Source organism: Argopecten irradians, chromosome 12 (genome assembly GCF_041381155.1).
Source record: "Argopecten irradians isolate NY chromosome 12, Ai_NY, whole genome shotgun sequence".
Classification (NCBI taxonomy): domain Eukaryota; kingdom Metazoa; phylum Mollusca; class Bivalvia; order Pectinida; family Pectinidae; genus Argopecten; species Argopecten irradians.
The window spans coordinates 41,462,173-41,523,120 of NC_091145.1; the positions used below are offsets into that span (position 1 = coordinate 41,462,173).

Genomic DNA, 60,948 nt, shown 5'->3' on the forward strand with positions numbered 1-60,948 from the left:
AGGTTACGTGTTAAATATATCTATCTACTCCTTTTGCAGAAGGATGATAAATTCTTCCAAATTTTGATATGAAAAAAATGTCCATCTATTTCGTTCTATCTTATTTTTTTTAAAATATGACACATTGTGCGGTAATTTGAATATGCCAATAACAGCCTTTTCTTTTAAACCCTGTTATAGTCCATGTTCCTAGCCTTCAAACATCCTGTACTTATTGAGATCAGTTTCAAATTTCTTTAAATAAAGTAATACTTGTATTCTAATTGGGCCCCAATCTAAATTGAATTTAGGGTGTTCGATTTCGTTATACGAGTTAATGTAATCAATAACAATCGGAAACAGAGCCCAATTTTACTCAAAAAATATCCACCTTTTTTAATGACTTCATTAAATTAAAATTTCTCCATTACGCAAAGTATTGCAGATTTTAAGGGGGAAGGGCCCCCTTTAACCTTAATATTTTTAACTAGCTTTTGTAGTGATTTTCTATGGGGGATTTTAAATTAAGGAATTACCTTAAAGTTTTAGAGTTTGTTCGTGAAACTTGGACACTGTTATTCCAGTTTTCACATTTTGAAATAGAAATACTTCATTGATGAAAATGCAACATTTTCTTTGTTTAAAGCTTGCAGTAGTTATAAAAAGTGGGGATTTTGGCTCATTTCCGACTAATTTTTTTCCCCGTTTAAATAGCATTACGAACAAAGTTTGCCTCCCAGTTTAGCCTCCCGGTTGCTTCTCGCGTAAATTATCTGCGTTAGCCTCACTATATGCTAATGGACATGTTTATTGATACAGCATAACAAATTTAAACACATTAATTAGAAATTTTATTATCCCCGTCAGAGTTGAATGAATGTGGGTCGGAGATCCACCCCACACACATTCTTAAAGTTATTTTCTAATTATAATGAACCAAATCTTATTACAACTATTTTACAGATCTTTGGCCAATGAAGCCATTTGACGTAATATTGTTTGTTTTGTCCTCTTCCTTTAGCCTTTTTTTCTTCGACATTCCACATGTCGTCATCCCTCACGTCCACCTTCTGAAGTTCAGACTGGTAAAAGGTACCTAGGATATCATCCCCGTCATAATCTTTGACTCTGTAGACTGGTAAGCCTCCGCGTAATATTTTCTGAGAAATCGTGAAATATCTCTCCGGTCCATCTCTCGTCGTATTCCGGGTGAATAAATTCCTGAGATGTGATAGTCTTACTTTGTCTCCAACCCTATAACTTGAACGGTTTACGAATCTTTTTTACGAATCTCGGGCAGTTTTTTCGCCCAATGCATTCTCCTCCAGATATAAGTTTCCTTGGATTTAGTTACATTTTACCTGGAAGCTCTGCCGATGCGTTTCTATGATATGTTTGATTGTAAAACTCACTGATAAAGGATTCTAGTTTCCTTATACGTTCTCATAGTTACTATTGTGTGTGAAGTTCATATACAATCTCGATTTGATGGTTTTGATGACACGCTCGGCTACTGCAGCTGTTGGTTTCGTTTTTGAGCATATAAAAGCTGTATCCCATATCGATCCAGTATGAGTTCTTGCCCCTCATTTGCTTTAAATTCTTGGCCCTTATCGGGTTCGAATACGAATGAGAATGTCCTTCAATCCTTTGGCACTCCGATGATTCCTTTCTTGGTCTTTTAACGGTTATCATCCACAAATATTTAGAAACAAACACGTCTATGACCTCGAGTACGTTGGAAATAGCCGTTCGTTCTCGCTCATTGAACTTAAACCATGTCCATGTGATCAGCAGAACCAATGATCGTCGATCGATACATGACATACTATTCTGTTTCTTTTCGTTAGGGCCTTCGGAATTGATAAGAGTGAATTGATGACTGTAAGGTTCTTGGCTCTGTAACCACTTTCTTATCTTGTTTTTTTTACTTACTGATGTACGTACTTTCCTTTCTTTTCTGATATAATTTCTACAATTTTTCTGGCCCAGAGGAAACTTACCAGCATTTATTAGGGACGTAGTCAGTAATGTCTCATCCCTAAATTAATTTCTGCTGCAGACTCCCTTCACCTCTCAAGGATCAACATGAAATTGAGACTTGCATATGGATACATTAATATTTATTCAATCTTTCCTCGTCAGATTCGTACCTCACTATTTTCATTCACCTCCCCCTCGTCATCATCATCGTCCACATAAAATAATAAACATCTCTTCTAAAGACATGGCGGTTCTTTTTGAGGGCCTTTCGGATTGCTTTTCCATCCGATAAACCATCATCTATTTAATTCTGTCCACGATCATCAATGACTTTCTCGTGTATTGAAACCCTTTTGTAACATGCAGACATGTATTTTATCATGGGACCCATATCTTTGCGTTAAACATCTTCATATCTACCGGCCTTCACGTTTTCTTCTGTTTTTTGCCCGTGCTTCATCCTCCCGTCAATCCTTCACTCATATATTTCCTCACACTTCCGCATACATTTCCTCACTTGTTAGCTAACTCGACCTCCTTCATTATACGTATTAAATGCTTCGTATTCATTACTTTCGTTAATCTTCACTCGATTCTTCAAGTGCATATCCACTCTATAGTTAACGGGTTCGTCATTTTCCGAGGGTTCATATTTTTTTGGCTTCAGGCTCAGTCTTCTTCTTTCTATACGTCACTCGTTTTCTTTTTTCGAGGACTACGTTTATCTGGATCACCATGTTTTCACATGTCTCATGTAAAATTTCATTGCACGCTCCCTGGAACTTGATACAAAACATTCGTTCACAGGTTGACATTTCCTTCTTGATCTGTTAGATCTGCTGCTGTTGTGCTGCTGTTGCTGATGTTGGTGCTGCTGTTGCTGCTGCTGTTGCTGCTGCTGCTGGTTGGTAGTGGTGGGGGTTTGGTGGTAACACGTCTGCGCGGTTTAGTGTGTCTGCCCTCGAAAGGACCCGTCGTTGTTGTTTTGTTGGTCCTTTTCATAGAACCGCTCGGAAATTATGCCATTGCGCATGCGTGATGGTTAGGTGTTTGTTGATGGTTTTTAGATCGATGAGTAGGTAACCAATAAAGTTTATTCAGTAGCCACTTTAAAATGTTTCATCAAAGTATTCATGTTTCACCAGGGTACATCTGTCAGGGTCAATGACCTTGCTGCTTATCTGATGGGATTATTGTAACAAGACTTAATACATAAGTGACAGTTGCGTCTCTGCGTGGATTCCTTGTTATAATAAAGGTTTTGTTTGAATAGCCACTCATAACGGACAAAATTTTCTGTTGATGACTCCCCACCGTACAATTAATTCGTTTAATTCGATGATCTTTGTTTCGCTTGTCGACATTGTGATCATCCAAGATCACCAAGTTTCTAATACTTGGATACAAGTATAAAGAATCCTGGTCTAATATCCATTGGTATCCCTTGGATTGAATTCAATTATACCCCTGGCACAACCGTTGCCTCTTGATGGATCGTCATAACTGTGGTTTCGTACCGCGTTTATAAATGCCATATTTTTCGCTGAGGGCGGTGGCGTTTTCTTTGTCTCCATTCAGATTTTGATTGTAATGTTTTGTACGAAGGAGTAAAGTCTTTCCTACAAAAGACGTTGTAGTCCCGATCACGTTTGCCCGTTGATTGTATGGGTTGTTTGAGATACCAATATCCTTGCTGTCTGCTTGCTGCAGCGGCTGCTGCGGAATACGCTCATGACTGCCTTATTGAGGCGGCGGCGGATACGCATGACTGACCTCTATTGCGGCCGGTCGGCCGGATTTGTTTTAATAAATCGCTTCGAGTGCACTTTTTTGCGGTCGGCGGCGGGCGGAGATTCGCTATGACTGTCTTATTTGCGGGCGGCGGCGGCGGATACGCTTGACTGCCTTCCTGCGGCGGCTGGACGGACGGTCGGCGGCGGTAGATGCTCTTGGTTTTTGTTCTGATAGAGTTGATGACTAAAATGACCATGTTACGTTTTCTTCTGATGTCCTTGCATGGTACGTCACTTTCTTGAAATAACCATAATTCCGACAGTCACCCGCACTTGGACTTTATACATGTTTACAACTCTCGGCGTACTTCTTCTTAAAACATGTCATATTATTTTTTAAAAGTTTAGGGTCTTATTTATACTATCGCCCGAACAATGTATGTGGGTAATAATGTATTATAATCTAATACAAATGTTAAAAACATACAATATTTGTTGTTAGTCCCTGTCAATAAGATTAAAACACTAAGTCTGGGACCCATCTTGTTGCATATCGTGTACAAAAACAAATTCCCTACTCAAATATGAGCAATTTTTATGCTTATTACCACTATTGAGAGTCATCTTTCATCAGATTTGTTAGGGTACTCGAGTCGATCGGTGTATTTGTTACTCCTTTTTCCCATCTAAAGAGGTCCTTGATATTGGACCTTGGGTAGTTCACTCTCCGTTGATTTTCCTCCAGTGTCCCGTACGCAAAGATCGTGACTCCATCGTCTAACATATTTGGTTTTATCATCGATGGGTGTTTAACCCCAGTTTCTTCATAGATTTGTTATATCAGTTTTCTGTTGAGAAGCATGGCTTTTTGGAGTCTTCATGTATGGTTGTGCTGTTTTTTTTATTCATTTTCTTTATCCCTTTCGCCGTCTTCTTTTCTATCGTTGTTTATATTAATATTAAGGGAATACATCCTTGTCCTAAAAATATTGCAATGGGTCATAGGACGTTCTGAAATTCTTACGAATTTACTGGCAGCAATCAGACCCTCTGTAAACGACCGGTTCTTTGGATTATTGCTTCGTGTGTTTTTGTGTGTCCTTGTAAAACAGCCACTTATCTTCTTCCTTCCTTGGGAAGGTGAACCTTCTGCACTCCGTGTGACTGGCAATATGATATATGATTTAGACGTTTTTGTGTGTCCTTGTAAAACAGCCACTTATCTTCTTCCTTGGGAAGGTGAACCTTCTGCACTCCGTGTGACTGGCAATATGATATATGATTTAGACGTTTTTGTGTGTCCTTGTAAAACAGCCACTTATCTTCTTCCTTGGGAAGGTAGAACCTTCTGTACTCCGTGTGACTGGCAATATGATATATGATTTAGACGTTTTTTGTGTGTCCTTGTAAAACAGCCTCTTATCTTCTTCCTTGGGAAGGTGAACCTTCTGTACTCCGTGTGACTGGCAATTTAATATATGATTGGCCAGTATCCTCTCTTTCGTGAATCCCTGTAAACAGTATGGACAATACTGATATTGGCCACAATGGGTACGCTGGTCGAAAAGTAGTTTATTAAGATTTCTGATCCAGCAGTAGTGTGACTTGTTGTTGTCAGAGATTAACAATAGATAGGCGTGTCTGTCGTGCCGTTGTTTTGTGACATGGATTGGAAATACGTCCCCTTTCTCGAAGCCAAAGACGTTGATAAATACTTTGTTTTGACTCTACTTTGTCGAGGGTCCAATTGCTTCCTTGTCTCTGGTATTCGATGAAAGAGTTATAAATCTTCTTGAATGATTCCCGCATACTTTCTCCTAAATCTTCTGATTTCAAAGTCACGTGATATTTCCCGCGGAAATGAGGCTCTGCTTTGTCGACGGTGTCTCCCCTACATCTAGAAAATCGGACTTGATTCCTCCTCTCAATAAGTTTTCGTCCAAGCGTTTCTTGACGTCATTATAATGATTTTTTAGAAAAGTCATGGGGTCAAACATGGCCGATGTTTTGGCGGGAATATCGAATGTTTTCATAGTGTCATTGAGTGCTTCTTCCGTTAAACAGGAGGTTTCTTCTTCCACTAAAGGGCTTGGTATAGAATTCTAATCTCCTACCTGATTATGCCTCTTCTCGTGACGTAGGTAAATGTCCCGCCGAGTAAATGTTGCGTTGCAAAATAGGAAGATAATTTAGTTTTCGTATATAACGAGTTATTCCCAATCATTGTCCACCTACAGAATGTAATTGGTCTATGTTTTATCTAACTAGCCTATATTTCCATTTCAGACATAGAACATGAGGGGAGTCCAATGTTTTTGTGTAGTCACCATAATCTGGCTACACCTACGTAGTGTAGCTTCCACACCGACCAGACAACTACCATCCACAACAACCACGTGGGATACAAAACTTGGGCAGGTTTTAGGTCTCAACATCACCTCTGAAAACGGAAACATTTTCCAGTTCAGAAAAATACCCTTTGCTAAGTCACCGGAAGGCGATTTAAGATTCAGAAAACCGGAACTGCCAAACCCATGGAATGGAACCCTGGACTGTACAGCATACGGACACTCGTGTATGCAGCGAGGAACGAATGTGTCAGAGGATTGTCTGTATCTTAACGTCTATGTCCCAAATAGTCTGGATGTTTCTGCTAAACGCGCAGTGATGGTGTGGATTCATGGTGGTAGCTTCATTTCCGGTACAGGAGCTGACTATGACGGTTCAACGCTGGCTTTGCATGGCGACGTCGTAGTCGTAACCATCAATTACAGACTGAACATATTTGGTTTTTACGACGCAGGGGATGACGCTGCTCATGGCAATAATGGTCTCTGGGATCAAATGTTGGCACTAAGATGGGTCAAGAACAACATTGCAGACTATGGTGGTGATCCTTCAAGAATTACCATATTCGGTGAGTCAGCGGGAGGGGTCAGTGTCGGCCTACAGGCCATTATAAGTAAGAATAAAGGCGTGTTCCAGAGAGTTATTGCTGAGAGTGGCGCGAGCGTTGGGCCACGTGACTCTGGGGTAGAGGCAAAAAAAGTATTTGCCAAAGTAGCCGATGATTTAGGGTGCTCCGCGGACTCGACTGCTGCCACAGTAACATGCTTACGCCGAAAAGGCACGAAACAACTTCTAGGAACATTTTATAAATCAATCGATGTCGTTCAGTCATCCAGCTTTACAATACTGTCAGCATTGGGCCCTACTATAGACGGAGAACTGTTCACCAAAGAATTTGACGCAATTTTAGCTGATCCCGACAGCGATGCCATGGCATTTTTCCGCGGTGTGGATTTCTTGTCAGGGTTTAACACAGCAGATGCTGGATTGTTTTATTTTGATCTCCTCCGCCACCAGAAAGAATTCCCGTCTGATAATTTCACATTAGGAATAACGGCCAATATTTCGGCGAACCATGTAATACCGACTATTGCTCTACAGCTCTATGGCAGCTGTGGCGACATTTCCAAGTCAATATTCGACAAGTACATCAAAGACATACCCAAAGATGACATCCAAGGCCAAACCGCCAGTGCAGCCAACCTGTATGCTGACGTGAACTATTACAGCCCGGCCGTTCGGTCTCTGGACGGCCACACTGGAGGCAGCGGTAGGACCTACCAGTACCTGTTCTCACACCTGCCTCGCTGGGGACCGGTAAACCCCAGACCACTATGGATACAAGGAGCAAACCATGCGGACGAAGTGGCATTTGTATTTGGCTTGAACGAACTGTATCCTAGCAACGTTCCTCAAGAAGACGACGAACTGGCAATATCAAGCAGAGTGATGACCTACTGGACAAATTTCGCTAAATTCGGGTAGGGACAAAATTCGTCAAATTTTGTTTTCTTGGAGTCAAAATATTTATTGTTTAATTTCTTATTTAAAGTTTTGCCCCTTTGCCCGCGATAACAAATAAAAGGTTGCAAAACTTTCGTTTTTGTGAATGCATAACTTATATCAGTCGTTTATGTAGAAAGAAATCGCAATGCTTCTATTTCTCTGTCACCTTATTATCTCTTGCAGCACATACGGAAGTATCAACACTGATTTCTTTCTTTCATGTACAATAATGGTGTTGTTGTTTCAGAAACCCGAATGGCAATGATGTAGACCCTCCAGCATGGCCCCAATACACACTGCGCAGCAAAGCCTTCCTTAACATATCGACAACAGACACAGTGGGCCACGCCCTTTACGCCGACAGGATGGAGTTCTGGAACAATGTCGTCACTAATCACGTGACGAAATGGTGTGATAAACATATGAATGGAGTGGACTCTAACGTCTCCCTCGGTAAGGTCATCTCGGCCGTGGTCACCATCCCATTGGTACTTTGTAAATATAGATGAAATATACGATATACCGATACATCTAATCGGGTGGAAACTGAACACATTTACGCCCAGAATGAAAAGACAATGCACTGATGGATACCGACTTAGAGAAACAGATGTAATACTCCGCATCGTCAGAGACCCACGGTTGATTGCAATTCTGAAACATCTTCTATTCAAAAGTTGAAGTGAGTGAAAGTGGCTTAAGCAGATTGGGTATTGAGTACTGAAGCAGATTATCAAGGTGTGTTTGTATGGAGTGACATAAGCTGTTGTGTATCGGGATTAGAAACTAATATAACCCAACTTGTCCCGTTATTCGTTGATTACAAGTTCCGACTAAACTGTGCGTCACAAACTATACTCAGATAACTTCATATACTCAGATAATTCATATGTATAATGTAACCAGAGTGTTACCATAGTGTTATCTTAGTGTTACCATAGTGTTACCATAGTGATATCCTAGTGTTACCATAGTGTTACCATAGTGTTACCATAGTGATATCCTATTGTTACCATAGTGTTATCCTAGTGTTACCATAGTGTTACCATAGTGTTACCATAGTGATATCCTCGTGTTACCATAGTGTTACCATAGTGTTACCATAGTGTTACCATAGTGTTACCATAGTGTTACCATAGCGTTACCATAGTGTTATCCTAGTGTTACCATAGTATTACCATAGTGATATCCTAGTGTTACCATAGTGTTATCTTAGTGTTACCATAGTGTTACCATAGTGATATCCTAGTGTTATCCTAGTGATATTCTAGTGTAACCATTGTGTTACCATAGTGTTACCATAGTGTTATCCTATTGATATTCTAGTGTAACCATTGTGTTATCCTAGTATTACCATAGTGTTATCCTAGTATTACCATAGTAATGTCCGAGCGTTACCCTAGTGTTATCCTAGTGTTACCTTAGTATTACCATAGTGTTGCCATAGTGATATCCTAGTGTTACCATAGTGTTATCCTAGGGTTACCATACTGTTATCCTAGTGTTACCATAGTGTTATCCTAGCGTTACCCTAGTGTTATCGTAGTGTTACCATAGCATTACCATAGTGTTATCATAGTGATATCCTAGTGTTATCATAGTGTTATTCTAGTGTTACCATAGCATTACCATAGTGTTATTTTAGTGTTATCTTAGCGTTATCCTTGTGTTACTATAGTGTTACCGTGGTGCTATCATAGTGTTATACTAGTGTTACCATAGTGTTATCCTAGTGTTACTATAGTGTTATCTTAGTGTTACCATAGTGTTACCATTGTGTTATTCTAGTGTTACCATAGTGTTACCATAGTGTAACCATAGTGGTACCATAGTGATATCCTAGTTTTACCATATTGTTATTTAAATGTTACCAAAGTGTTATTCTAGTGTTACCATAGTGTTATTCTCGAGTTACCATAGTGTTATTCTAGTGTTACCATAGTGGTATCCTAGTGATATCCTAGTGTTATCATAGTGTTATCCTAGTGTTACCATGGTGTTATATTAGTGTTACCATAGTGTTATTCTAGTGTTACCATAGTGTTACCATAGTGTTACCATAGTGTTATCCTAGTGTTACCATAGTGTTATTTTAGTGTTACCATAGTGTTACCATAGTGTTATCCTAGTGATATTCTAGTGTTACCATAGTGTTATCATAGTATTACCATAGTGTTATTCTACTAGTGTTACCAATGTGTAATTCTAGTGTAACCATAGTGTTATCCTAGTGATATTCTAGTGTTACCATAGTGTTACCCTAGTGTTATCCTAGTGTTACATTAGCGTTATCCCAGTGTTACCATAGTGATATCCTGTGTTACCATAGTGTAAACAAAGTGTTATTCTAGTGTTACCATAGTGTTACCATAAGGATATCCTAGTGTTACCATAGTGTTATTCTAGTGTTACCATAGTGATATCCTAGTGTTATCCTAGTGTTACCATAGTATTACCATAATGATACCGTAGTGTTACCGTAGTGTTATCATAGTGTTATTCTAGTGTTACCATAGTGATATCCTAGTGTTACCCTAGTGTTATCCTAGTGTTTCCATAGTGTTACCTTAGTGTTACCTTAGTGTTACCATAGTGTTACCAAAGTGTTATTCTAGTGTTACCATAAGGATATCCTAGTGTTACCATAGTGTTATTCTAGTGTTACCATAGTGTTACCCTTGTGTTACCATAGTGTTACCCTTGTGTTACCATAGTGTAACCCTAGTGTTACCATAATGTTACTATAGTGTTATCTTAGTGTTATCATAGTGTTAGCATAGTGATATCCTAGCGTTACCATAGTGTTATCCTAGTATTACCATAGTGTTATCCTAGTGTTACCATATTGTTACCATACTGTTATCCTAGTGTTACTATAGTGTTATCCTAGTATTACCATAGTGTTATCCTAGTGTTACCATAGTGTTACCATAAAATTATCATAGTGTTATTCTAGTGTTACTCTAGTGTTATCCTAGTGTTACCCTAGTGTTACCATAGTGTTATCATAGTGTTATACTAGTGTTACCATAGTGATACCCTAGTGTTATCCTAGTGTTACCATAGTATTACCCTAGTGTTACCATAGTGTTACCGTAGTGTTACCATAGTGATATCCTAGTGTCACCATAGTGATATCCTAGTGTTACCAAATTGTTATTTTAGTGCTACCATAGTTTTACCATAGTGTTGTCCTAGTGTTACCATAGTGTTAACCTAGTGCTACCACAGTGATATCCTAGTGCTACCACAGTGTTACCATAGTGTTACCCTAGTATTACCATAGTGTTACCATACTGTTACCATAGTATTATCACAGTATTACCATACTGTTACCATAGTCATATCCTATTGTTACCATTGTGTTATCCTAGTGTTATCCTAGTGTTATCCTAGTGTTACCATGGTGTTATCAGAATCTTTCCATGGTACCACTGACCCGAGTCCATGTGGTTCGATAACTTCATATACTCAGATAATTCATATGTATAATGTAACCAGTGTTACCATAGTGTTATCTTAGTGTTACCATAGTGTTACCATAGTGATATCCTAGTGTTACCATAGTAATATCCTAGTGTTACCATATTATTACCATAGTTATATCCTAGTGTTATCATAGTGTTATCTTAGTGTTACCATAGTGTTACCATAGTGATATCCTAGTGTTACCATAGTGTTACCATAGTGTTATCCTAGTGATATTCTAGTGTAACCATTGTGTTACTATAGTGTTACCATAGTGTTATCCTAGTGATATTCTAGTGTAACCATAGTGTTATCCTAGTATTACCATAGTGTTATTCTAGTGTTACCATAGTGTTATTCTAGTATTACCATAGTGTTATTTTAGTGATATTCTAGTGTTACCATAGTGTTATCCTAGTGTTACCATACTGTTATCCTAGTGTTACCATAGTAATGTCCGAGCGTTACCCTAGTGTTATCCTAGTGTTACCATAGCATTACCATAGTGTTACCATAGTGATACCAAAGCGTTATTCTAGTGTTACCATAGTATTATCCTAGTGTTACCATAGTGATATCCTAGTGTTACCATAGTGTTACCAAAGTGTTATTCTAGTGTTACCATAGTGTTACCATAAGGATATCCTAGTGTTACCATAGTGTTATTCTAGTGTTACCATAATGATATCCTTGTGTTACCCTAGTGTTACCATAGCATTACCATAGTGTTACCATAGTGATACTAAAGCGTTATTCTAGTGTTACCATAGTATTATCCTAGTGTTACCATAGTGTTATCCTAGTGTTACCATAGTGTTACCTTAGTGTTACCATACTGTTACCAAAGTGTTATTCTAGTGTTACTATAGTGTTACCATAAGGATATCCCAGTGTTACCATAATGTTATTCTAGTGTTACCATAGTTCTATCCTAGTGTTACCATAGTGTTACCATAATGATACCATAATGATACTCTAGTGTTATCATAGTGTTACCATAGTGATACCTTAGTGTTACCATAGTGTTATCCTAGTGTTACCATAGTGTAACCCTAGTGTTACCATAATGTTACTATATGTTACTATAGTGTTAGTCTGGTGTTACCATAGTGTTACCATAGTGATACCCTAGTGTTATCTTAGTGTTATCATATCCTAGTATTACCATAGTGTTATCATTGTGTTACCCTAGTATTACCATAGTGTTACCATAGTGTTATCCTAGTGTTACCCTAGTGTTACCATAGTGTTATTCTAGTGTTACCATAGTGTTACCATAGTGTTACCATAGTGTTATAATAGTGTTATTCTAGTGTTACATACACGGCAGATATTATACCAGTTGCTGATTGCTGATATATATCCAGTACCAGTATAATGGTAGCAGAGGTAATTACTTGGAGAATAAGTTATGAATAGAAACCCGACCTGATAAATATATGTTTGTGCTTATCTAAGCACATTCTGTTTGCTGTGCCGACATACCGCCACCTTCAGAAGATGTGTACGATTGCGTTTATATATGATGACTGAATAGTAAAAAAAAGATACTTTTATATCTATTTATTAAGCCATTGTGGTAATATTATATTGATTTAAGGCCGATAATGCACCTTAGTCGACATTGTGGCACCTTTCTGTGCTTGGTAGCACCTTCACTGTAGCACCTTCAGTAAAGGTAGCACCTTCACGGTCTGGTAGCACCTTCACAGTGCACCTTCTAAGGACTTGCCTTGCACCTTCACTATGACTGTGCCTTACTACTATATGTAGATTTCAAGGGGAAAGCCTATTAAGTGAGGCAGTAGGGGTAATTTCCTCATTGTCCATTTGTTGCTCTTGTTTGTGAATAAATGTTGTAAATTTATATTTCTCTTATTTGTGTGTTCTGAGTTGTTTAACAGCTGGGGTCAAGAGATCCACAAAAAGTTTGTTTGTCTCGACCAAGAGGCCGAGCGAGCAACACTAGTGTTACCATAGTGTTATCCTAGTGTTACCCTAGTGTTACCATAGTGTTATCCTAGTGTTACCCTAGTGTTACCCTAGTGTTACCATAGTGATATCCTAGTATTACCCTAGTGTTACCATAGTGTTATTCTAGTGTTACCATAGTGTTACCATAATGTTATCATAGTGTTATTCTAGTGTTACCATAGTGGTATCCTAGTGTTATCCTAGTGTTACCATAGTGTTACCCTAGTGTTACCATATTGTTATCCTAGTGTTACCATAGTGTTATCCTAGTGTTACCATAGTGTTACCGTAGTGTTACCATAGTGTTATCCTAGTGTTACCATAGTGTTACCGTAGTGTTACCATAGTGATATCCTAGGGTTACCATAGTGATATCCTAGTGTTACCAAATTGTTATTTTAGTGCTACCATAGTTTTACCATAGTGTTGTCCTAGTGTTACCATAGTGTTAACCTAGTGTTACCATAGTGATATCCTAGTGCTACCACAGTGATATCCTAGTGCTACCACAGTGTTACCATAGTGTTACCCTAGTATTACCATAGTGTTACCATACTGTTACCATAGTTTTATCATAGTATTACCATACTGTTACCATAGTGATATCCTATTGTTACCATTGTGTTATCCTAGTGGTATCCTAGTGTTACCCTAGTGTTACCATAGTATTACCATACTGTTACCATAGTGATATCCTAGTGTTACCATGGTGTTATCACAATCTTTTCATGGTACCACTGACCCGAGTCCATGTGGTTCGAGTTTATTTGCTATTGAGCAGTTCAATGTTAGTACCGTTGACTGTGCATCTATCCACCAAACTGTATCAAGTAGTTTAAGGCCCACTACCTTTCCGAAATGGCTTTTTTTAATTTGAATGTAAAACGAGATTGATAATTTTGTAGAGTCGCAAAAGTTATTGGCCTACCGTTGATACTATACCTGTTATCACCTTCTAAACAATTAGATTTAAATAAGTCAAATGTTAATTTTCATAACGCGGGTCGTATTATGTTTCCCGCCGTCGTCCTAAGTAGTTGACTATCACTGTGTCAGACGGCCAAACAGAGAAAGGAATCTTCACTCTTACATAGAGTTTGGAGAAAATCTGGAGTTTGTTTGGTATTGTAACCTCATCTTAGGCCATCGATTTATATTTTCTTACGTTATTAACGTTTTTAAGAAATTTGTTGGGTTTTTTTGTTTCGAAAAGGTAGTGGGCCTTTAAATAATTTATAATAAACCGTATTCCGTTTCATTTCGACTTTGTGGTGCTATTTAGGTTTAATATGGTGTTTTTTTAATGTCTTGGTAATATTTTAACAACACATCAACACCTTCTATGAAGCTTTTATTGTATTTCATTTAAGGATTGATTATCACTGTTGTTAAATGCATTGACTGTGGAAGGCCAGTGAATCTCGTGCGATTCCAGTTTGAAATTTCTGAACACAATTGTACCATGTCGTACTAGCTCCAGTCTTCTTTTCAAACAAGCAAGGCTGTTGTGTGGCGTGACTTGACCCGACAGATCTGTCTTACAAACCATGGTACTTACGAGACGCCAGTATGATTGCCAACTGACCGAGATTATAACAGCTGGCAACAAGTCCACACACCAAGTGAAGTAAGGGGCTGGTGGTTGTTCACTACTTTATCATGTACCCATAGCATCTCTCCACACACACATTTCTACATCACTATAATCGTATCAAACATTTCTATATGTACCTCCCCGTGTCAGACACGATAAGGTGTTTTATATGGAGATATACTATGCAGAGATAATCCGGGGCACACTATCAGCAGGGATTTACCATAACCTGCATTTTGTGACTTCCTCGATACGAAGTTGTACGAGGTTATGTGACGAAGGTAAGTAAGTTGTTTGTGTGTAATAGACTCAGACTGTCGTTATTCAATACATGTAGTTACCTTGCACTACCAAACAAAGTCATCAAAACATCAGAGTTACCGCTAATGTCAAATGTAATGGGACCGCTGCAGATAAATATGTAATTCAGTTATCAAAATGTTGTCTCGTTTAAAAATAGTTATATTTGTATTTGATAGTTCACGGTTGAGTCTCAAGGATGGACAGTCTACTGAGTATATGGGTATTCTGTGTTACCATGACTACAGTATTGGCCGCATCAACAAACGACGGCCTTGTCAATACTACATACGGCGCTGTCCAAGGGAAACCAGTGACTGTAAACAATGACACATTTTATCAATTTCTAAAATTGCCATTTGCAAAACCACCAGTGCGAAGCTTGCGATTCCAGAAACCGCAACGGCCCGAATCTTGGAATGGAACTCTCAACGCCTTCCACCACGGACCGCCCTGTATGCAACCACTCTCAAAACGGTACAAGGGTATTTTGGAAAACAGCCATGTTTCGGAAGACTGCCTGTATCTGAACGTTTACGTGCCCCGGAAAGTAGATAGCAACGCTAACCTATCGGTAATGGTTTATATACACGGCGGAGGATACAAAACAAAAACTGCGTCATTGTACGACGGATCGTTCCTGGCACAACACGGCAATGTAATTGTTGTTTTAACTAACTATCGCCTTGGCTTCCTCGGCTTCCTCAGCACGGAAGATCAGACGGCCATAGGTAATTACGGACTGTGGGATCAGATCTATGCATTGCGATGGGTTCAAGAGAACATCCGGGCATTTGGAGGAAATCCCGAAAAGGTGACCGTGTTCGGTCACTCCGCTGGTGGGTATAGTATCGGCTTACTTCTATTGTCAGCAGAAACCAAGGATCTGTTTCGAAGAGCTATTCCAATGAGTGGATTCGGACTGAGTCCGAGGGCTATAACACACAATGCTAAAGACGAGGCGGCAAGATTAGCGAATAAACTGGGCTGTTTCTCATCGAGAGACGAGTCCATTGATAAAGATGTTCTTGATTGTATGAGAAATAAAACAGCGGATGAGGTGCTAAACAAACAGAATGAGATTGTGTTGGAAGACTCTTCCAGACCTCAGTTTATAATGCGGCCAGCGCCTGTAATAGATGGGGAAATATTGATGGATACTCCTCAAGCCATTTTATACGATGGGGAATCGGTCGGATGTCAACGATTCTTGGCGTCAGATTACATGGCGGGGACAAACAGTGCAGACGGCGGTTTGATTAGGTCATATTTGAAGGTCATTCAAACAAAATACAATTTTACACTCTCAGAAGGCGCTCCAACAAGCGCGCTCTGTGGTTCAATTGCGCCTGCACTTGCACGTGATTATTTTGGATCTAATGTAAACGTATCTGAAGCCATTTGCTTGAGTTACACTTCAAATGGAACATTGGCCGACCAAGCTCGCCGTCTGGTGCACGTGTTTGGCGATATGATGTATGACAGCCGGGCAGTACAAACTTTAAAAGTTCATACTTCGGGAAGTTCAAGTTCTTTCCAGTTCATTTTATCGCACAAGTCTTCGTTTGTAACAACTCCAAACCTGCCCTCATGGTTGAAAGGGGCATATCACGGCGACGAACTTGTGTATATATTTGGAATGCCAGCTTATAACTTTTCAAGGTCAGAGAGGACGATGAGTGAATCCGTCATGACTTATTTAACAAACTTTGCCAAATATGGGTAAGTACTTATTAATTTCATTTTTACAAACTAACAGTTGATAAGTAGGAAAAGAGCAGATGCTATACTTTTATTCATATTGGCAAGCAGAACCGGAGCTGAAAGATCTTTGTCAGTCAAAGAGATCTGATTGTTTTGGTCAAAACAGAGATGGCGTTCACTTCAATATTCCTTCATGATACTGGTACATTACAGGGTCTCACAGAATTCAGTAGTAAGTTTGGGTACTAGTACCTTCACATACTGTTGTTTAGAGGATTATATCACAATAGAGTATTACAGAAGAATATATGACAATGTTTTGGTTTCTCCTTTGTACCTAAATTCTATATTTTACAGTGATCCCAATGGCCGCAATCCTACAATATCTGAGCTACCACTTTGGCCACAATTCGACCAACAACAACAGTACATGGATTTTGACCTCAACCTAACAGTAAAAGAGCATCTCCGCAGCACCATGGCGAACTTTTGGCTGGAAACTGTTCCAGCACTTAACAGAACCATTGAGGACGAAGTCTCCATGGCTCCGTCAGCATTCCCTCTCTCGTCTCTCTCGCTAACATGTTTAATGGCGACAATGTGGGCAATGTATAATTAGAACACTGACGTTGATGTTTGTCATTCTATAATATGGTGTGAATGTAGAAACTTCTTGGCTTTACAGGTTTTTTCCCGTTCAATTCTTTTATTCTCCATATTTGTCACAAACAATAAACAAGTGTCTCTGGTATTGCAAAAAAAGGCATACATATTAAAAGAATTAGTATGCATTAAAAAAATCTACAAGTGTAAATTTCTGAATAAAAACAGAGATTATTGAGAGAAAAAGAAATGTATACGTAACATTCATTCACCCTTTCTCACAGATGCTGTATTTATCAAAAAGTGCCACACGATTTACAAAATTAAGTATCTTAAAGTGTTTCCATCTTTTATTAGTTAAAAAAGAGATATAAACCTCTGGAGTCATGATTCCCATTACTTAAATAAACAGACATAGCCCCATTGTGTTCTGATTACATTGATATCTTCGTTAACAAATTGAGTTTGGTTTTATTGGTGTTTGTGTTTAACTTAAATACGAAACTGGAATTGTTCATTGTTTATGTGAAGTCCAGATTACATCAAAAGTCTTGCAACTAGTGCATGCTGTTCCTGATAAACTGGCTGATAAAAAACAATTCCCCGTGTATGAACAATTTCCCCAGAAATCAAAGAACGGAGAGAAGTTCTTTATCCAATCTTCAAGGAAGCCAAAAGGCGAGGTCAGTCTGCACGTCTGAAGGAGGACCGATTATATATAAATAATCAGCTACAACCATTACCACAGCTCCTTCCACTACCTGGATTTCGACAGCCTCAAGATCTTCGTGCACCCCCTCCCCCACCATCTCGAGGATTCCAGCAGCATCTTGGCGCCCGATCTCAACACAGTCAACCCAACAAATAACATGGTTTCCCTGGTAATGTTCATCCTCTTGGTGATATGTACCCTTCCAGGTCAGGCAACCAACAGAACCACACTTAGGGATGCGATACAAGAGGTATCCCTAATCGTAACGAACTAATAAAACCTACACTAAAGGTAACATTTCTGAATGTTTGCGGACTAAAGTCAAAGTTAAAATTAACGGAATTCAATCAATTAATTAAATCGTGTGATATTCTTGTTTTTTTTAGAAAGTAAAACTGATGAATTTGATGTTTTAAACTTGCCGAAAGGTTACACATACTATGCAAAACACCAATCTAAATGTAAAAGACGATCGGATGGTATCGTTATTGTATACAAGAAAAATATTGAACATTTACTACACTTTAAATCCAGTAATTCCGAATATGTACAATGGTTAATAATATCGAAATCCCTGTTAAATCTTGACTATGAAATATTACTCGGTAATGTCTATATCCCACCTGAAACTTCTAGATACTCAACTATTGACGCCTTTTCAGAAATAGAGCAAGAAATGATTAGATTTTGTAATAGCAATACGCAAGTATCACTTATTGGAGATTTCAATGCTAAGACTCAGTCAAGACAAGATTATATTGAGCCTGACGATAGCCTTTTTGATGTGTTAAATATTGGTGAAAAAGAGCATTTATTCAATGTATTACATGATTTTCAAAAATAAATGGAATGAACATACCTCTTACGAGATACAGTAAATGTACTTCTAGAATTAACAATTATGGAAACAAATTAGTTGAGTTTTGTAAGCAAAATAACATGTACATTGCTAATGGTAGAATTGGAAATTACCAATTCATAGGGAAAACCACATGTAATAATTCAACATTAATAGATTATCTTATTGTGTCATCTGAATTATTCAATTGTATTAATGAGTTTGAAGTTTATGACTTTGATCCTTTGTTTTCGGACGTACATTGCAGTATTGAGTTCAGTATTTTTGGAACTCCCACACATTGCCAAGTTCAAGAATGTCCTAATATGAACACGGACAATAATGGGTATATAAAGTGGAAAAGTGATTTAAAAGATGATTTTATTGAGTATATTGTAAACGAGCAAAACGATAATATGGATCTACTAAATAACGCATTAGATCTTATAGGTAATAAACCTACAGACCACATTTCGCGAAATGAAATAGATAATGTCATACACAACATAAGCAATATTTTCACAACGTCAGCTTCAAAATTATTTGGTAAAAAACATTACCGTGCTAAAGGTAATAAACAGACCAGTAAACCATGGTACAATACACAGTGTGATAAATTAAGGAAAGAATTCCATGCAGCAAAAAAGGAATATTGTCGGATAAAAAATGAAATCAACTTAAAAAAAAACTGAAGAAAAAAAGTAGACAATATAAAAAAGAAATACATAAAAGTTACAAAAAGTACTTAAACTGTATGGAACAGAAAATACGAAACTCTACAAAACATGACCCAAAATATCTTTGGAATATTTTACATAAGTTATCAGGTAATGAAAAGGTTAACAAAGCTATATAACTATACAGGAACTCTTTGAATACTTTAAAACACTTAACAATAACGAGTTTGAAGAAAATAAAGAGTTCCTAATTGACGAAGTAACCGATAATACATATCCAATTCTGAACGAAGACATAAGCGACGATGAGATTAAAGAAGCTGTAAATAAATTAAAAAATAATAAAGCCGGTGGTATTGATGGTATTGTCAATGAATATATGAAACATACTTTACACACATTTCTTGCAGTATATTCGAAAAAATTTTAACATTATACTTAACACAGGTCTAGTTCCAACAGATTGGACTATTGGCATAATTAAGCCTATATATAAAAACAAAGGTGACAAACACAATCCTGATAATTACAGAGCTATTACTCTATCTAGTCTCGTGCCTAGGCAAGTTATTCACTTCCATCATAAACAATAGACTCACTAAATTAGCAGATGAAATCAATCTTATATCACAAGCACAAGCACTTTTAGTTAAAACACTTAACAATAACGAGTTTGAAGAAAATAAAGAGTTCCTAATTGACGAAGTAACCGATAATACATATCCAATTCTGAACGAAGACATAAGCGACGATGAGATTAAAGAAGCTGTAAATAAATTAAAAAATAATAAAGCCGGTGGTATTGATGGTATTGTCAATGAATATATGAAACATACTTTACACACATTTCTTGCAGTATATTCGAAAAATTTTAACATTATACTTAACACAGGTCTAGTTCCAACAGATTGGACTATTGGCATAATTAAGCCTATATATAAAAACAAAGGTGACAAACACAATCCTGATAATTACAGAGCTATTACTCTAGTCTCGTGCCTAGGCAAGTTATTCACTTCCATCATAAACAATAGACTCACTAAATTAGCAGATGAAATCAATCTTATATCACAAGCACAAGCCGGGTTTAGAAAAGGGTACTCAACAGCAGAAAATATCTTTATATTACATACTCTTATCTGTATCTATTTCTCTACAAACAAAAAACTATATTGTACATTTATTGATGTTAAAAAAGCCTTTGATACAGTGTGGCGAATTGGATTATGGAAAAAAATGCAGTCTTTCTCTATTATAGGAAAATTTTTAAAAGTTATATATAATTTATACGAACAAATGAAATGTCAGATTTTTTTATATGTAATGTTAGGGTTAAACAAGGCGAAAATCTCTCACCGTTTTTATTTTCTATTTTTCTTAATGATCTCGAAGAATATCTTCACCAAAACAATGTGTCATATTTGAGAGAAATTGATAGTTTATGTGAAAATAATCTTGGTATGTTTGTTAAATTATTTGTCATTTTATATGCAGATGATACTGTGCTGATGTCAGAATCAGGTCTACGATGTGAACTTGATTGCTTTCAAAGTTATTGTGACGAATGGAAACTAACTGTTAATACACAAAAGACAAAAATAGTTATTTTTGAAAAACGCAAAAGGAGACGGCAATATAATTTCAAATTATTTAATGATCAGATAACTCGTGAAGATTCTTATCCTTATCTTGGTATATTGTTCAATTAGAACGGCTCATTTGCTAAAACAAAGAAAAAGTTAGCTGACCAGGCAAAGAAAGCACTGTATGCATTGTATACTAAAATTAGAAACATCCCATTGTCAATAGACTTGTATCTCCTATTTTGTTGTATGCCTGTGAAATCTGGGGATTTGAAAATGTAAGCATTATTGAGAAAATTCATTTGCAATTTTGTAAAAAAAAAATCTTCATGTTCGAAACAGTACTCCTAATTTTATGGTTTATGGAGAACTTGGTAAATTTCCTTCAGAAATTGAAATCAAGGTACGGATGTTAATGTTTTAGCACAAATTAATTACAGGGGGAGATAAACTCTCCAATGTATTTTACCGCCTTACACTAAGAATGCAAGAAAACGATACTACAGAATTTAAGTGGCTTGGGCATATAAAATCACTCCTTAATGACACATGTTTTAACAATATATGGGCATTTCAAAATACATGTACGATGAATAGAGCTTTGTTTAAAAACTTGCTAAAACGACGTTTATGTGATCAATATATTCAAAATGTTGGTTTTCTATTCTTGAAACATCGTCTCGCGGACAATTCTACTCAACCTTTAAAAAGCAGTTTAAACTTGAATCATATTTAGTAAAGCTTGATTTCAAAGAACGTGTTAATTATTAGTAAATTTAGAACCTCGAATTTAAAATTTCCTATTGAAACTGGTAGATGGGCTGGAATACCACGTGATAACCGTATTTGTTTAGTATGTAATAACGGTATTGGAGATGAATAGCACTACTTATTTCAATGTAGTAATGCAAGTGTAACTTATATCAGGCATAAATATATTCCACAATACTATTATACAAATCCAAGTTTATTAAAAATGGGAGGCATGTTTGAAATCTGTAATCGAACTCTATTAACGAGAGTGAGTTATTTTCTTAAACAAATAGAACAGTTATGTATTTTAGATTGATCAAAAAGTACAGTGTACTTGTTACATACACCTGCATTTATATTACTGGTATGTTATTACTTCTTATTATGTTGTGATATAGCTGATTATATATGTTATATGATATAGCATTGAATATACAATTGTATAACTACTACATGTATATGTTCAATCTATTTATACTCTGTACACAGTATTAAGCGCTCAACTTCTAATAAAGCTAAAAGTATGAACTTAAGTAAAATTGAAATATATTTGGTGGTTATGCAATTGTATTATACTGCTATGGCTACGCTAAAGGTCAATGATATGAAGTATTAAGCATATACCATTATAACATTAAAATATTGCTATGGTCGTTGTTTATACTACAATCATACATAACTAACGATGACCATTCATTGTACTCTCCAATGTACGTAAAATATTTCATACACGGATATGTACGCTTGACTGTATTATGTTCACACTGTACTATTAGTTACCCTGTCTGTCATGTATGTTTTGTATAAATTGACCTCTTGTGGCACACAGAGGTGTGCCCAGAGTGTATTAATAAAATCTGAAATCTGAAATCTATAAACAAATATAAACAAAGTACTTGTACTTGACACATGTTCTTAGTAAGTACATTAATGGACTACCATTCAGCCGCACAACCCGAAGCAACACCAGATTATTTAGAAAGTTATGCGAATTCTTCTTCAAAGCAGCTTTGTAAGCGAATGGTATTCAGTACGATACTCTCTATGAACACTCTTGGGTAGTTAAGTATTTCGTAGACATGTATAATGTTTGTTTGGACGGCCAGCTTCAAGTTTCCAATTTCATATCAAAAATCGTTTTCTTGAAGAAAGATAACGTTTACTGTGTAATTTTGTTTTGAATGTGCAGGATAATGTAAACATTCAGACGAGAACTAAAACGTGTTGTACAAGAAACAATTGATTAAAGATGCTCCACCGCCGACAAATGGTATTTTTACACTATCAAAAACAGGAGAAGACGATTTAGTATTTTTCTTCAGTTACAAAATTTACTTACTTTACACCATTACCAACATTGAAAAGTTTGAGCTTTTAATTTTACTTCAAGTTAAAAGTATGAAAAATAATTAATTGCATCCCGAAAAAAATCCGTTGCACTATATCCTATATGGAATAAAGTACTGATTGCGCATGCACCAACGGCAAAACTAATTATTTTATATTATTTTTTGTGTTAATTCAACATATATATACACGGTAATACACCAATTATTGTTCAAATAATGAATATCATTTATGTTCTGTTGGCGGTGGAGCATCTTTAATTGAAAGGCTTTCCTAATGGTCCCGAATACCCTATTTCTCATAAGGAGCCATTTATTTATAAAGTACATTTTTGAATACATGTGGCCCAATAAGGGTAAATTGTGGTAAATCCTATAAATCTCAACTAGTCAAAGAGTTTCGCATGGGTTGTAACCAGTATTTAGCCAAAAACATCTATTGGCGGACTCGAGATTTTATATGTTTGTTGAAAACAAAGACAGAAAGTAATTATATCCGATGAAATTACATGGATTAATTATTTCAATGTATGCCAAAAGTATTTATCACCGAAAGTACTTGGTTCTTATATTCGAAGTGTATCCTACGTATGGGTGCCGCCATTATGGCGTTCCATTAGGCGGTGCCGTATCAATTTAGTACTAACTCGTAAGACTTTCTGTGTCAGTGAGGTGTGTTTATACCAATCATGACGTTATGCTCTACAGCCCATCGGTACAAATACAGTGTGCAGTATACAAGGCAGGCACTGCACAAAAGCACTGCACAGATTCAGTGCAGTGTGGCATAGACAGACTACTTATATATTCAGATATGATTGTAAAGAAGAATAAAATGCATGATTTGCAACATCTCTAAGAAATTTCCGGCAATCTACGGAAATATATATATCCGAAGACTGTCAGAAACTCGGAGATGTTGCGATTGAGACTTTTTAAGTGAGTCTCGGCCAGGTGACAGGACCCAGAGCCTTCCTCGTGGGGGCGAGTGCTCAACTGATGGCCAAAGTGAAGTGGTGTCAAGGGGGGTGTTTGGAAGGAAAGATAAGAAATTATCTTTGTCGCCTTTTACGATCACAGCGTGTACAATACGTGCGTGTATTGGGAGACTACAGTATATTGGTGGTGTGCCTCTGTATTTTGCTATCTCACTAAAGCACTCCGCCAGAGGCAAAACAGGAACACTCCACTCAAATTATATGGACAACGGGCGCGGAACCAGTCGTCCCACTTCCATTTATGCTGAACGCTATGCAGGAGCAGAAACTATCACTTTTATAAACCAAAGTATTTCGCGGCCAGGAGACAGAATCCAGAATCTTCCTCACATGGACTAGCGCCCAACGAACCGCCAAAAGTGGAGCAGTATCATGGGAGACGTTAGGAAGAGAGTCAGAGAAAAGATAAGATACTAAATGTAGTCGCCTTTTACGACCAAGCAACGGGTACAGCAGCCAGGTACAATGCCCTAACTAAAAACTAACACCAGGGTAGTCATCTTAAACTCACAGAAGGGACGGAATTGGGGTGGTCTCCGGCAATTCGAAGGGGAAAAAGTCTATATATACATATCTTATACGCAAACTTTATAATGCCGACCTTTCTCATTCATTGGGATGAAAATAAACGTTTATAAGAAATTCAGGCTTTTATTGTTATTCTCTAGACTACTTCCTAATTCAGTAAACAGTTTGTTGACGGTAATGAACGTCTTCAATAAGCGATATCACGTGCATCACACTGCAAATACAGTACCTATTTCCGGTCGTCATTCTCTGCTCATAGAAGATATTGGCCAAACAGCATTACCGTATTTGTAGACATGCATATTCATTACACGACCAGCTTCAATCTTCTGATTTAATAAAAAAAAATGACTTCTTGAAGTAAGAAACACATATATTATGGATTTTTTTGCGATTTTTTTATTGATTGAATGGATGACTTTCCTAAAGGTAACCGAATACCTGTATTACAATAGGGAGTTATTTATATATGAAATATACAGCTATCAAACATCAAATAATAAATACCTAACTATACTTGTGTTTATGCAATATCAATCTTCAAAAAAATTCTCATTTACATCAATTTTTAAAAATTGATTTCTTTTGACGTAATTTTGCTGCTATTGAAAACCCTCTGAGGACTGCTGGTCAAAAACAGTCAAACATTGTTAAATTGACGTTCATGCATTAAACTATACCAACTATTGGTCATATGCTTACCATATTTTTTACGGCCATTTAGCCAATTACAAATTCTTGGTATGGAATATCGCTATAAAGGGGTTGGGGATATGATGGAAATGCAATGGGTGACAACATCGTAGTTTATGAAAAGACATGCATAAAAAAGTGAACTTACCTACAGTACCCTATCAAGTGAACTTACCTACAGTACCCTACAGTACCTACAGTACCCTATCAAGTGAACTTACCTACAGTACCCTATCAAGTGAACTTACCTACAGTACCTACAGTACCTACAGTACCCTACAGTACCCTACAGTACCTACAGTACCCTACAGTACCCTACAGTACCCTACAGTACCTACAGTACCCTACAGTACCTACAGTACCCTACAGTACCTACAGTACCCTACAGTACCCTACAGTACCTACAGTACTACAGTACAGTACCTACAGTACCTACGTACCTACAGTACCCTACAGTACCCTACAGTACCCTACAGTAACCTACATACCTACAGTACCTACAGTACCCTATCAGTGATACCTACAGTACCTACAGTACCTACAGTACCTACAGTACCGTACAGTACCCTACAGTACCTACAGTACTCAGTACCCTACAGTACCTACAGTACCCTACAGTACCCTATCAGTAACCTGTACCTACAGTACCCTACAGTACCCTACAGTACCCTACAAGTGAACTACCTACAGTACCTACAGTACCTACAGTACCCTACAGTACCCTACAGTACCCTACAGTACCTACAGTACCCTACAGTACCCTACAGTACCCTACAGTACCTACAGTACCCTACAGTACCCTACAGTACCTACAGTACCCTACAGTACCTACAGTACCTACAGTACCTACAGTACCCTACAGTACCCTACAGTACCTACAGTACCTACAGTACCTACAGTACCTACAGTACCCTACAGTACCTACAGTACCCTACAGTACTACAGTACCTACAGTACCTACAGTACCTACAGTACCTACAGTACCTACAGTACCTACAGTACCTACAGTACCCTACAGTACCTACAGTACCCTACAGTACCCTACAGTACCTACAGTACCCTACAGTACCTACAGTACCCTACAGTACCTACAGTACCCTACAGTACCTACAGTACCCTACAGTACCCTACAGTACCTACAGTACCTACAGTACCCTACAGTACCTACAGTACCCTACAGTACCTACAGTACCCTACAGTACCTACAGTACCCTACAGTACCTACAGTACCCTACAGTACCTACAGTACCCTACAGTACCTACCCTACAGTACCCTACAGTACCCTACAGTACCCTACAGTACCTACAGTACCCTACTACAGTACCCTACAGTACCTACAGTACCCTACAGTACCTACAGTACCTACAGTACCCTACAGTACCTACAGTACTACAGTACCTACAGTACCTACAGTACCTACAGTACCTACAGTACCCTACAGTACCCTACAGTACCTACAGTACCTACAGTACCTTACAGTACCTACAGTACCTACAGTACCTACAGTACCTACAGTACCTACAGTACCTACCCTACAGTACCTACAGTACCTACAGTACCTACAGTACCTACAGTACCTACAGTACCTACAGTACCTACAGTACCTACAGTACCCAGTACCCTACAGTACCCTACAGTACCCTACAGTACCCTACAGTACCTACAGTACCCTACAGTACCTACAGTACCCTACAGTACCTACAGTACCCTACAGTACCTACAGTACCTACAGTACCCTACAGTACCTACAGTACCTACAGTACCCTACAGTACCTACAGTACCCTACAGTACCTACAGTACCCTACAGTACCCTACAGTACCTACAGTACCCTACAGTACCTACAGTACCCTACAGTACCCTACAGTACCTACAGTACCCTACAGTACCCTACAGTACCTACAGTACCCTACAGTACCTACAGTACCCTACAGAACCTACAGTACCCTACAGTACCTACAGTACCCTACGGTACCTACAGTACCCTACAGTACCCTACAGTACCTACAGTACCTACAGTACCCTACAGTACCTACAGTACCCTACAGTACCTACAGTACCCTACAGTACCTACAGTACCCTACAGTACCCTACAGTACCTACAGTACCCTACAGTACCCTACAGTACCTACAGTACCTACAGTACCCTACAGTACCTACAGTACCTACAGTACCCTACAGTACCCTACAGTACCTACAGTACCCTACAGTACCCTACAGTACCCTACAGTACCCTACAGTACCCTACAGTACCTACAGTACCTACAGTACCCTACAATACCTAGAGTACCCTATCACCCTTAACATAGGCTTGCTTTGTGGAGGCTTGCTATAAGTTAGACATCTCTATAAGTGGGATGTGCTAATACTCAAAACCAAATCGTGTATTGACTTAGGGACGTTTGCCTTTTTATAGCACTATCTTACTGAAGCTTGCTAAGGTCCGGTCGCATGGAGGTTAGATTAACGCTGAACGTAACAACGTCGTATAAATAATGATATCATATTAAATTTCATTTTCAATAACTTTTCAACTTTGTAACAAAATAATTCTGCAAACTCGTTTCAACGTTGTAACAACGTTTTTTTCTGGCCCATTGAGTACTTACAACGTGCAATCCATTCGACCCACTGCCTTCATGCTGAGCGCTCTCTCGTGAAAGACAAAAAACATTCCACCCAGACACATTATACCGAGTCTTCCTCACGTGTGGTGGTGTCAAGGGAGCGTTTGGAAGTCTATAAGAGAGTCAGTTTGGAAGAGAAACGTTAATATCCCAAATTTAGTCGCCTTTTACGATTATGCAATGCGTGCAGAAGCTACAACGTCCTATCAGCAGTTTGTCATATGAACAACAAACGCACAGGAATGGAGGAATTCGGCGATGGTTTTAAAAAAATCGAAGGGAGTATATCTTATTAGGATGAAAATAAATATTCATCAGTAAAGCATTTATAGGCTTTTATTGTGCTATTTTCTACCTCATAAAGGCGGATTGTCGACAGAAGATATTTATAGACTAATATTTGTTGGTAATTAATATTTCCAATATCCATACATTAATTTCGCAATAACCAGAAGAAACATCAGGATATTCACAAAATCAATAAGCGATATCACGTGCATCATACACGAATATTAGAATACCGAGGCAATTCGGTTCATCGTTTATTATAGATAAATGTGTAAATTACATCGATTTAATGATGCAGTACCTATTCCTGGCTCTATTCTCTCTGCTCTCTTAACATGTCTTAATGGTTACAGTGAGTGATGAAACTTTAATTAGCACAGGGGCTTGATGACTATTACAGTTTACATATTTATTGTTATTTTAACTTACAATATGTACCATACATCGTATCAGTGTCATTTCAACCACTATTTGGTTTTGCATTTTCCCGATCTGACTACATTTAAGCGTCTGAATGATATTAGGTGCAAGTCAAAGTTATATAATTATCGTGTTCCTGTGCTCATCTAACGAGTTACATCAGGTTAAAATTCATCGGTAACGAATAGATTGTTCTCAAAAGAATCAACGGCGAATTATGTACCTTCCCTTTCCAGTCATTACTGAATTTAAACATATTGTAAAATTATATGGAAATCCGGAGTATCCGTAAGTTGTTGGTTTTATTTTTAAAAACAGAGAAACTGCATCATTCACACGCATCAATCAAATGAAACGATATCCCACTAAGTTCAAAGCGTTGTAAAGACGTAGATCAAGCACATGTGCACGGTTTTCAGCTGATTTTCTTACTAGAAGGTAAAAAATAAGGTAAAATGCCGTTCTTCATAAAACCGGGACGTGGAAAGGCATCTGCAAGCCGATTTTCAAAGGTAATAATAAATTATGTATTTGTAACTTTTGTATATTTTTACAAAGCGATATCTAAATATTGATTGAAAGAAGTCAGATTGTGAGACAGGTTTCACAGTTGAGAAAGCTGGTCAGCTGGTTTGTAATTATCGGACGTTGATTTGATTCAACTGCTGAAATTACCTCGTGATGCTAAATCTGAGGCATTGTTTTGGTTATATGAAGCATGATGAGACATGCTATATGTGTGCATTAAACAGGTTGGGGACAATTCCCGTATATGCAGGATAGTCCTGCATTTGAGTAGGGATTTCACGGCTCATGTTTTTTCAGCTCGGTTCGGTTTCAACTTTTTTTTATCGGTTTTCGATTTTTTCGGTTCGGTTCAGACAAATCTTAATTGAACACTTTTTAAGTCTATTTTCTATCAAAAACAAGTTTTGCTTTAGATTAAAAGATGGTATATCACTTCAACAATTTTTTTTTGTATCAAAATTTTACTTCTAATTAAAAACATAATTAATTGCGTCATGAAAAATAATCCACAGCACTATATCCTATATAGATTGAAGTTCAAAAAGTGCATGCAGCAAAGAAATTCATTAATTATTTTATATCATTTTGTGTCTTAATTAGACATATAACACGATTAAATACCAATTTTTGTTCAAATATTGAGTATCATTTATGATCTGTCAGCAGTGAAACATCTTTAAAAAACATAATTGAACATTTTTTATCTTTTTAACTCTTTCAGTACTATTGACACATTAATCAGTCACAGAGACTCGTATCCTTTATGATACATTATTTCGTCACCAAAACTATTCTCGTATCCTTCATGACGCATTATTATGTGATGATTGACATGTGAAAATCGTAAGTTTTACCGCAAATCAATACATCTGTTTTATCTCAGAAAAAGTGTTTAAAAAGTATTATGCATTGGAATTATAATAGAGATAAACATTATTACGTACCAGGTGCATGTTCAATCGTAAAATGGTTTAATTCACGGAAACGGGATTGTTTACAATCGGCAACACAATGGCGGCTTGATTTAGCTGCCGATATTCTGCGGGATTGTTATCGAAAAAAATACAATAAAAAAATCAGTTATAAAATATCAAACAATAAGTGAAATATATCATTTAGATATTATGTATGTGCAAAAAAATGTCGGCAGACAGCAAAAAACGATCTTCTGAATGACTGAACTTGCACACGTGTTACACATATATGTCGGTCAACAGGTGTATTTCTCGGGATTCTGACAAACAGCTTCGCCGTATTTTCAATGAAATAATCTGCACAGTTTATACACGTAAATTACAGGTATTATAGGACAGTTATTTTTTTTAATGAACCGAACCGAAACTAAGAATTATCGTACCGAACCGAACCGTACAGTTGAATTTTTCAGTTAACCCTATTTTCGGTTAACCGTGACACTCCTACATTTGAGTAACAGTCCTGCATATGAGGGATAATTTTGTTACACAAATGCAGGATTTTGTGAAATAAAAAGAGATAAAGTTGTTTTAAACATGTTTATCAATAAAGGGCATCCTAATTTTTACATGACAACATCACTAAAACAACTTTCCACATTATTACTCAAATGGAAACAAATTTATCTAAATGTTTGTGAAAGTCACAAACAAAATCACCTCTATAGAGTCTTCAATCAGTTATATGGCTATACAGGACTGTTACTCAAATGCAGGACTATCCTGCATATACAGGAGTGTCCCCAACCAGTTAAAGGGACAATTCACTCAGGCTAATTCTTTTACATAACCAAGAAGCAAAAATATAGCATAAATGTATTGTTCTGCACTTCTTATGAAACATATAACGTAAAACATTGACAAATTCCATGACATTGTTTAGAATTTTAATTAATGTTGTTGAAATATCAAATCGTTGATCAATACGATTAAGCAGGTACAATATGGAAGCTGTACCCATACCTGAGCAAAATCACGCACGTTAAACAAATAAACTACATAACCACTTAGAGGGTGTTAAAATGATTTTTAGACAAGACAATTCACCTAATAAGGTAAACATACTACTGTTGGAGCGATTTCAGTAGTTCTAGACAACAGATGTATTACTCTACGAGCAAGGGACAGGGTTTGGCATACAAGAAGTTCGACCACAATGTGTAATGATGGACAGCAAGCGAGTTTGAACATCTACACACATGTCACCACCATGAGCTTTTTAGGCATACCACAGGAAAACCGACTGATCTAATTTCCATTAGAACTGGTTTTTTTCGATATATGTACAAATCTTAATGTTTTCCTAGACTGAATTGTCCCTTTAAATTGACTGAAATGAAAAATAAACATTTACAAGGTTGGGGGTTTTCTTGCTAATTATACTAAACTAACTTGCTTATTATACGCAAACTGGATTATTATACCCCAATTGGAGTATGGATTTATTACTTAAAATATATAATGCATCAAAATGAACTTTTCCCAAACATTTTTACAAATTGTATTTATCTAATTATGAAACAGTACACAAATGCAAACATTATATTCATTTGCATGTCAGAAAGTATTGAAAATAGATGCAATATTTTTAGAAAAGTTGCATCAAGTTCCTAAGTAACAAACGATACTACTGCACAAATTTTAGTAAATTGCACTTTATCTTGGCATGTGTTAATGCAATTTTTTGAAAAGTATAACAAAAGTTGAGATTTCCGCGATTTAGGCTATTTTTAGTAGCAAATCCATACTCCAATTGGGGTATAATAATCTAGTTTGCGTATGATACACAAGTTAGTGGTTTTCTGTTTAATTTACACAATACTATTACAGTGTCGGAGGTGGATGGCTGACGTTACTAAATATACCATATTTAGAAGAGTTACTCCAATTCAAACTATTTTAGAAGTTTAGTACGACGAGCCACTTTTGAAACATTATAGATAACATGTACAAAGTAATCAAGTATGTTCTATCTATTTGTCACTTTCCATTGTATTAGTGTTGCTATATTGTTTTCTGTAGATAGAATTAATTTCCCTTGATTTTATATTTTTAAAAAGTAAAGTGTTGTATTTTAGGGTGGATCCAAAAGGAAAATACAGAACAACAAAGATGCAGGTTTTAACAAAAGGACAAAGAGAGAAGATGAAGAAATTGAAAGTGATTCTGATATTGGAAGGTGAATAAATAATTTTGTGATTTGACTGATTTTAATAAATATCTTCATTTTCTCAATGCCTAAAAAGTGAGTTCCAGTGAAAACTTGAATTTGTAAGAACAAAAAATAATGTAGTCTATTTATATTTCAGTGACGCAGAAAACAATAAGCAAAAGGTTGAATATGAATCATCATCAGAGGATGAAGAAACAGCAGAGGAAAAGAAACTCCGCCTTGCAAAACAGTATCTAGCACAAATAGAAGCTGAAGGTAAATTTTCTTTAATGCAGATAAAGGAAATAAGAGGAAGTTAAAGTGACAGGATTATACAGCAAGATCACATTTCTTTCCAATGTTTTAATTGATCATCACTATATTTATACTTTAATTTCACTTTCACAGCTAAAATGTACCAAACACAAAGCTAAGAAAGTGTTAAATGTTTGAGTGTTTCTTTATCTGATTAGATAAAACGATTTTATATTCCAGAGGCAGAAAAACGAGAGGACGAGGAAGACATCAACAGAGATATCGTGTCTCACAGATTAAAGCAAGATATTGTAAGTGTATGATTTTACTGTTATTCCAGATAGAGTATTCAACCTAATGAGTGCCCATGGCACTTAAAACATGCAAAAAAATAAAGTGGCGATTATTAGAACCAACTCTGAACAAGTCTTTTATAAAATAATTGCACAATTGCAAAATAATTGAAAAAAAAGTATACACAGTTTTCATATTTTAAGTCTGCATTAAATTGAGGTATAAGTGAAGTTGCGGCCTGAAAAACAGGACAGGCATTTAAAGAGATGTTGGCGCTTATTTGGTCAAATATGATATGCATTACCAAATCTGGTAAATACCAAAAATAATATTTCATAATTTGTAAGAATAGGTAACAACGACCATGGAGTAATAGATGATCAAATGATGCAAATAAAAACGCACAAAATATCTAACAACTTTTCTTATGACTAAAGTTTTTTCCAATCTAATTGTAAATCTGCATATTCATTAAATATTATGTTGAGAATCATTGTAGCTTATGTATTATTCAATTCTTCTTTAAACTGTTGTTTAGCTGGAACAAACAGGACGACTACAGAGACAAGTAGCTGACAATGTGAGTAGATTTATATACAAACAAATGAGTAATTATAAGGGGTGACAAAGTCTGTGTGAATAAGGTAAAAAGCCCTTTAGGCTGGGAATTTTAGGACAACATTGATCTGTAGTCAGGGCTTGATTTTGATCTCCAGGTATTCCACTTTTCTTCCTGACACTTTCTCCATCTGAATACCTGAGACTTGAATTGATAATGGGATGAATTAATGTAGTTAGTACATGTAATGATGTCGTTTAGAGCTGGTTTATGTTGTGTAATTCACTATTGAATGTTATAATAATATAGCTGAACCCAGAGGCCAACTTGATTTGCTTTCTTCTAAAAAGAGAAAGAAACCTTCTCAGAAGATCTTCCAGTTTATACCTTAGATGGAAGAGCTTACAGAAACAGGAGATCAAGTGATCAGAAATTACATTCTAGTAGAGGAGTGCAAATTGAGTTAGGCTCTGTTGATTTCAACTTGTACTCAAAGAACCTGTTTAAATCCTTTGTTGGTCCAAACAAATCTTTTCACTTTAAATTCAAGTACAATTAACTTAAATAAGGCAGTTTTTCTATCCATTCTATTAACTTATAAATACATAAATGATGTCTGACTGTAGTGAATATTTTAATAATTTTAATTTTAGTGATATGTTTTACAGTAGACATTTCAGATCGTTGTTTCAAACCAGTGATGATTTTTTCCACAGTACCTAGAACCTACACTAGAGGACATGACAGTTCTGAGAGGCCATCAACTATCGGTTACCTGTGTAGTTATCTCCCCTGATAGTCGACATATCTTCACAGGCTCCAAGGATTGTTCCATTATCAAATGTAGGTATACAGGCTTCATGGATCATTCCATTATACAAATGAAAGGTATACAGACTTTGATAATTGTTTTCATTGGTTGCTATGAGACTATGACTGTGATAGGTGACACTTTCCAGTAATTATGACCACATATCTTGATGATAATTTAAGTCACAATCACTTTAAGGTGGGACAAATTGTATTCAGCCAACCTCATTTTAATAGTAGTACCTTGTCACCCCTGTATCTGTAAAGTAAGTATACTTAATAAGTGTAATAAAACGGGTGATTTATGATGCCAATAACTTCATCTGTGCTTTATTTACTAATATAAAGAAGGAAAAAAATCAGGACCTATTGAAACATTCAACTCATTCGATGTATTCCATTCAACCGTGTTCGACACAATGAGTTTTACTGTATTAGACATCAGAAAGTTGACCATAATGGGAAAAATGGATAGACATTTTCATTTTGACATTAAAGTAAATTTAGACATGTTATAATGTTTTATACTTTTTATTGTGAATAACATTTGCAGGGGACATACAGAGAGGGAAGAAGGTAGCTGTGATACCTGGAGGGAGGAAAGGAACAGAGAAGTCACACGTAGGACACACAGACCACATCCTCTGTCTAGCCATATCATCAGATGGCAAATATCTGGTGAGCACAACATCATAGTCACTTACACGGATTACATCATAGTCACTTACACTTTCATGGAAAACATCATAGTCACTTACACAGGAAAACATCATAGTCACTTACACTTTCATGGAAAACATCATAGTCACTTACACATTCATGGAAAACATCATAGTCACTTACACATTCATGGAAAACATCATAGTCACTTACACATTCATGGAAAACATCATAGTCACTTACACATTCATGGAAAACATCATAGTCACTTACACATTCATGGAAAACATCATAGTCACTTACACATTCATGGAAAACATCATAGTCACTTACACATTCATGGAAAACATCATAGTCACTTACACGGAAAACATCATAGTCACTTACACATTCATGGAAAACATCATAGTCACTTACACATTCATGGAAAACATCATAGTCACTTACACATTCATGGAAAACATCATAGTCACTTACACATTCATGGAAAACATCATAGTCACTTACACATTCATGGAAAACATCATAGTCACTTCACACGGAAAACATCATAGTCACTTACACGGAAAACATCATAGTCACTTACACGGAAAACATCATAGTTACACATTCATGGAAAACATCATAGTCACTTACACATTCATGGAAAACATCATAGTCACTTACACATTCATGGAAAACATCATAGTCACTTACACATTCATGGAAAACATCATAGTCACTTACACATTCATGGAAAACATCATAGTCACTTACACATTCATGGAAAACATCATAGTCACTTACACATTCATGGAAAACATCATAGTCACTTACACATTCATGGAAAACATCATAGTCACTTACACATTCATGGAAAACATCATAGTCACTTACACATTCATGGAAAACATCATAGTCACTTACACATTCATGGAAAACATCATAGTCACTTACACATTCATGGAAAACATCATAAACACATTCAGAAAACATCATAGTCACTTACACATTCATGGAAAACATCATAGTCACTTACACTTACATGGAAAACATCATAGTCACTTAACATTCATGGAAAACATCATAGTCACTTACACATTACGGAAAACATCATAGTCACTTACACATTCATGGAAAAACATCATAGTCACTTACACATTCATGGAAAACATCATAGTCACTTACACATTCATGGAAAACATCATAGTCACTTACACATCATGGAAAACATCATAGTCACTTACACATTCATGAAACATCATAGTCACTTACACATTCATGGAAAATCACACTTCATGGAAACATCATAGTCACTTACACTTCATGGAAAACATCATAGTCACTTACACATTCATGGAAAACATCATAGTCACTTACACATTCATGGAAAACATCATAGTCACTTACACATTCATGGAAAACATCATAGTCACTTACACATTCATGGAAAACATCATAGTCACTTACACATTCATGGAAAACATCATAGTCACTTACACATTCATGGAAAACATCATAGTCACTTACACATTCATGGAAAACATCATAGTCACTTACACGGAAAACATCATAGTCACTTACACGGAAAACATCATAGTCACTTACACATTCATGGAAAACATCATAGTCACTTACACGGAAAACATCATAGTCACTTACACGGAAAACATCATAGTCACTTACACATTCATGGAAAACATCATAGTCACTTACACGGAAAACATCATAGTCACTTACACATTCATGGAAAACATCATAGTCACTTACACGGAAAACATCATAGTCACTTACACATTCATGGAAAACATCATAGTCACTTAAACGGAAAACATCATAGTCACTTACACATTCATGGAAAACATTATAGTGAAATATGTATCAAAGTTATGCGTTTCTTTCAAAATTATTTTGAAATGTTTTTACTTTCTCCTTGGCAGGCGTCTGGTGGTCGTAATAAATTAGTTCATATTTGGAATCCTGATGACTGTTCACATCTTCATTATTTCCCAGGCCATAAGGATGCCATTTCTGTAAGTATATTCAATCAAATAATTTGTTCAAAACAAATAAGGAAGATATCATATTATCTATCAGAAGGTAAGAGGTGTATAATGTATGATGGTGTACACAATTTGTTTTTTTCTCGTGTAGAAATAGACTCTCAGCATCCAGGAAAAGTATTTTGCATTAATGTACGTAGTTATGTTTATTTCATAGGTGATTGTTGTGCTGGTAGTTTTTGTAGGTAGTTTTTGTAAAGAAACCCAACAAGTTTCTCACCTGTCCCACTAAGAGATTTGTAGATGTGATATTATTTGAATTAAAAATAACCCAACTAACTTCCATCCAAGATAATTGATGGGGTTGATTAAAAGCATAGTTATATCTTTAAACCACAGAAATAGCTAGGATCTTTAGGATATTGTACATGACTGTCTTTATTGTGTGTAAACTGTGTTATGGAACTATTCAAATCTTGATTGTACAATTCTTTATTTTTCATACTTCAGAGTTTAGCATTCAGGAAAGGAACACATCAACTATTCAGTGCATCACATGACCGCTCTGTGAAGATTTGGAATGTGGAAGACAGGACATACATAGAAACACTGTAAGTGGGAAGTTCTAACATACTAAAACACTGTAAGTGGGAAGTTCTAGGACATACATAGAAACACTGTAAGTGGGAAGTTCTAGGACATACATAGAAACACTGTAAGTGGGAAGTTCTAGGACATACATAGGAAACACTGTAAAAGGGAAGTTCTAGGACATACATAGAAACACTGTAAGTGGGAAGTTCTAGGACATACATAGAAACACTGTAAGTGGGAAGTTTCTAGGACATACATAGAAACACTGTAAGTGGGAAGTTCTAGGACATACATAGAAACACTGTAAGTGGGAAGTTCTAGGACATACATAGAAACACTGTAAGTGGGAAGTTCTAGGACATACATAGAAACACTGTAAGTGGGAAGTTCTAGGACATACATAGAAACACTGTAAGTGGGAAGTTCTAGGACATACATAGAAACACTGTAAGTGGGAAGTTCTAGGACATACATAGAAACACTGTAAGTGGGAAGTTCTAGGACATACATAGAAACACTGTAAAAGGGAAGTTCTAGGACATACATAGAAACACTGTAAGTGGGAAGTTCTAGGACAAACATAGAAACACTGTAAGTGGGAAGTTCTAGGACATACATAGAAACACTGTAAGTGGGAAGTTCTAGGACATACATAGAAACACTGTAAGTGGGAAGTTCTAGGACATACATAGAAACACTGTAAGTGGGAAGTTCTAGGACATACATAGAAACACTGTAAGTGGGAAGTTCTAGGACAAACATAGAAACACTGTAAGTGGGAAGTTCTAGGACAAACATACATACATAGAAACACTGTAAGTGGGAAGTTCTAGGACATACATAGAAACACTGTAAGTGGGAAGTTCTAGGACATACATAGAAACACTGTAAGTGGGAAGTTCTAGGACATACATAGAAACACTGTAAGTGGGAAGTTCTAGGACATACATAGAAACACTGTAAGTGGGAAGTTCTAGGACATACATAGAAAACACTGTAAGTGGGAAGTTCTAGGACATACATAGAAACACTGTAAGTGGGAAGTTCTAGGACATACATAGAAACACTGTAAGTGGGAAGTTCTAGGACATACATAGAAACACTGTAAGTGGGAAGTTCTAGGACATACATAGAAACACTGTAAGTGGGAAGTTCTAGGACATACATAGAAACACTGTAAGTGGGAAGTTCTAGGACATACATAGAAACACTGTAAGTGGGAAGTTCTAGGACATACATAGAAACACTGTAAGTGGGAAGTTTCTAGGACATACATAGAAACACTGTAAGTGGGAAGTTCTAGGACATACATAGAAACACTGTAAGTGGGAAGTTCTAGGACATACATAGAAACACTGTAAGTGGGAAGTTCTAGGACATACATAGAAACACTGTAAAAGGGAAGTTCTAGGACATACATAGAAACACTGTAAGTGGGAAGTTCTAGGACATACATAGAAACACTGTAAGTGGGAAGTTCTAGGACATACATAGAAACACTGTAAGTGGGAAGTTCTAGGACATACATAGAAACACTGTAAGTGGGAAGTTCTAGGACATACATAGAAACACTGTAAGGAAGTTCTAGGACATACATAGAAACACTGTAAGTGGGAAGTTCTAGGACATACATAGAAACACTGTAAGTGGGAAGTTCTAGGACATACATAGAAACACTGTAAGTGGGAAGTTCTAGGACATACATAGAAACACTGTAAGTGGGAAGTTCTAGGACATACATAGAAACACTGTAAGTGGGAAGTTCTAGGACATACATAGAAACACTGTAAGTGGGAAGTTCTAGGACATACATAGAAACACTGTAAGTGGGAAGTTCTAGGACATACATAGAAACACTGTAAGTGGGAAGTTCTAGGACATACATATAGAAACACTGTAAGTTCTAGGACAAACATAGAAACACTGTAAGTGGGAAGTTCTAGGACATACATAGAAACACTGTAAGTGGGAAGTTCTAGGACATACATAGAAACACTGTAAGTGGGAAGTTCTAGGACATACATAGAAACACTGTAAGTGGGAAGTTCTAGGACATACATAGAAACACTGTAAGTGGGAAGTTCTAGGACATACATAGAAACACTGTAAGTGGGAAGTTCTAGGACATACATAGAAACACTGTAAGTGGGAAGTTCTAGGACATACATAGAAACACTGTAAGTGGGAAGTTCTAGGACATACATAGAAACACTGTAAGTGGGAAGTTCTAGGACATACATAGAAACACTGTAAGTGGGAAGTTCTAGGACATACATAGAAAACACTGTAAGTGGGAAGTTCTAGGACATACATAGAAACACTGTAAGTGGGAAGTTCTAGGACATACATAGAAACACTGTAAGTGGGAAGTTCTAGGACATACATAGAAACACTGTAAGTGGGAAGTTCTAGGACATACATAGAAACACTGTAAGTGGGAAGTTCTAGGACATACATAGAAACACTGTAAGTGGGAAGTTCTAGGACATACATAGAAACACTGTAAGTGGGAAGTTCTAGGACATACATAGAAACACTGTAAGTGGGAAGTTCTAGGACATACATAGAAACACTGTAAGTGGGAAGTTCTAGGACATACATAGAAACACTGTAAGTGGGAAGTTCTAGGACATACATAGAAACACTGTAAGTGGGAAGTTCTAGGACATACATAGAAACACTGTAAGTGGGAAGTTCTAGGACATACATAGAAACACTGTAAGTGGGAAGTTCTAGGACATACATAGAAACACTGTAAGTGGGAAGTTCTAGGACATACATAGAAACACTGTAAGTGGGAAGTTCTAGGACATACATAGAAACACTGTAAGTGGGAAGTTCTAGGACATACATAGAAACACTGTAAGTGGGAAGTTCTAGGACATACATAGAAACACTGTAAGTGGGAAGTTCTAGGACATACATAGAAACACTGTAAGTGGGAAGTTCTAGGACATACATAGAAACACTGTAAGTGGGAAGTTCTAGGACATACATAGAAACACTGTAAGTGGGAAGTTCTAGGACATACATAGAAACACTGTAAGTGGGAAGTTCTAGGACATACATAGAAACACTGTAAGTGGGAAGTTCTAGGACATACATAGAAACACTGTAAGTGGGAAGTTCTAGGACATACATAGAAACACTGTAAGTGGGAAGTTCTAGGACATACATAGAAACACTGTAAGTGGGAAGTTCTAGGACATACATAGAAACACTGTAAGTGGGAAGTTCTAGGACATACATAGAAACACTGTAAAGGGAAGTTCTAGGACATACATAGAAACACTGTAAGTGGGAAGTTCCTAGGACATACATAGAAACACTGTAAGTGGGAAGTTCTAGGACATACATAGAAACACTGTAAGTGGGAAGTTCTAGGACATACATAGAAACACTAAGTAAGTGGGAAGTTCTAGGACATACATAGAAACACTGTAAGTGGGAAGTTCTAGGACATACATAGAAACACTGTAAGGAAGTTCTAGGACAACATAGAAACACTGTAAGTGGGAAGTTCTAGGACATACATAGAAACACTGTTAGTGGGAAGTTCTAGGACATACATAGAAACACTGTAAGTGGGAAGTTCTAGGACATACATAGAAACACTGTAAGTGGGAAGTTCTAGGACATACATAGAAACACTGTAAGTGGGAAGTTCTAGGACATACATAGAAACACTGTAAAAGGGAAGTTCTAGGACATACATAGAAACACTGTAAGTGGGAAGTTCTAGGACATACATAGAAACACTGTAAGTGGGAAGTTCTAGGACATACATAGAAACACTGTAAGTGGGAAGTTCTAGGACATACATAGAAACACTGTAAGTGGGAAGTTCTAGGACATACATAGAAACACTGTAAGTGGGAAGTTCTAGGACATACATAGAAACACTGTAAGTGGGAAGTTCTAGGACATACATAGAAACACTGTAAGTGGGAAGTTCTAGGACATACATAGAAAACACTGTAAGTGGGAAGTTCTAGGACATACATAGAAACACTGTAAGTGGGAAGTTCTAGGACATACATAGAAACACTGTAAGTGGGAAGTTCTAGGACATACATAGAAACACTGTAAGTGGGAAGTTCTAGGACATACATAGAAACACTGTAAGTGGGAAGTTCTAGGACATACATAGAAACACTGTAAGTGGGAAGTTCTAGGACATACATAGAAACACTGTAAGTGGGAAGTTCTAGGACATACATAGAAACACTGTAAGTGGGAAGTTCTAGGACATACATAGAAACACTGTAAGTGGGAAGTTCTAGGACATACATAGAAACACTGTAAGTGGGAAGTTCTAGGACATACATAGAAACACTGTAAGTGGGAAGTTCTAGGACATACATAGAAACACTGTAAGTGGGAAGTTCTAGGACATACATAGAAACACTGTAAGTGGGAAGTTCTAGGACATACATAGAAACACTGTAAGTGGGAAGTTCTAGGACATACATAGAAACACTGTAAGTGGGAAGTTCTAGGACATACATAGAAACACTGTAAGTGGGAAGTTCTAGGACATACATAGAAACACTGTAAGTGGGAAGTTCTAGGACATACATAGAAACACTGTAAGTGGGAAGTTCTAGGACATACATAGAAACACTGTAAGTGGGAAGTTCTAGGACATACATAGAAACACTGTAAGTGGGAAGTTCTAGGACATACATAGAAACACTGTAAGTGGGAAGTTCTAGGACATACATAGAAACACTGTAAGTGGGAAGTTCTAGGACATACATAGAAACACTGTAAGTGGGAAGTTCTAGGACATACATAGAAACACTGTAAGTGGGAAGTTCTAGGACATACATAGAAACACTGTAAGTGGGAAGTTCTAGGACATACATAGAAACACTGTAAGTGGGAAGTTCTAGGACATACATAGAAACACTGTAAGTGGGAAGTTCTAGGACATACATAGAAACACTGTAAGTGGGAAGTTCTAGGACATACATAGAAACACTGTAAGTGGGAAGTTCTAGGACATACATAGAAACACTGTAAGTGGGAAGTTCTAGGACATACATAGAAACACTGTAAGTGGGAAGTTCTAGGACATACATAGAAACACTGTAAGTGGGAAGTTCTAGGACATACATAGAAACACTGTAAGTGGGAAGTTCTAGGACATACATAGAAACACTGTAAGTGGGAAGTTCTAGGACATACATAGAAACACTGTAAGTGGGAAGTTCTAGGACATACATAGAAACACTGTAAGTGGGAAGTTCTAGGACATACATAGAAACACTGTAAGTGGGAAGTTCTAGGACATACATAGAAACACTGTAAGTGGGAAGTTCTAGGACATACATAGAAACACTGTAAGTGGGAAGTTCTAGGACATACATAGAAACACTGTAAGTGGGAAGTTCTAGGACAAACATAGAAACACTGTAAGTGGGAAGTTCTAGGACAAACATACATACATAGAAACACTGTAAGTGGGAAGTTCTAGGACATACATAGAAACACTGTAAGTGGGAAGTTCTAGGACATACATAGAAACACTGTAAGTGGGAAGTTCTAGGACATACATAGAAACACTGTAAGTGGGAAGTTCTAGGACATACATAGAAACACTGTAAGTGGGAAGTTCTAGGACATACATAGAAACACTGTAAAAGGGAAGTTCTAGGACATACATAGAAACACTGTAAGTGGGAAGTTCTAGGACATACATAGAAACACTGTAAGTGGGAAGTTCTAGGACATACATAGAAACACTGTAAAAGGGAAGTTCTAGGACATACATAGAAACACTGTAAGTGGGAAGTTCTAGGACATACATAGAAACACTGAAACACTGTAAGTGGGAAGTTCTAGGACATACATAGAAACACTGTAAGTGGGAAGTTCTAGGACATACATAGAAACACTGTAAGTGGGAAGTTCTAGGACATACATAGAAACACTGTAAGTGGGAAGTTCTAGGACATACATAGAAACACTGTAAGTGGGAAGTTCTAGGACATACATAGAAACACTGTAAGTGGGAAGTTCTAGGACATACATAGAAACACTGTAAGTGGGAAGTTCTAGGACATACATAGAAACACTGTAAGTGGGAAGTTCTAGGACATACATAGAAACACTGTAAGTGGGAAGTTCTAGGACATACATAGAAACACTGTAAGTGGGAAGTTCTAGGACATACATAGAAACACTGTAAGTGGGAAGTTCTAGGACATACATAGAAACACTGTAAGTGGGAAGTTCTAGGACATACATAGAAACACTGTAAGTGGGAAGTTCTAGGACATACATAGAAACACTGTAAGTGGGAAGTTCTAGGACATACATAGAAACACTGTAAGTGGGAAGTTCTAGGACATACATAGAAACACTGTAAGTGGGAAGTTCTAGGACATACATAGAAACACTGTAAGTGGGAAGTTCTAGGACATACATAGAAACACTGTAAGTGGGAAGTTCTAGGACATACATAGAAACACTGTAAGTGGGAAGTTCTAGGACATACATAGAAACACTGTAAGTGGGAAGTTCTAGGACATACATAGAAACACTGTAAGTGGGAAGTTCTAGGACATACATAGAAACACTGTAAGTGGGAAGTTCTAGGACATACATAGAAACACTGTAAGTGGGAAGTTTAGGACATACATAGAAACACTGTAAGTGGGAAGTTCTAGGACATACATAGAAACACTGTAAGTGGGAAGTTCTAGGACATACATAGAAACACTGTAAAAGGGAAGTTCTAGGACATACATAGAAACACTGTAAGTGGGAAGTTCTAGGACATACATAGAAACACTGTAAGTGGGAAGTTCTAGGACATACATAGAAACACTGTAAGTGGGAAGTTCTAGGACATACATAGAAACACTGTAAGTGGGAAGTTCTAGGACATACATAGAAACACTGTAAGTGGGAAGTTCTAGGACATACATAGAAACACTGTAAGTGGGAAGTTTAGGACATACATAGAAACACTGTAAAAGGGAAGTTCTAGGACATACATAGAAACACTGTAAGTGGGAAGTTCTAGGACATAGAAACACTGTAAGTGGGAAGTTCTAGGACATACATAGAAACACTGTAAGTGGGAAGTTCTAGGACATACATAGAAACACTGTAAGTGGGAAGTTCTAGGACATACATAGAAACACTGTAAGTGGGAAGTTCTAGGACATACATAGAAACACTGTAAGTGGGAAGTTCTAGGACATACATAGAAACACTGTAAGTGGGAAGTTCTAGGACATACATAGAAACACTGTAAGTGGGAAGTTCTAGGACATAACATAGAAACACTGTAAGTGGGAAGTTCTAGGACATACATAGAAACACTGTAAGTGGGAAGTTCTAGGACATACATAGAAACACTGTAAGTGGGAAGTTCTAGGACATACATAGAAACACTGTAAGTGGGAAGTTCTAGGACATACATAGAAACACTGTAAGTGGGAAGCTTCTAGGACATACATAGAAACACTGTAAGTGGGAAGTTCTAGGACATACATAGAAACACTGTAAGTGGGAAGTTCTAGGACATACATAGAAACACTGTAAGTGGGAAGTTCTAGGACATACATAGAAACACTGTAAGTGGGAAGTTCTAGGACATACATAGAAACACTGTAAAAGGGAAGTTCTAGGACATACATAGAAACACTGTAAGTGGGAAGTTCTAGGACATACATAGAAACACTGTAAGTGGGAAGTTCTAGGACATACATAGAAACACTGTAAGTGGGAAGTTCTAGGACATACATAGAAACACTGTAAGTGGGAAGTTCTAGACATACATAGACACATAGAAACACTGTAAGTGGGAAGTTCTAGGACATACATAGAAACACTGTAAGTGGAAGTTCTAGGACATACATAGAAACACTGTAAGTGGGAAGTTCTAGGACATACATAGAAACACTGTAAGTGGGAAGTTCTAGGACATACATAGAAACACTGTAAGTGGGAAGTTCTAGGACATACATAGAAACACTGTAAGTGGGAAGTTCTAGGACATACATAGAAACACTGTAAGTGGGAAGTTCTAGGACATACATAGAAACACTGTAAGTGGGAAGTTCTAGGACATACATAGAAACACTGTAAGTGGGAAGTTCTAGGACATACATAGAAACACTGTAAGTGGGAAGTTCTAGGACATACATAGAAACACTGTAAGTGGGAAGTTCTAGGACATACATAGAAACACTGTAAGTGGGAAGTTCTAGGACATACATAGAAACACTGTAAGTGGGAAGTTCTAGGACATACATAGAAACACTGTAAGTGGGAAGTTCTAGGACATACATAGAAACACTGTAAGTGGGAAGTTCTAGGACATACATAGAAACACTGTAAGTGGGAAGTTCTAGGACATACATAGAAACACTGTAAGTGGGAAGTTCTAGGACATACATAGAAACACTGTAAGTGGGAAGTTCTAGGACATACATAGAAACACTGTAAGTGGGAAGTTCTAGGACATACATAGAAACACTGTAAGTGGGAAGTTCTAGGACATACATAGAAACACTGTAAGTGGGAAGTTCTAGGACATACATAGAAACACTGTAAGTGGGAAGTTCTAGGACATACATAGAAACACTGTAAGTGGGAAGTTCTAGGACATACATAGAAACACTGTAAGTGGGAAGTTCTAGGACATACATAGAAACACTGTAAGTGGGAAGTTCTAGGACATACATAGAAACACTGTAAGTGGGAAGTTCTAGGACATACATAGAAACACTGTAAGTGGGAAGTTCTAGGACATACATAGAAACACTGTAAGTGGGAAGTTCTAGGACATACATAGAAACACTGTAAGTGGGAAGTTCTAGGACATACATAGAAACACTGTAAGTGGGAAGTTCCTAGGACATACATAGAAACACTGTAAGTGGGAAGTTCTAGGACATACATAGAAACACTGTAAGTGGGAAGTTCTAGGACATACATAGAAACACTGTAAGTGGGAAGTTCTAGGACATACATAGAAACACTGTAAGTGGGAAGTTCTAGGACATACATAGAAACACTGTAAGTGGGAAGTTCTAGGACATACATAGAAACACTGTAAGTGGGAAGTTCTAGGACATACATAGAAACACTGTAAGTGGGAAGTTCTAGGACATACATAGAAACACTGTAAGTGGGAAGTTCTAGGACATACATAGAAACACTGTAAGTGGGAAGTTCTAGGACATACATAGAAACACTGTAAGTGGGAAGTTCTAGGACATACATAGAAACACTGTAAGTGGGAAGTTCTAGGACATACATAGAAACACTGTAAGTGGGAAGTTCTAGGACATACATAGAAACACTGAAAATGTGGGAAGTTCTAGGACATACATAGAAACACTGTAAGTGGGAAGTTCTAGGACATACATAGAAACACTGTAAGTGGGAAGTTCTAGGACATACATAGAAACACTGTAAGTGGGAAGTTCTAGGACATACATAGAAACACTGTAAGTGGGAAGTTCTAGGACATACATAGAAACACTGTAAGTGGGAAGTTCTAGGACATACATAGAAACACTGTAAGAGGGAAGTTCTAGGACATACATACATAGACACTGTAAGTGGGAAGTTCTAGGACATACATAGAAACACTGTAAGTGGGAAGTTCTAGGACATACATAGAAACACTGTAAGTGGGAAGTTCTAGGACATACATAGAAACACTGTAAGTGGGAAGTTCTAGGACATACATAGAAACACTGTAAGTGGGAAGTTCTAGGACATACATAGAAACACTGTAAGTGGGAAGTTCTAGGACATACATAGAAACACTGTAAGTGGGAAGTTCTAGGACATACATAGAAACACTGTAAGTGGGAAGTTCTAGGACATACATAGAAACACTGTAAAAGGGAAGTTCTAGGACATACATAGAAACACTGTAAGTGGGAAGTTCTAGGACATACATAGAAACACTGTAAGTGGGAAGTTCTAGGACATACATAGAAACACTGTAAGTGGGAAGTTCTAGGACATACATAGAAACACTGTAAGTGGGAAGTTCTAGGACATACATAGAAACACTGTAAGTGGGAAGTTCTAGGACATACATAGAAACACTGTAAAAGGGAAGTTCTAGGACATACATAGAAACACTGTAAGTGGGAAGTTCTAGGACATACATAGAAACACTGTAAGTGGGAAGTTCTAGGACATACATAGAAACACTGTAAAAGGGAAGTTCTAGGACATACATAGAAACACTGTAAGTGGGAAGTTCTAGGACATACATAGAAACACTGTAAGTGGGAAGTTCTAGGACATACATAGAAACACTGTAAGTGGGAAGTTCTAGGACATACATAGAAAACACTGTAAGTGGGAAGTTCTAGGACATACATAGAAACACTGTAAGTGGGAAGTTCTAGGACATACATAGAAACACTGTAAGTGGGAAGTTCTAGGACATACATAGAAACACTGTAAGTGGGAAGTTCTAGGACATACATAGAAACACTGTAAGTGGGAAGTTCTAGGACATACATAGAAACACTGTAAGTGGGAAGTTCTAGGACATACATAGAAACACTGTAAGTGGGAAGTTCTAGGACATACATAGAAACACTGTAAGTGGGAAGTTCTAGGACATACATAGAAACACTGTAAGTGGGAAGTTCTAGGACATACATAGAAACACTGTAAGTGGGAAGTTCTAGGACATACATAGAAACACTGTAAGTGGGAAGTTCTAGGACATACATAGAAACACTGTAAGTGGGAAGTTCTAGGACATACATAGAAACACTGTAAGTGGGAAGTTCTAGGACATACATAGAAACACTGTAAGTGGGAAGTTCTAGGACATACATAGAAACACTGTAAGTGGGAAGTTCTAGGACATACATAGAAAACAGAAACACTGTAAGTGGGAAGTTCTAGGACATACATAGAAACACTGTAAGTGGGAAGTTCTAGGACATACATAGAAACACTGTAAGTGGGAAGTTCTAGGACAAACATAGAAACACTGTAAGTGGGAAGTTCTAGGACATACATAGAAACACTGTAAAAGGGAAGTTCTAGGACATACATAGAAACACTGTAAGTGGGAAGTTCTAGGACATACATAGAAACACTGTAAGTGGGAAGTTCTAGGACATACATAGAAACACTGTAAGTGGGAAGTTCTAGGACATACATAGAAACACTGTAAGTGGGAAGTTCTAGGACATACATAGAAACACTGTAAGTGGGAAGTTCTAGGACATACATAGAAACACTGTAAGTGGGAAGTTCTAGGACATACATAGAAACACTGTAAGTGGGAAGTTCTAGGACATACATAGAAACACTGTAAGTGGGAAGTTCTAGGACATACATAGAAACACTGTAAGTGGGAAGTTCTAGGACATACATAGAAACACTGTAAGTGGGAAGTTCTAGGACAAACATAGAAACACTGTAAGTGGGAAGTTCTAGGACATACATAGAAACACTGTAAGTGGGAAGTTCTAGGACATACATAGAAACACTGTAAGTGGGAAGTTCTAGGACATACATAGAAACACTGTAAGTGGGAAGTTCTAGGACATACATAGAAACACTGTAAGTGGGAAGTTCTAGGACATACATAGAAACACTGTAAGTGGGAAGTTCTAGGACATACATAGAAACACTGTAAGTGGGAAGTTCTAGGACATACATAGAAACACTGTAAGTGGGAAGTTCTAGGACATACATAGAAACACTGTAAGTGGGAAGTTCTAGGACATACATAGAAACACTGTAAGTGGGAAGTTCTAGGACATACATAGAAACACTGTAAGTGGGAAGTTCTAGGACATACATAGAAACACTGTAAGTGGGAAGTTCTAGGACATACATAGAAACACTGTAAGTGGGAAGTTCTAGGACATACATAGAAACACTGTAAGTGGGAAGTTCTAGGACATACATAGAAACACTGTAAGTGGGAAGTTCTAGGACATACATAGAAACACTAAGGATCTAGACATCATAGAAACACTGTAAGTGGGAAGTTCTAGGACATACATAGAAACACTGTAAGTGGGAAGTTCTAGGACATACATAGAAACACTGTAAGTGGGAAGTTCTAGGACATACATAGAAACACTGTAAGTGGGAAGTTCTAGGACATACATAGAAACATGTAGGGACTGACAACATAGAAACACTGTAAGGGGAAGTTCTAGGACATACATAGAAACACTGTAAGTGGGAAGTTCTAGGACATACATAGAAACACTGTAAGTGGGAAGTTCTAGGACATACATAGAAAACTAACTGTAAGTGGGTGGGAAGTTCTAGGGACATACAGTTCTAGACAACATAGAAACACTGTAAGTGGGGAAGTTCTAGGACATACATAGAAACACTGTAAGTGGGAAGTTCTAGGACATACATAGAAAACACTGTAAGTGGGAAGTTCTAGGACATACATAGAAACACTGTAAGTAAGTCACAGCTCGTGTTTCATGGACATAAGTAGGTTAAAGGGAGTCACAGCTGTGTTTCATGGACATAGTAGGTTAAAGGGAAGTCACAGCTCGTGTTTCATGGACATAAGTAGGTTAAAGGGGAAGTCACAGCTCGTGTTTCATGGACATAAGTAGGTTAAAGGGAAGTCACAGCTCGTGTTTCATGGACATAAGTAGGTTAAAGGGAAGTCACAGCTCGTGTTTCATGGACATAAGTAGGTTAAAGGGTAAGTCACAGCTCGTGGTTTCATGGACATAAGTAGGTTAAAGGGAAGTCACAGCTCGTGTTTCATGGACATAAGTAGGTTTAAAGGGGAAGACACAGCTCGTGTTTCATGGACATAAGTAGGTTAAAGGGGAGACACAGCTCGTGTTTCATGGACATAAGTAGGTTAAAGTGGGAGACACAGCTCGTGTTTCATGGACATAAGTAGGTTAAAGGGAAGACACAGCTCGTGTTTCATGGACATAAGTAGGTTAAAGGGGAGACACAGCTCGTGTTTCATGGACATAAGTAGGTTAAAGGGGAGACACAGCTCGTGTTTCATGGACATAAGTAGGTTAAAGGGGAGACACAGCTCGTGTTTCATGGACATAAGTAGGTTAAAGGAGGGCTCTGTTTCACACAGCACAGCTCGTGTTTCATGGACATAAGTAGGTTAAAGGGGAGACACAGCTCGTGTTTCATGGACATAAGTAGGTTAAAGGGGAGACACAGCTCATGTTTCATGGACATAAGTAGGTTAAAGGGGAGACACAGCTCGTGTTTCATGGACATAAGTAGGTTAAAGGGGAGACACAGCTCGTGTTTCATGGACATAAGTAGGTTAAAGGGGAGACACAGCTCGTGTTTCATGGACATAAGTAGGTTTAAAGGGGAGACACAGCTCATGTTTCATGGACATAAGTAGGTTAAAGGGGAGACACAGCTCGTGTTTCATGGACATAAGTAGGTTAAAGGGGAGACACAGCTCGTGTTTCATGGACATAAGTAGGTTAAAGGGGAGACACAGCTCGTGTTTCATGGACATAAGTAGGTTAAAGGGGAGACACAGCTCGTGTTTCATGGACATAAGTAGGTTAAAGGGGGACAGACACAGCTCGTGTCTTTCATGGACATAAGTAGGTTAAAGGGGAGACACAGCTCGTGTTTCATGGACATAAGTAGGTTAAAGGGGAGACACAGCTCGTGTTTCATGGACATAAGTAGGTTAAAGGGGAGACACAGCTCATGTTTCATGGACATAAGTAGGTTTAAAGGGGAGACACAGCTCGTGTTTCATGGACATAAGTAGGTTAAAGGGGAGACACACAGCTCGTGTTTCATGGACATAAGTAGGTTAAAGGGGGAAGACACAGCTCATGTTTCATGGACCACTCTGTTTCATGGACATAAGTAGGTTAAAGGGAGACACAGCTCGTGTTTCATGGACATAAGTAGGTTAAAGGGGAGACACAGCTCGTGTTTCATGGACATAAGTAGGTTAAAGGGGAGACACAGCTCATGTTTCATGGACATAAGTAGGTTAAAGGGGAGACACAGCTCGTGTTTCATGGACATAAGTAGGTTAAAGGGGAGACACAGCTCATGTTTCATGGACATAAGTAGGTTAAAGGGGAGCACACAGCTCATGTTTCATGGACATAAGTAGGTTAAAGGGAAGACACAGCTCGTGTTTCATGGACATAAGTAGGTTAAAGGGTTTCATGACATAAGTAGGTTAAAGGGAGACACAGCTCGTGTTTCATGGACATAAGTAGGTTAAAGGGAGACACAGCTCGTGTTTCATGGACATAAGTAGGTTAAAGGGAAGACACAGCTCGTGTTTCATGGACATAAGTAGGTTAAAGGGGAGACACAGCTCGTGTTTCATGGACATAAGTAGGTTAAAGGGGAGACACAGCTCGTGTTTCATGGACATAAGTAGGTTAAAGGGAGACACAGCTCGTGTTTCATGGACATAAGTAGGTTAAAGGGGAGACACAGCTCGTGTTTCATGGACATAAGTAGGTTAAAGGGGAGACACAGCTCGTGTTTCATGGACATAAGTAGGTTAAAGGGGAGACACAGCTCGTGTTTCATGGACATAAGTAGGTTAAAGGGGAGACACAGCTCGTGTTTCATGGACATAAGTAGGTTAAAGGGGAGACACAGCTCGTGTTTCATGGACATAAAGTAGGTTAAAGGGGAGACACAGTCACAGCTCGTGTTTCATGGACATAAGTAGGTTAAAGGGGAGACACAGCTCATGTTTCATGGACATAAGTAGGTTAAAGGGGAGACACAGCTCGTGTTTCATGGACATAAGTAGGTTAAAGGGAGAGTGGACACAGGTTGGAGACACAGTATGTTTCATGGACATAAGTAGGTTAAAGGGGAGACACAGCTCGTGTTTCATGGACATAAGTAGGTTAAAGGGAAGTCACAGCTCGTGTTTCATGGACATAAGTAGGTTAAAGGGGAGACACAGCTCGTGTTTCATGGACATAAGTAGGTTAAAGGGGAGACACAGCTCGTGTTTCATGGACATAAGTAGGTTAAAGGGAGACACAGCTCATGTTTCATGGACATAAGTAGGTTAAAGGGGAGACACAGCTCGTGTTTCATGGACATAAGTAGGTTAAAGGGGAGACACAGCTCGTGTTTCATGGACATAAGTAGGTTAAAGGGGAGACACAGCTCGTGTTTCATGGACATAAGTAGGTTAAAGGGGAGACACAGCTCGTGTTTCATGGACATAAGTAGGTTAAAGGGGAGACACAGCTCATGTTTCATGGACATAAGTAGGTTAAAGGGGAGACACAGCTCATGTTTCATGGACATAAGTAGGTTAAAGGGGAGACACAGCTCGTGTTTCATGGACATAAGTAGGTTAAAGGGGAGACACAGCTCGTGTTTCATGGACATAAGTAGGTTAAAGGGGAGACACAGCTCGTGTTTCATGGACATAAGTAGGTTAAAGGGGAGACACAGCTCATGTGTTTCATGGACATAAGTAGGTTAAAGGGAAGACACAGCTCATGTTTCATGGACATAAGTAGGTTAAAGGGGAGACACAGCTCGTGTTTCATGGACATAAGTAGGTTAAGGGGAGACACAGCTCATGTTTCATGGACATAAGTAGGTTAAAGGGGAGACACAGCTCGTGTTTCATGGACATAAGTAGGTTAAAGGGGAGACACAGCTCATGTTTCATGGACATAAGTAGGTTAAAGGGGAGACACAGCTCATGTGTTTCATGGACATAAGTAGGTTAAAGGGGAGACACAGCTCGTGTTTCATGGACATAAGTAGGTTAAAGGGGAGACACAGCTCGTGTTTCATGGACATAAGTAGGTTAAAGGGAAGACACAGCTCGTGTTTCATGGACATAAGTAGGTTAAAGGGGAGACACAGCTCGTGTTTCATGGACATAAGTAGGTTAAAGGGAGACACAGCTCGTGTTTCATGGACATAAGTAGGTTAAAGGGGAGACACAGCTCGTGTTTCATGGACATAAGTAGGTTAAAGGGGAGACACAGCTCGTGTTTCATGGACATAAGTAGGTTAAAGGGGAGACACAGCTCGTGTTTCATGGACATAAGTAGGTTAAAGGGGAGACACAGCTCGTGTTTCATGGACATAAGTAGGTTAAAGGGGAGACACAGCTCGTGTTTCATGGACATAAGTAGGTTAAAGGGGAGACACAGCTCTGTTTCATGGACATAGTGTTAGTTTCATGGACATAAGTAGGTTAAAGGGGAGACACAGCTCGTGTTTCATGGACATAAGTAGGTTAAAGGGGAGACACAGCTCATGTTTCATGGACATAAGTAGGTTAAAGGGAGACACAGCTCGTGTTTCATGGACATAAGTAGGTTAAAGGGAAGACACAGCTCGTGTTTCATGGACATAAGTAGGTTAAAGGGAAGACACAGCTCGTGTTTCATGGACATAAGTAGGTTAAAGGGGAGACACAGCTCGTGTTTCATGGACATAAGTAGGTTAAAGGGGAGACACAGCTCGTGTTTCATGGACATAAGTAGGTTAAAGGGGAGACACAGCTCGTGTTTCATGGACATAAGTAGGTTAAAGGGGAGACACAGCTCGTGTTTCATGGACATAAGTAGGTTAAAGGGGAGACACAGCTCGTGTTTCATGGACATAAGTAGGTTAAAGGGGAGACACAGCTCGTGTTTCATGGACATAAGTAGGTTAAAGGGGAGACACAGCTCGTGTTTCATGGACATAAGTAGGTTAAAGGGGAGACACAGCTCGTGTTTCATGGACATAAGTAGGTTAAAGGGGAGACACAGCTCATGTTTCATGGACATAAGTAGGTTACTATTACTTGAAATATCAAGCCCTGAACTATAAAAGAGCATTCAGATTTGATATGACAAAGTCCAGGGGTGGATATAATGACAGTGATAGTAACCACTGGAGTATCAAGAATGTGGATATAACGATAACTGATAGTAAACTCTGAAGAATGATTGATTTTGTACATGTTAACCAGTTAATCAAATAAAACCTTAAACTTGGATAAAGGTAGTTTGGCTGATTAGATTTGTTGTTCAGTATCAATACTAAACATGTAAATGTTTTGTTTCAGAGGCTGTATCGATTGTGTGGCCTTAATTAACGAGTCTAATTTTGTGTCTGGTGCTGATGATAAGTAAGTACTGTTTGTTTATCTGACATCTATATAGATAAATAAAATATCATTGATCAGGCTGATGATAAGTAAGTACTGTTTGTTTATCTGACATCTATATAGATAAATAAAATATCATTGATGGGGCTGATGATAAGTAAGTACTGTTTGTTTATCTGACATCTATATAGATAAATAAAATATCATTGATCAGGCTGATGATAAGTAAGTACTGTTTGTTTATCTGACATCTATATAGATAAATAAAATATCATTGATGGGGCTGATGATAAGTAAGTACTGTTTGTTTATCTGACATCTATATAGATAAATAAAATATCATTGATGGGGCTGATGATAAGTAAGTACTGTTTGTTTATCTGACATCTATATAGATAAATAAAATATCATTGATGGTGCTGATGACAAGTAAGTACTGTTTGTTTATCTGACATCTATATAGATAAATAAAATATCATTGATGGGGCTGATGATAAGTAAGTACTGTTTGTTTATCTGACATCTATATAGATAAATAAAATATCATTGATGGGGCTGATGATAAGTAAGTACTGTTTGTTTATCTGACATCTATATAGATAAATAAAATATCATTGATGGGGCTGATGATAAGTAAGTACTGTTTGTTTATCTGACATCTATATAGATAAATAAAATATCATTGATGGTGCTGATGACATGTAAGTACTGTTTGTTTATCTGACATCTATATAGATAGATAAAATATCATTGATGGGGCTGATGATAAGTAAGTACTGTTTGTTTATCTGACATCTATATAGATAAATAAAATATCATTGATGGGGCTGATGATAAGTAAGTACTGTTTGTTTATCTGACATCTATATAGATAAATAAAATATCATTGATGGGGCTGATGATAAGTAAGTACTGTTTGTTTATCTGACATCTATATAGATAAATAAAATATCATTGATGGTGCTGATGATAAGTAAGTACTGTTTGTTTATCTGACATCTATATAGATAAATAAAATATCATTGATGGGGCTGATGATAAGTAAGTACTGTTTGTTTATCTGACATCTATATAGATAAATAAAATATCATTGATGGGGCTGATGATAAGTAAGTACTGTTTGTTTATCTGACATCTATATAGATAAATAAAATATCATTGATGGGGCTGATGATAAGTAAGTACTGTTTGTTTATCTGACATCTATATAGATAAATAAAATATCATTGATGGGGCTGATGATAAGTAAGTACTGTTTGTTTATCTGACATCTATATAGATAAATAAAATATCATTGATGGTGCTGATGATAAGTAAGTACTGTTTGTTTATCTGACATCTATATAGATAAATAAAATATCATTGATGGGGCTTTGGTAGTGTAGTGGTTAAAGTGTTCTGATATCCATGTATCACCACCAGCCACAACTCTGGGTTGTAAGTAACTGCAGGTCAATAGTTTTTCTCAGGGCTATCCAGCTGTGTTCTACCTCCTAAACCTAGCATGTCACTAAATGACACTGACTTTTAAAGGGATACAAAGTAAAATATGGGACATAAGGATTAGCTTTTGACACGGGATTAGTTTTTTGTCTGAGTTTACTTATATATACATATTATATATACTCATATACTTGGGATACAACATTTTCTAACAGGGAGGACTGGGTGTATCCAAGTATAGAAATGAACACTTACAAAAATGTTGCTTATCTGATTACAATAATTTAGTGGTTATCTTTGCATATTACAGAGTTATTCAATTTTCGCCACTTTCTTTTTCCGCCAATGAAAGTAAAACCATGTAGAGTATCATACATGCAGTTTCTATCTTTAATAGGTGTTATACATATGTGTATCTCGTGAGAAACATTTATACATCATAGCAGAGAAATGATGTCGCTTGTATATTTATAACGTAAAACAGTTACGGATGTAATGCATTGTGCACTGATGTTTAGATTGGTAGCTGGCAAACGGACATGCTTAGTTTATACAAGAACGAATGAAAACATGTTCACTGGTCTTAAATGATAGACTGGCCACAGGTTGATAGACTATCCTTTATATTGAGCTTGGTATCAGCTAATATAAACTTACCCTTACTCAATTAATATTTGCCAGTTTAAATTTCACCAAGCTATGTTATGGTAAAAATCGTGAAAATCAGATGTTGGTGAAAACAATGTGTTATACGGAATACATGTAGACACGGTTTATATAGGAGAATAAGGATGAAGACATGTGACATAGAATTAAGATTGATTGAGGAATTAATGGTGTTAGATTGTAGTAACAAGTTTGTACTGTACCATGAAAAAAGGGGATACTTATTGGAGATACCTATGATGGTTACTGGAGCTGAAAATTATAGCAACTTATCACTTTGTTGCATTTCAGTTCTTTAGCCTTGTGGGTAGTGGCGAAAAAGAAACCCCTTGTAACAGTACAGAATGCACATGGCAGAAAGGACGGTGATGAAAATCAAAATATCCCTGCAGCATCTTCAGAGAACTGGATCACAGCATTAACGTCACTTCAGCATACTGACCTTATAGCATCAGGTAACATTCCAACAGTCTGGTCAGGATTCGTTTAGTCTTGTTCAAATGGTCATATATATATATATATATATATATAGACTAGGGAGATTTTTTTTGGCTAGGGAGAAATTCATCCTTTTTTTAGCTCGAATGGTTAAATGTGATAGTGTGGTCACACTTGCTGTTTTGCCGTAGTTAACCGTAGACCTTGGACCATAGTAGACTGTAGTTGTGAACCATACTAACCTGTACTAGACCATAGTAGACCGTAGTAGACCGTAGTAGACTGTAGATGACTGTAGTAGACTGTACTTCTGACCTTGGGTTAACCTTGGATTTACAGTGGAAAAACTGCGGGAAAGGCCAGAAAAAAAAATCACTCAAAATTTGGCTACAGTATTTCGACCTTGAAAGACCTTGGGTATACCTTACTTAACTGTAGTAGACAACAGAAGATGGTACTTTGACCGTACGGTGTGCCGTAGTTGGCCGTATTAGACTGTAGTAGAAGTACGGTTTGCTAGGATTAATTATGACTCAGTAAGGTCTGGCCTTGAACACCTGGGTATGGCTTACTACGGTTTCTATGGTTTAGCTATGGCAGTACTATGGCCTACTAAGGTCTAACAAGGTCAACTACTGCAGTTAACCGTAGTTAGCTGTATCTTACACTATGGTTTACTAATGGTTTACTACAGTATCTTTGAAGTACGGTCTACTACGGAAAGACTGCAAGTGTGATGAATAATTCTGATGTCCAGAGTTTGATCTGTAGCAGATTATATAAAATTATGGGCACTGTTACCCAAACTTTAACACATTTCTATCCCACTATAATGTAATGTTTTGAATAGCTTTAGTTGGCACGTTGTTTCTGACAGAAAATCACAGAAAATTTGAGATGAGAACTGCCCCAGGATCAAGAAACAGTCTTAGAAATAAGTTTTTGCTTATCCAATCAAAAATGATGTTACTTTTGTGACATAATATGTGATTGGCGAAGTCTAAACTGAGGACTGTTTTAGACTTGTTTCATGATCTTGGAGCCTGCAGGTCACTTCAGCCCCTCAACTCATTACTAAAATAAAAACCATGTCCTGTCTCCCCACACTTAGTTATTTTTATTGTGAATGAAGACATTATATAACTCTGTGTGTTAGCAGGTTCCAAAGATGGCTGCATCAGGTTATGGAAAGCTGGAGAAAATATGAAGTCGTTAACACCTTTATTTACAGTGCCAGTGGTAAGTTATAGGAAGATGAGTTATCTCCCCTATTTGTCTGACATCTGCATACTAGTTTATCAATGTAGGATAAACGTGCCAGGTAGATTGGCCATGGCCAAAAGATATAACTCTACCGTGTAATGTGAGATGTTGTTACCATGGTAACATTGGGTGATTTAGGTAATTTTCACATATAAACTCTGTACGCATTCTGATTGGCTTTCTCAGTGTCGTATCATCTTTTGTTAACATCATCAATAATCAAGTGACGTCATGCTATGCTGTGATCGCCGCTTGACACCAAAACTGCTCTTGGATTGCGTACTTATCCTCGTCGTATTTCTATCGGCTAAAAGCGGATATAATTGTGGTAGAAACAGGTCACACGACTTGTGGTTGTTGGATATGGAATTTATTCCACACTCGTAAGTTATTTTTTTAAAGTTACAAAAGACACTTGCTAAAGCTCGTGTCTGTTGTAACTTTAAAAAAATAACTAACTTGTATGGAATAAATTCCATATCCAACAACCACTCGTTGTGTAACCTCTATATATACCGTAACCTGTTTCTGAGTTACCGTGAAGTAAGCTTAGTTTGAGTTTTATCTGTGTCACAGTTTGGTTTGTAATTAGGGCCCCCCTGCTGTTTTCTCTGGAATAATCAGATTGTCCATTCATCTGTCTGTCTGATATGGGGTGGTACTACAAGCCCTCAATCTCTAGGTCATGAATTTAAATCTCATGTGGGGCAGTTACCAGCTACTGGCTGCTGGTCTGTGATTTGTCTCTGGATACTCCAGTTTTCCTTACATGTCCATAGTCGTTAATTGGACGTTTAATTAATCAAACCAAACTATCTGTCTCTCTTTTTTGTTGAGATTAATATAGTTATATAACCTGCTGAGTTTGAGATTTAAGCTGGTGAAAGTTAAATTTGAAAAGTTGACATAAAAAATTTAAGAAAGCAAGTATATCATGATAGAAATGATTTTTATTTTACAGAAAGGCTTTGTCAACTGTTTGAAGTTTTCAAAGGATGGAAACATGTTAGTAGCAGGTATTGGTCAGGAGCATCGGTTAGGGAGATGGTGGAGAATTAAAGAGGCAAGGAATGGTGTGGTCATCATCAGACTCAAACAGAAATCATGATTAATGAAGCAGATCGACCTAGGGGAGAGAAATGGTGTCGTCATTACCAGACTTAAACAGAAATATGAAAAAAAAGAAGTGGACCCACAGAACTGATAACCTGTAAACTTTACATCAAACAAAAATACAAAATGCACTTGAGGGGTTTCCATGAATGATAGAAGCAAACTTTATTACCAAACTATTTTCTTCACAAAGAAAAACTATCTTAATTTTCTGTTTTATGACAATGACTCCCATACCATCAATTGTAATGGAATATGGTAACATTCTTGAAGAAGACGGCGTTAATCTGAAGTTGTCTGTATTGGTGATACAAAATTGAACTATGTACACTGATATTGAAAATGAAGCTAATAAAACATAACTTATAAAAAAATATATATATATTGTGTTTTTTAGAAGCAGCAAAGAAGAAAAATATATGTGACAAATAATCAATTGCAGAACTGATTTCCCTTGTATGCTGATTTACCCCATCGAAAGAATAATAAGTTTAACAAGATTTACCATGCAAGGATCACTTATTGTAATGGAAGTGTAAATACAGTAAGCTTATATTGTCTGTGAGATTCTGTGGTATAATTCTCAAGTTCATGCGGAAGTACAATTGTCAAGGTTATGTAGCAGTACAATTGTCAAAATCATGTAGTACAATTGTCAAGGTCATGTAGTACAATTGTCAAGTCAATGTAATGTAGTATAAATATCAAGGTGATGTATTATAATTGTCAAGGTCATCTAGTATAATTATCAAAGTCATATGGAAGTGCAATTGCCAAAGTCATGTAATTTAATTGTCAAGGTCGTGTAGTATAATTGCCAATGTCATTTGGTGATGTATTTGTCAAAGTCAAGTAGAGATAGTTGTCAATGTTATTTTATGGTACATTTGTCATGGTCATGAAGAGATAGTTGTCAATGTCATTTTGTGGTACATTTGTCAAGGTCAAGTAGAGATAGTTGTCAATGTCATTTTGTGGTACATTTGTCAAGGTCAAGTAGAGATAGTTGTCAATGTCATTTTATGGTACATTTGTCATGGTCATGTAGAGATAGTTGTCAATGTCATTTTGTGGTACATTTGTCAAGGTCAAGTAGAGATAGTTGTCAATGTCATTTTGTGGTACATTTGTCAAGGTCAAGTAGATAGTTGTCAATGTCATTTGGTGGTACATTTGTCAAGGTCAAGAAGAGATAGTTGTCAATGTCATTTTGTGGTACATTTGTCAAGGTCAAGTAGAGATAGTTGTCAATGTCATTTTGTGGTACATTTGTCAAGGTCAAGTAGAGATAGTTGTCAATGTCATTTTATGGTACATTTGTCATGGTCATGTAGAGATAGTTGTCAATGTCATTTGGTGGTATATTTGTCAAGGTCAAGTGGAGATAGTTGTCAATGTCATTTAGTGGTACATTTGTCAAGGTCAAGTGGAGATAGTTGTCAATGTCATTTGGTGGTATATTT

General features: G+C 37.3%; 3 protein-coding genes across 4 annotated transcripts; all 3 read left to right on the forward strand.

The window, feature by feature from the left end:
- The first annotated feature begins 5,976 nt into the window (after positions 1 to 5,976).
- Positions 5,977 to 8,059, forward strand: LOC138305110 (fatty acyl-CoA hydrolase precursor, medium chain-like). The gene is made up of 2 exons (XM_069245510.1): positions 5,977 to 7,525; positions 7,798 to 8,059. Exons 1-2 carry the CDS (start codon positions 5,991 to 5,993, stop codon positions 8,057 to 8,059), a joined length of 1,797 nt encoding a protein of 598 aa, XP_069101611.1. The 5' UTR covers positions 5,977 to 5,990.
- A 6,661-nt stretch (positions 8,060 to 14,720) lies between these two features.
- Positions 14,721 to 19,887, forward strand: LOC138335871 (neuroligin-4, Y-linked-like). 2 transcript variants are annotated; one of them, XM_069285040.1, is made up of 3 exons: positions 14,721 to 14,867; positions 15,066 to 16,608; positions 16,948 to 19,887. In XM_069285040.1, the coding sequence occupies exons 2-3, from the start codon at positions 15,086 to 15,088 to the stop codon at positions 17,207 to 17,209; spliced, it is 1,785 nt and encodes a 594-aa protein (XP_069141141.1). In that variant the 5' UTR covers positions 14,721 to 14,867; positions 15,066 to 15,085; the 3' UTR covers positions 17,210 to 19,887. The 2 variants fall into 2 exon arrangements, with proteins under 2 accessions (XP_069141141.1, XP_069141142.1); XM_069285041.1 differs by lacking the exon at positions 14,721 to 14,867 and having other exon boundaries at positions 14,895 to 16,608.
- Positions 19,888 to 30,372: 10,485 nt separating this feature from the next.
- LOC138305111 (U3 small nucleolar RNA-interacting protein 2-like) lies at positions 30,373 to 60,560 on the forward strand. Its single transcript, XM_069245511.1, has 15 exons — positions 30,373 to 30,483; positions 32,237 to 32,337; positions 32,468 to 32,586; positions 32,806 to 32,876; positions 33,398 to 33,439; positions 34,135 to 34,261; positions 34,782 to 34,906; positions 36,808 to 36,900; positions 37,381 to 37,481; positions 37,688 to 37,694; positions 52,063 to 52,100; positions 54,521 to 54,583; positions 56,963 to 57,126; positions 58,266 to 58,348; positions 59,334 to 60,560. The coding sequence occupies exons 1-15, from the start codon at positions 30,388 to 30,390 to the stop codon at positions 59,478 to 59,480; spliced, it is 1,377 nt and encodes a 458-aa protein (XP_069101612.1). The 5' UTR covers positions 30,373 to 30,387; the 3' UTR covers positions 59,481 to 60,560.
- The last annotated feature ends 388 nt before the right edge of the window (positions 60,561 to 60,948 follow it).

What these genes read in the sequence shown, in the direction of transcription:
- LOC138305110 (XM_069245510.1), top strand. Translation starts at nt 5,991, where the DNA reads ATGAGGGGAGTCCAATGTTTTTGTGTAGTCACCATAATCTGGCTACAC. An exon ending in ACAAATTTCGCTAAATTCGG is followed by an intron (nt 7,526 to 7,797) that starts GTAGGGACAAAA and finishes TTGTTGTTTCAG; the next exon opens with AAACCCGAATGGCAATGATG.
- LOC138335871 (XM_069285040.1), top strand. Translation starts at nt 15,086, where the DNA reads ATGGACAGTCTACTGAGTATATGGGTATTCTGTGTTACCATGACTACA. An exon ending in ACAAACTTTGCCAAATATGG is followed by an intron (nt 16,609 to 16,947) that starts GTAAGTACTTAT and finishes TATATTTTACAG; the next exon opens with TGATCCCAATGGCCGCAATC.
- LOC138305111 (XM_069245511.1), top strand. Translation starts at nt 30,388, where the DNA reads ATGTCGGTCAACAGGTGTATTTCTCGGGATTCTGACAAACAGCTTCGC. An exon ending in TTTATACACGTAAATTACAG is followed by an intron (nt 30,484 to 32,236) that starts GTATTATAGGAC and finishes GTTGTATTTTAG; the next exon opens with GGTGGATCCAAAAGGAAAAT. An exon ending in AGAGACAAGTAGCTGACAAT is followed by an intron (nt 33,440 to 34,134) that starts GTGAGTAGATTT and finishes TTTTTTCCACAG; the next exon opens with TACCTAGAACCTACACTAGA.